Here is a 72,089-nt window from a genome sequence, read left to right on the forward strand (position 1 = left end):
TGTTTTTGATTTGCTGTTGGATTCAGTTAGCTAGTATTTTGTTAAGATGTGTGCATCAGGGATACTGGTCTGTAGTTTCCTTTGTTATGTTTTTTTCTGGTTTTGATATTAGGGTGATACTGGCTTCATAGAGTGATTTAGGAAGAATTCCATCTTTTTCTAGAATATGGAGTAGTGTCAAATGAATTGGTAACAACTCTTCTTTGAATATCTAGTAGAATTCAGCTGTGAAACAGTCTGGTCCTGGAATTTGTTTTGTTGTTAATTTTTAAATTATCTTTTCAATCTTGCTGCTTTTTGTCGGTCTGTTCAGGGTTTCGAATTCTTTCTGATTTAATCTAGGAGGCTTTTATATTTCCAGGAATTTATTCATCCCCTCTAGGTTTTCTAGTTTATGCACATAAATGTGTTCATACTACCTTTCAATGATTTTTTGTATTTATGTGGCTTTGGTGGTAATAGCTCCCATTTCATTTCTAAATGAGCTTATTTGGCTCTTCTCTCTTCTTTTCTTGGTTAACCTTGCCAATGGTCTATCAATTTTATTTATTTTTCCAAAAAGCCAGCTTTACATTTTATTTATAGTTTTTATTATTTTGTTTCCACTTCATTTAGTTCTGCTCTGATCTTGGTTATTTTCTTTCTTCTGCTGGGTTTGGCTTTGGTGTGGTCTTGTTTCTTGAATTTCTAGAAATGTAACCTTAGATTATCTATTTGGGCTCTTTCAGTCTTTTTGATGTAGGCATTTAAAGCTATGAACTTTTAGCACACTCTGCAGAATTCCAGATGTTTTGATAGGATGCATCACTATTGTTCAGTTCAAAGAATTTTCAAATTTCCATATTGGTTTCATATTTGGCCCAATGATCATTCAGGAGCAAGTTATTTAATTTCCATGTGTTTTCATGGTTTTGAACTTTCCTTTTGGAGTTGATTTCCAGTTTTATTCTACTGTTGTCTGAGAGAGTACTTCATAGAATTTCAGTTTTCTTAGATTTTTTGAGACTTGTTTTGTGGACTATCATATGGCCTATCTTGAAGAAAGTTCCATGTGCTGATGAATAGAATGTATATTCTGGGATGTTGGATAGAATATTCTGTAAATATGTCTTAAGTCTCTTTGCTCTAGGGCATAGTTTAAATCCACTGTTTGTTTCTTGACTTTCTGTCTTGATGACCTGTCTAGTGCTGTCAGTGGAGTTCTGAAGTGCCTCACTATTATTGTGTTACTGTCTATCTCATTTCTTAGTTCTAGTAGTAATAGTTATATAAATTTGGGAATTCCAGTGTTAGGTGTATATATACTTAGGATTGTGATATTTTCATGTGGGACAAGTCCTTTTATTATTATATAATGTCCCTCTTTGTCTTTTTTAACTGCTTTTGCTTTAAAGTTAGTTTTTCCTGATATAGGAATAGCTACTCCTGCTCATGTTGGTCACATTTCCATGGGGCATCTTCTTCTATCCTTTTACCTTAAGTTTATATGACCCTTTATGGTTAGGGAAATCTCTTGAGGGCAGTAGACACTTGCTTGGTGAATTATTATCAATTCTGAAATTCCGTATCTTTTAAGTGGAGCATTTAGACCACTTACATTTAATGTTAGTATTGAGATGTGAGGCACTGTTCCTTTCATCCTGCTATTTGTTGCCTGGATACTTTGGTTTTATTCATTTATTTATTGTATTTTTGTTTTATAGGTTCTGTGAGATTCATGCTTATAGAGGTTCTGGGTTGATGTGTTTCCAAGATTTGTTTCAAGATTTGGAGCTCCTTTGAGCAGTTATTGTAGTGCTGGCTTGGTAGTGGCAAATTCTCTCAGCATTTGTTTGTCTGAAAAAGTCTGTTATCTTTCCTTTATTTATGAACTTTAGTTTTGTTGGATATAAAATTCATGGCTGATAATTTTTTTAAGGAGGCTGCAGATAGGTATGCATGCTCATTTGAGGTGTTCTTCTGTTATTGAAGATTACTAAAATCACATGTGTTGAAAAGCATATGGGATTATTCACTTAATTGATGAGTACTCATTTATTTTTACATTATTTTGATAACATGTACAAACAATATATAAACATAGGTACAGACATATTCATATATGTGATACCACATAGAACATATGCATGTATACATAAAGATAGAGGTAGATAGAAATACTTTAGATTTTTTATTTTAAAACTTTATGCATGGAACCCATAAAACTCACTTTAAAAAAAAACTGTTGGATTTAAATTGTGCTTTTGTAAATAGAAAAAGTTAAAATTTATCCGAGGAAGCCCTTCCTGAGTTTTAGAGAAAGTAGGTAGTAAATTTACATCTCCAAGCAGAGAGAGAAAGAGAAAGAAGGAATTTGGGTGTGTTCAAGGAGATTAAAAATAGATGCCAAGGTAACACAAAAATGATAGAAATTTATAAGAGGATTTTATTAGGAGACCAATTTTATTTACATACATAGCTTTTATTTTGGTCTCTGTTTTCCACCTGTACTCCAGGAAACACATTACACAGGCTGCCTTCTCAAGTGCTGGTGGGCCACTGCACATGCAGACAGCCCACTTTAAGGAAAGAATCAGGGGAGAAGAGATGCAGACCTCAGAATTATTCCATCATACAAAAACTTAGTCAAAGGTCAAACCACACACCTGAAATCTCATCACCTGTTTGGCCCTGTTTTCAGTGTACTTTACTTTCTTTAATTTCTGCTCTAAAGCTTTTAAATAAACTTTCACTCTTGCTGTAAAACTTGCCTCAGTCTCTTCTTTTGCCTTACGAGCGTTAGTTGAATCCTTTCTTCTGAAGAAACAAGAATTGTGGCTGCTGCAGACTTGTACAGATTTGCTGCCATTAATATACTTTAGTGCCATTCTACATGATAGAATATGTGTATATTCTTATATTTATACATATATATATATACACACACAACATGTATGTATTCATAGAGGCTTTGAATCTACACTCTTGCTGCACTTTGTGTAAACAATCCAGGTATGAGAATAAAACGTATTTTGGAAATAAGGTTGTCCCATATGATTTCCATTTCATAAAAATGGGAAACAGGAGGGGGAAAATTGTTTTGCAGAAGAAAACAACAGAACAACAGTTATTAAATTTTAGATGTGTTCATTTTTCTTTTGAATTTTGTTATTTAACTATAATTTGGACTGAATCCCAAATTTTTTCCTGGGTACAAGTTTCAAAACTAATCGTTTCAGAATTTTCTTCCATTTCTCTTCCATTTTGGTATATTGTAAATTAAAACTGTGCTTTTATAATTTTTATCATTTTTTAAAATTATACTTTTAAGTTCTGGGATACATGTGCAGAACCTACAGGTTTGTTACATAGGTATACACGTGCCATGGTGTTTTGCTGCACCCACTAACCCATCAACTACATTAGGTATTTCTCCTAAAGCTATCCCACCCCTAGTCCCCACCCCCTAACAGGCCCCAGTGTATGATGTTCCCCTCCCTCTGTCCCTGTGTTCTCGTTGTTCAACTCCCACTTATGAGTGAGAATATGCAGTGTTTGGTTTTCTGTTCCTGTGTTAGTTTGCTGAGAATGGTGGTTTCCAGCTTCATCCATGTCCCTGCAAAAGACGTGAACTCAACCTTTATTATGGCTCCGTTGAATTCCATGATATATATGTATCACATTTCCTTTATCTAGTCTGTCATTGATAGGCATTTGGGTTGGTTCCAAGTCTTTGCTATTGTGAATAGTGCCACAATAAACATATGTGCACATGTGTCTTTATAGTAGAATGTTCTATAATCCTTTGGGTATATATCCAGTAATGGGATTCCTGGGTCAAATGATATTTTTTGTTCCAGATCCTTGAGGAATCGCCACACTGTCTTCCACAATGGTTGAACTAATTTACACTCCCACCAACAGTGTAAAATCGTTCGTATTTCTCCACATTCTCTCCAGCATCTGTGTTTTCCTGACCTTTTAATGATCACCATTCTAACTGGCATGAGATGGTATCTCATTGTGGTTTTGATTGGCATGTCTCTAATGACCAGTGATGACGGGCATTTTTTGATATGTTTCTTGGTCACACAAATGTCTTATTTTGAGAAGTGTCTGTTCGTGTGCTTCGCCCACTTTTCGATGGGGTTGTTCATTTTTTTTTTCTTGTAAATTTGTTTAAGTTTCTTGTAGATTCTGGATATTAGCCTTTTGTCAGATGGATACATTAAACCTTACAAGCTGAAACTGGATGGCTTATGTAAACTTCTGGAGAAATCATAGCAACTTATATATAAACAACCTTTATGCCTGCTGATGTGTAGACTGCACCAAAGGTACACATGAACGCTGGACTCAGACTGCAATTCAGAGAATTGTGTCAGATTGCCATTGCAATTGGGAGATGCTTCCGAAACTCTAGAAAAACTAGTCTATAGACTGCTCCAGACATTACAGGTGAGCCAATATACAACTGAAAGGTTTAGAGCAATGTTTGCCAAACAAATTGCTCTAACTGAAGCAGCAATTTTGTGACTTTAATAAGATTCCAGGATTATACTGCCCCCATTTTTCTCTGATTTCCCTTCGCCCTTTTCTGATTTGACTTCATCTCCTTTTCCATGAGATGTGACTTCTCCAGAATGAGCCTTCCTAATCAGGTAGGATCAGATGAAACATACAGCCACAAAAGTCTTCTACAATGCATTCTCTGAGAGCTTTTGAAGAATTGGGGTGCCAGCTGTGCTGTCACAGGCCTGTAATCCCAGCACTTTGAGAGTCCAAGGCAGGAGGATCACTTGAAACCAGGAGTTTAAGACCAGCCTAAGCAACAAAGGGAGACCACGTCTTTACTAAACAAAATAAATCAAATTAGCCAGGTGCAGTGGTGCATGCCTATAGTCTCAGATACTTGGGAGGCTAAAGTGGGAGGACTGCTTCAGCCCAGGAGTTCAAGACTGCAGTGAGTACTCTCTAGTCTACGTGACAGAGCAAGAGTGTGTCTCTCTTTTAATTATTATTATTATTATTATTATTATTATTATACTTTAAGTTCTAGGTTACATGTGCATAACGTGCAGGTTTTTTACATGTATATACTTGTGCCATATTGGTGTGCTACAATCATCAACTCGTCAGCACCCATCAACTCATCATTTACATCAGGTATAACTCCCAATGCAATCCCTCCCTCCTCCCCCCTCCCCATGATAGGCCCCGGTGTGTGATGTTCCCCTTCCCGAGTCAAAGTGATCTCATTGTTCTTTTTCCACCTATGAGTGAGAACACACGGTGTTTGGTTTTCTGTTCTTGCGATAGTTTGCTGAGAATCATGGTTTCCAGCTGCATCCATGTTCCTACAAAGGACATGAACTCATCCTTTTTTATGGCTACATAGTATTCCATGGTGTATATGTGCGAAATTTTCTTAATGCAGTCTGTCACTGATGGACATTTGGGTTGATTCCAAGTCTTTGCTATTGTGAAGAGTGCCACAATAAGCATACGTGTGCATGTGTCTTTATAGCAGCACGATTTATAATCCTTTGGGTATATACCCAGTAATGGGATGGCTGAGTCATATGGTATTTCTAGTTCTAGATCCTTGAGGAATCGCCTTACTGTTTTCCACAATGGTTGAACTAGTTTACAATCCCACCAACAGTGTAAAAATGTTCCTATTTCTCCACATCCTCTCCAGCACCTGTTGTTTCCTGACTTTTTAATGATCGCCATTCTAACTGGTGTGAGATGGTATCTCATTGTGGTTTTGATTTGCATTTCTCTGATGGCCAGTGATGATGAGCATTTTTTCATGTGTCTGTTGGCTGTATGAATGTCTTCTTTTGAGAAATGTCTGTTCATATCCTTTGCCTACTTTTTGATGGGGTTGTTTGTCTTTTTCTTGTAAATTTGTTTGAGTTCTTGGTAGGTTCTGGATATTAGCCCTTTGTCAGATGAGTAGATTACAAAAATGTTCTCCCATTCTGTAGGTTGCCTGTTCACTCTGATAGTAGTCTCTTGTTGTGCAGAAGCTTTTTAGTTTAATTAGATCTCATTTGTCAATTGTGGCTTTTGTTGTCATTGCTTTTGGTGTTTTAGACATGAAGTCTTTGCCCATGCCTATGTCCTGAATGGTATTACCTCGGTTTTCTTCTAGGGTTTTTATGGTATTAGGTCTAACATTTAAGTCTCTAATCCATCTTGAATTAATTTTCGTATAGGGAGTAAGGAAAGGATCCAGTTTCAACTTTCTACTTACGGCTAGCCAATTTTCCCAGCACCATTTGTTAAATAGGGAATCCTTTCCCCCATTTCTTGTTTTTCTCAAGTTTGTCAAAGATCAGATGGCTGTAGAACTGTGGTAGTATTTCTGAGGGATCTGTTCTGTTCCATTGGTCTATATCTCTGTTTTGGTACCAGTACTATGATGTTTTGGTTACTGTAGCCATGTAGTATAGTTTGAAGTCAGGTTCCGTGATGCCTCCAGCTTTGTTCTTTTTGCTTAGGATTGTCTTGGCAATGCAGGCTCTTTTTTTGTTCCATATGAACTTTAAAGTAGTTTTTTCCAATTCTGTGAAGAAACTCATTGGTAGCTTGATGGGGATGGCATTGAATCTATAAATGACCTTGGGCAGTATGGCCATTTTCACGATATTGATTCTTCCTATCCATGAGCATGATATGTTCTTCCGTTTGTTTGTGTCCTCTTTTATTTCACTGAACAGTGGTTTGTAGTTCTCCTTGAAGAGGTCCTTCACATCCCTTGTAAGTTGGATTCCTAGGTATTTGATTCTCTTTGAAGCAATTGTGAATGGAAGTTCATTCATGATTTAGCTTTCTTTTTCTCTGTTACTGGCATATAAGAATGCTTGTGATTTTTGCACATTAATTTTGCATCCTGAGACTTTGCTGAAGTTTCTTATCAGCTTAAGGAGATTTTGGTCTGAGACAATGGGGTTTTCTAAATATACAATCATGTCATCTGCAAACAGGGACAATTTGACTTCTTTTCCTAACTGAATACGATTTATTTCTTTCTCTTGCCTGATTGCCCTAGCCAGAACTTCCAACACTATGTTGAATGGGAGTGGTGAGAGAGGGCATCCCTGTCTTGTGCCAGTTTTCAAAGGGAATTTTTCCAGTTTTTGCCCATTCAGTATGATATTGGCTGTGGGTTTGTCATAAATCGTTCTTATTATTTGGAGATGCATTCCATCAATACCGAATTTATTGAGCATTTTTAGCATGAAGGGCTCTTGAATTTTGTCAAAGGCCTTTTCTGCATCTATTGAGATAATCATGTGGTTTTTGCGTTTGGTTCTGTTTATATGCTGGATTACGTTTATTGATTTGCGTATGTTGAACCAGCCTTGCATCCCAGGGATGAAGCCCACTTGATCATGGTGGATAAGCTTTTTGATGGGCTGCTGGATCCAGTTTGCCAGTATTTTATTGAGGATTCTTGCATCGATATTCATCAGGAATATGGGTCTAAAATTCTCTTTTTTTATTGTGTCTCTGCCAGGCTTTGGTATCAGGATGATATTGGCCTCATAAAATGAGTTAGGGAGGATTCCCTCTTTTTCTATTGATTGGAATAGTTTCAGAAGGAATGGTACCAGCTACTCCTTGTACCTCTGGTAGAATTCAGCTGTGAATCCATCTGGTCCTGGACTTTTTTTCGTTGATAGGCAATTAATTATTGCCTCAATTTCATAGCCTGCTGTTGGTCTATTCAGGGATTCAGCTTCTTCCTGGTTTGGTCTTGGGAGAGTGTAAGTGTCCAGGAAATTATCCATTTCTTCTAGATTTTCTAGTTTATTGGCGTAGAGGTGTTTATAGTATTCTCTGATGGTAGTTTGTATTTCTGTGGGGTCAGTGGTGATATTCCCTTTATCATTTTTTTATTGCATCTCTTTGATTCGTCTCTATTTTCTTCTTTATTAGTCTTGCTAGCAGTCTATCAATTTTGTTGATCTTTTCAAAAAACCAACTCCTGGATTCATTGATTTTTTGGAGGGTTTTTTGGGTCTCTATCTCCTTTAGTTCTGCTCCGATCTTCGTTATTTCTTGCCTTCTGCTAGCTTTTGAATGTGTTTGCTCTTGCTTCTCTAGTTCTTTTAATTGTGATGTTAGAGTGTCAATTTTAGATCTTTCCAGCTTTCTCTTGTGGGTATTTAGTTCTATAAATTTCCCTCTACACACTGCTTTAAATGTGTTCCAGAGATTCTGGTATGTTGTCTCTTTGTTCTCATTGGTTTCAAAGAACATCTTTATTTCTGCCTTCATTTCCTTATGAACCCAGTAGTTATTCAAGAGCAGGTTATTCATTTTCCATGTAGTTGAGCGGTTTTGATTGAGTTTCTTAGTCCTGAGTTCTAGTTTGATTGCACTGTGGTCTGAGAGACAGTTTGTTATAATTTCTGTTCTTGTACATTTGCTGAGGAGTGCTTTACTTCCAAATATATGGTCAATTTTGGAATAAGTGTGATGTGGTGCTGAGAAGAATGTATATTCTGTTCATTTAGGGTGGAGATTTCTGTAGATGTCTATTAGGTCTGCTTGCTGCAGAGATGAGTTCAATTCCTGGATATCCTTGTTAACTTTCTGTCTCATTGATCTGTCTAATATTGACAGTGGGGTGTTGAAGTCTCTCATTATTATTGTAAGGGAGTCAAAGTCTCTTTGTAAGTCTCTAAGGACTTGCTATATGAATCTGGGTGCTCCTGTATTGGGTGCATATGTATTTAGGATAGTTAGCTCTTCCTGTTGAATTGATCCCTTTACCATTATGTAATGGCCTTCTTTGTCTCTTTTGATCTTTGATGGTTTAAAGTCTGTTTTATCAGAGACTGGGATTGCAACCCCTGCTTTTTTTTGTTCTCTATTTGCTTGGTAGATCTTCCTCCATCCCTTTATTTTGAGCCTATGTATGTCTCTGCATGTGAGACGGGTCTCCTGAATACAGCAAACTGATGGGTCTTGACTCTTTATCCAGTTTGCCAGTCTGTGTCTTTTAATTGGAGCATTTAGTCCATTTACATTTAAGGTTAATATTGTTATGTGTGAACTTGATCCTGCCATTATGATAATAACGGGTTATTATGCTCGTTAGTTGATGCAGTTTCTTCCTAGCCTCGATGGTCTTTACATTTTTACATGTTTTTGCAATGGCTGGTACCGGTTTTTCCTTTCCATGTTTAGTGCTTCCTTCAGGGTCTCTTGTAAGGCAGGCCTGGTGGTGACAAAATCTCTAAGCATTTGCTTATCTCTAAAGAATTTTATTTCCCCTTCACTTATGAAACTTATTTGGGCAGGATATGAAATTCCGGGTTGAAAATTCTTTTCTTTAAGAATGTTGACTATTGGCCCCCACTCTCTTCCGGCTTGTAGAGTTTCTGCCGAAAGATCTGCTGTTAGTCTGATGGGCTTTCCCCTGTGGGTAATCCGACCTTTCTCTCTGGATGCCCTTAAGATTTTTTCCTTCATTTCAACTTTGCTGAATATGGCAATTATGTGTCTTGAAGTTGTTCTTCTCGAGGAGTATCTCTGTGGCGTTCTCTGTATTTCCTGAATTTGAATGTTGGCCTTCCCTACTAGGTTGGGGAAGTTCTCCTGGATGATATCCTGAAGAGTGTTTTCCAACTTGGTTCCATTTTCCCCCTCACTTTCAGGCACCACAATCAGACGTAGATTTGGTCTTTTCACATAATCCCATACTTCTTGCAGGCTTTGTTCATTTCTTTTTCTACTTTTTTCTTTAGATTTCTCTTCTCACTTCATTTCATTCATTTGATCTTTAATCACGGATACTCTTTCTTCCAGTTGATTGAGTCAGTTACTGAAGCTTGTGCATTTGTCACGTATTTCTTGTGTCATGGTTTTCATCTCTGTCAGTTCATTTATGGTCTTCTCTGCACTAATTATTCTAGTTATCAATTCTTCCACTCTTTTTCCAAGATTTTTAGTTTCTTTGCGCTGGGTACATAATTCCTCCTTTAGCTCTGAGAAGCTTGATGGACTAAAACCTTCTCTCATCTCGTCAAAGTCATTCTCCGTCCAGCTTTGATCCATTGCTGGTGATGAGCTGCGTTCCTTTGCAGGGGGAGATGTGCTCTTATTTTTTGAATTTCCAGCTTTTCTGCCCTGCTTTTTCCCCATCTTTGTGGTTTTATCTGCCTCTGGTCTTTGATGATGGTGATGTACTGATGGGGTTTTTGTGTGGGTGTCTTTCCTGTTTGTTAGTTTTCCTTCTAACAGTCAGGACCCTCAGCTGTAGGTCTGTTAGAGATTGCTTGAGGTCCACTCCAGACTCTGTTTGCCTGGGTATCAGCAGCAGAGGCTGCAGAAGATAGAATATTGCTGAACAGCACGTGTACCTGTCTGATTCTTGCTTTGGAAGCTTCCTCTCAGGGGTGTACTCTACCATGTGAGGTGTGGGGTGTCGGTCTGCCCTTAGTGGGGGATGTCTCCCAGTTAGGCTACTCAGGATTCAGGGACCCACTTGAGCAGGCAGTCTGTCCGTTATCAGATCTCAACCTCCGTGTTGGGAGATCCACTGCTCTCTTCAAAACTGTCAGACAGAGTCGTCTGCATCTGCAGAGATTTCTGCTGCCTTTTTTGTTGTGGTTGTTGTTGTTGTTGTTTAGCTGTACCCTGTCCCCAGAGGTGGAGTCTACAGAGACAGGCAGGCCTACTTGAGCTGCTGTGGGCTCTACCCAGTTCGAGCTTCCCAGCGGCTTTGTTTACCTACTTGAGCCTCAGCAATGGTGGACACCCCTCTCCCAGCCTGGCTGCTGCCGTGCCCTTAGATCACAGACTGTTGTGCTAGTAATGAAGGAGGCTCCGTGGGCATGGGACCCTCCCGGCCAGTTGTGGGATGTAATCTCCTGGTGTGCCCGTTTGCTCAGACCCTTCGTAAAGTGCAGTATTGGGGTGGGAGTTACCCAATTTTCCAGGTGTTGTATATCTCAGTTCCCCTTGCTAGGAAAAGGGATTCCCTTCCCCCTTGCACTTCCCAGGTGAGGTAATGCCTCACCCTGCTTCAGCTCCCACTGGTCTTGCTGCAGCAACTGACCAGCACCGATTGTCTGGCACTCCCTAGTGAGATGAACACAGTACCTCAGTTGAAAATGCAGAAATCACCTGTCTTCTGTGTCACTGGCGCTGGGAGCTGGAAACTGGAGCTGTTCCTATTCGGCCATCTTGCTCCACCCCTCCAGATTTTTGATTTTAAAACTTTATGCATGGAACGCATAAAACTCACTATTTTTTAAAAAAGTTGTATTTAAACTGTGCTTTTGTAAATAGAAAAAGGTAACATTTATCTGAGGAAGCCCTTGCTGAGTTTTAGAAATAGTAGGTAATAAATTTACATCTCAAAGCAGAGAGAGAGAGAGAGAGAGAGAGAGAGAGAGAAGGAATGTGAGTGTGTTCAAAGAAGATTAAAGATAGATGCCAAGGTAACACATAAATGATAGAAATTTATAACAGGATTTTATAAGGAGACCAATTTTGTTGACATACATAGCTTTTATTTCGAGATCTGTTTTCCAACTGTACTCCAGGAAACACACTACACAGGCTCCATTCTTAAGTGCTGGTGGGCCACTGCACATGCAGACAGCCCACTTTAAGGGAAAAATCAGGGAAGAAGAGATGCAGACTTCAGAATTATTCCAACATACAAAAGCCTAAGTCCAAAGTCAAACCACACGTGTGAAATCTCATTGTCTGTTTGGTCCTCTTTTAAGTGTACTTTACTTTCTTTAATTTCTGCTCTAAAGCTTTTAAATAAACTTTCACTCTTGCTGTAAAACTTGCCTCAGTCTCTTCTGCTTTATGACCCTTAGTTGAATCCTTTCTTCTGAAGAAAGAAGAATTCAGGCTGCTGAAAACCTGTACAGATTTGTTAATATACATTAGTGCCATTCTACATCATAGAATATATATATATTCTTATATTTATACATATATAAATATATATATAACATATAGGTACTAATACAGGCCTTGAATCTACATACTTCCTGCACTTTATGTAAACAATCCAAGTATAAGACTAAAGCTTATTTTGGAAATACATTGGTCCCATGTTATTTCTGTTTCATAAAAATGGGAAACAGGAGGGGAAGATTATTTTCCAAAAGAAAACAACAGAACAACAATTATTGAATTTTAGACGTGCTCTTTTTTTTTTTTTTTTTTTTTTTTGAATTTTGTTATTTACCTACAATATGAATTGAATCCTAAATTTTTTTCTGGCTACAAGTTTCAAAACTAATGGTTTCAGAATTTTCTTCCATTTTTCTTCCATTTTGGTATATTATACCTTAAAACTGTGCTTTTAAAATTTGTATCATTTTTTCAAATTGCACTTTTAAGTTCTACGATACATGTGCAGAACCTGCAGGTTTGTTACATAGGTATACACGTGCCATGGTATTTTGCTGCACCCACTAATCCATCATCTACATTAGGAATTTTTCCTAATGCTATCCCTCCCTTAGCCTCCCACCCCTCAACAGGCCCCAGTGTATGATGTTCCCCTCCCTGTGTCCACGAGTTCTCATTGTTCAACTACCACTTATAAGTGAGAAAATGTGGTGTTTGGTTTTCTGTTCCTGTGTTAGTTTGCTGAGAATGATGGTTTCCAGCTGCATCCATGTCCCTGCAAAGGAAATGAATTCATCCTTTATTATGGCTGCATCAAATTCCATGGTGTACATGTACCACATTTTCTTTATTCAGTCTCTCATTGATAGGCATTTGGATTGGTTCCAAGTCTTTGCTATTGTGAATAGTGCCGCAATAAACATACGTGCGCATGTGTCTTTTTACACTCCCACCCACAGTGTAAAAGCATTCATATTTCTCCACAATTCTCTCCAGCATCTGTTGTTTCCTGGCCTTTTCATGATCACCATTCTAACTGGCATGAGATGGTATCTCCTTGTGATTTTGATTTGCATGTCTCTAATCACCAGTGATAATGAGTTTTTTATCATTATCTTTGTATTTCTATCATTATATTTGTTGGTCACATAAATGTCTCTTTTTGAAAAGTGTCTGTTCATATGCTTCACCCACTTTTTGATGGGGTTGTTCATTTTTTTCTCTTGTAAATTCGTTTAAGTTTCTTGTAGATTCTGGATATTAGCCTTTTGTCTGATTGATAGATTAAACCTTACAAGCTGAAACTAGATGACTTACATAAAATTCTGGAGAAATCATAGCAACTTATATATAAACAACGTTTAGCCTGCTGATGTGTAGACTACACAAAAGGTACACATGAACACTGGGTTCAGACTGCAATTCAGAGAATTGTGTCAGATTGTAATTGCAATTGGAAGATGCTTCAGAAACTCTAGAAAATCTAGTCTATAGACTTCTCCAGACATTACAGGTGAGCCAACATACAACAGAAAGGGTTAGAGCCATGTTTGCCAAACAAATTGCTATAATTGAAGCAACAGTTGTGTGACTGTAATGAGGTTCCAGGATTATACTGTCGCCTTTTAGCTTCCCTTTGCCCTTTCTGATTTGACTTCATCCCCTTTACCATGGGACGTGACTTCTTAAGAATAAGCTTTCCTAGTCATGTAGGATCAGATTTAACATACAGCCACAAACATCTTCTACAATGCTTTCTCTGAGAGCTTTTGAAGAATTGGGATGGCAGGTGTGCTGTCACAGGCCTGTCATCTCAGCACTTTGAGAGTCCAAGGCAGGAGGATCACTTGAAACCAGGAGTTTAAGACCAGCCTAAGCAACAAAGAGAGACACATCTTTACTAAACAAAATAAATCAAGTTACCCAGGTTCAGTGGTGCATGCCTATAGTCTCAGATACTTGGGAGGCTAAGGTGGGAGGACGCTTCAGCACAGGGGTTCAAGGCTGCAGTGAGTACACTCTAGTCTAGGTGACAGAGCAAGATTGCATCTCTTAAAAAAAAAAAGAAAGAAAAGATAAAGAATGGAGTAAACAGGAAAGCCAAAGATCTGAGGCATCTCTGGATGATTGCCTGAACAAATTGTGTTTTCTTGACCTCAAAACATTTCACGATGTGTATTTCTTTGTGAAAGAAAGACATGCTGATTATAACTTTATCATTTTCTGAGGCAGAGAAGGAAGAGAAGATTAGATCAATTGTTTCTCTGCCCACTCCATCTCTTCCTACGTGCCTTCTCTCCCTTAATCAAATGTATAAATACTAAGCCTCCTGAAACCTCTTCAGAGAGAACACAAGCCACCGAGGTTTTTTGCAATTCATGTTTTCCCAGGGTGCACCTTCGAGCTATGGCTCAATAAAACTCAATTGTTCAAGAACCTTGCCTCAGTCAGTCATTCTGGATAACAACCATGAGTCCTGTAAAGCCTTTCAGTAATCTATTACCTGCCCAGGTGATATGTACCTAGGTGAGTCAGGTCTTCATGAGTCAAACACTCTTCTTCCTTTTCTGCCTTTACCAACCCTACCACTCGGTGCTGTGTGTTCTGATCTGGCCCCAGCTCCCAGGTTGTTTGTATTGGTCTAAGAAAGCAAGACCAGGAAGGGCAGGTTGAGAAGGAAGTAAGAGGCCAACACCGTGGAACGTGACAGGTGAGGCTGTCATTGGTCAAAGACACACACCCTGGGTGCATTTTATGAATTTTTCTGGATTTGGAATCTTTTCCCTGTGTGTCTATCTAGAAACTCACCCTCCTCCTACTTTCTTCTCATTACACTTTCTGTTTCTAGTGCACTTGTTTATGGCCAGAGAATGGCCATGCAAATAGTTGACAATAGAATAAAAAATGACTTTTTGTGAGACTTGGAACCTGGCCTTTCTTTTTTCCAAAACAGATTGAGGTCTCTAAAAGCTAGCTTTTATGCAGGACTGTGCAGTTGTGAGTATAGTGTTAGGGAACAGGTGCATAAGTGAAGGATGAGACAGAAAACAAAATGCTGGCTGTCAAATAATGAAAGCAAATGGGACAGAAATCATTTTTGAAGGTGCATGTCATTCAGGAGACCTTGTTAATTTTAGAGTGTCATCTTAGCAGATGAAGTGAAGGATGAGGTTAAATTATGGAGTTAGGTGACAATGGGCACATACTTCTCTGCCACAGGTTTTTTTTTTTTTTTTTTTTTTTAATCTCCAAAAATGGGGTGGTGGCACTTAGGATATTTTTGTTAGGACTGTAGCTACATGAAAAGCCCTTAGGATAGTGCCTGGAGCATAGTGAGTGCTGTATCACTTTGTGAGATATTATAATGATGGGAATAGGCAAAAGTACCACCCTGGCCATGCAGAGTGGGGAGGTACTTTCCAGTCAGGGTCCAGGCAGGCCAGTTGGAGACGAAGCTGGTTAGTAGGGAAGCTTAACTTGCAGGAGTAGAAGAATTTAGGAGGAGTAACTCATGCACAACATTCCGAAAGCATTCATTTACCTAAGAGTAGGAATGCTCAGAGTGGATGTGGCTTCAGTGACAATCATTCTCTTCTGGGAATCTAAGGATGTGTCCTAGAGTGGAATGGCTGTAATGTAAGCCAAACCCAGAAATGGGCTTCAGGGCTGCCTTGCAGACAGCATTCATCTTGCTAAAGGAATACCCTCTTCTGGCCCAGGCCATTATTTTTGTTTTTGTACTATCCTAATTTTCAGGGCCTAAGGAGAAAGACTGAAGAATAAAATAATGAAGTGCATGTATGAAATAACAGGGTAGAATTGAGACTGGTATGTGTAAGTTAAGACAAATCGTGTATAAATTTTGTGTGAACATAAAAAGGATTTCTTGTTGCAAATAGACCTCTCCATATACATAATACCATTGCCTTGAATGGGAAACAGACTCTGTCACGAGAACACACCATCAGAGTCATGAGAGAATGGGTAGTGTGGTGTCTTTAATTGGCAGGATAGACTGAGAAAGTTATTGAAGAGAAAGGAGTTGAAGGAAAAGATGAGTGAGGGCAAGAAAAATGGGATGGTGAAAGGAAAGGACTGAAAGGAATGTTTACCGAGGGCTCATCGGGTACCAGTCTCTGTGACTAATGTATTACACTTGTTAATTTACTCTTCCACTGTCATTTTCTGATGCAGTAAGAGTCAACCGTACACCGCAGATGAGGAAAGAGGCTGAGGGAGGTCAAATGAGCAACTTAGGTTCATTCAGCCACTTCATAGCAGAGCAAGTATGTTTCACTGTGGTTTGTGCAGACAGAAAAGTGAGACATGGAAGGAAGGCAAAACGTGCTTTTGTTGTGGGTAATGTTTATGAAAGTGACCTGTATGAGACAGAACAATGGCCTCTTAAAAATGTCTACATCCGGGCTGGGTGCGGTGGCTCACACCTGTAATCCCAACACTTTGGGAGGACAAGATGGGCAAATCACGAGATCAGGAGTTCGAGACCAGCCTTGCCAACATGGTGAAACCTGTTTCTACTAAAAATGCAAAAATTAGCTGGGCATGGTGTCGGGCATCTGTAATCCCAGCTACTTGGGAGGCTGAGGCAGGAGAATAACTTGAACCTGGGAGGTGGAGGTTGCAGTGAGCTGAGATCACCCCACTGCATTCCAGCTGGGGCAACATGAGTGAAACTCTGTCTCAAAAAAAAAAAAAAAAAAAAAAAATTCCCATCCTAACCCTTGGAACACATGCATTTACTTTTCTTGGAAAAAACACTGTTCAACGGTGATACAGCTGAGTATGTTGAGATGGAAAGCTTATTCTGGGTTATCTGGGTTTTTCCCAGTGTCATCATAAAGGTCCTTGTAAGTGAAAGAGAAAGGTAGGAGAGTCAGAGTGAGAACGATGCAGGCTGAGAGACTCCACTTGCCATTGCTTTCTGTGAACATGTGTGACAAGACAAAATTTCAACAAATTTAGTTATACATGGAATTGGGTTTAATTTGTCATTTATGATTTGGGGCAGCTCCCCTCTACAGATACAGTGATAACTCCCCCTGGGCAATACAATAACAAAACAGTGGGTTTTGTCAAATGCGAATCAGTAAACAAAGCCATAGAAATAAATTGATTGGTTAACATCAGAGTACTTCAGGTCACTTATTTTGGTAAAAGTTAAAGCAGAGGGGACTTCCTTATTATGCTCACTCATGTAGACTGGAATCTTCTATTTACAGGAAAATATGATCTGTTTTGAGAGCTATCCGAATCCTTAAAATTTCAGTGGGAGTATATAACATCCAGCCTGTGTGGCTCTATTTTGAAGTGTCTGTACTCTCACTTAGGTGAAAATATGATCAAAACTTAAAGAATTAACATCAGTCTCAGTAACTGTAGTTTTGGGCTTTCATAATTTCTCTTCTTTTCTTTTTTTAATTTCCTTTGTCTTTTAAAAAAATTTTTATTCTTTATGTTCTAGGGTACATATGCACAACATGCAGGTTTGTTGCGTATGTATACATGTGTCATGTTGGTGTGCTGAACACCTTAAGTCGTCATTTACATTAGGTATATCTACTTATGCTTTCTCTCTCCACTTCCCCCACCCCATAACAGACTCTGCTGCATGATGTTCCCCATCCGGTGTCCAAGTGTTCTCATTGTTCAATTCCCACCTATGAGTGAGAACATGTGGTGTTTGGTTTTCTGTCTTTCTGATAGTTTGCTCCAAATGATGGCTTGCAACTTCATCCTTGTCATTGCAAAGGACGTGAACTCATCCTTTTTCATGGCTGCATAGTATTCCATGGTGTATATGTGCCACATTTTCTTAATCCAGTCTGTCGTTAATGGACATTTGGGTTGGTACCAAGTCTTTACTATTGTGAATAGTGCCACCATAAACATACGTGTGCATGTGTCATTATAGTAGCATGACTTATAATCCTTTGGGTATATACCCAGTAATGGGATGGCTGGGTCAAATGATATTTCTAGTTCTAGATCCTTGAGGAATCGCCACACTGTCTTCCACAATGGTTGAACTAGTTTACAGTCCCACCAACAGTGTAAAAGTGTTCCTATTTCTCCACATCCTCTCCAGCACCTATTGTTTCCCGACTTTTTCATGTTCGCCACTTTAACTGGTGTGAGTTGGTATATCATTGTGGTTTTGATTTGCATTTCTCTAATGGCCAGTGATGATGAGCATTTCTTCCTGTGTCTGTTGGCTAAACGAATGTCTTCTTTTGAGACTGTCTATTCATATCTTTTGCCCACTTTTTGATGGGGTTGTTTGCTTTTTCCTGTAAATTTGTTTGAGTTCTTTGTAGGTTCTGGATATTAGCCCTTTGTCAGATGAGTAGATTGCAAATATGTTCTCCCATTCTGTAGGTTGCCTGTTCACTCTGATGGTAGTTTCTTTTGCTATGCAGAAGATCTTTAGTTTAATTAGATCACATTTGTCAATTTTGGCTTTTGTTGTCATTGCTTTTCGTGTTTCAGACATGTAGTCCTTGCCCATGCCTATGTCCTGAATGGTATTGCCCAGGTTTTCTTCTAGGGTTTTTTGGTTTTTTAGGTCTAACATTTAAGTCATTATTCCATCTTCAATTAATTTTTGTATAAGTTGTAAGGAAGGGATTCAGTTTCAGCTTTCTACTTATGGCTAGCCAGTTTTCCCAGCACCATTTATTAAATAGGGAATTCTTTCCCCATGTCTTGTTTTTGTCAGGATTGTCAAAGGTCAGATGATTGCAGATGTGTGGTATTATTTCTGAGGGCTCTGTTCTGCTCCATTGGTCTATCTCTGGGTGTCAATTTTAGATCTTTCCTGCTTTACTTATGGGCATTTAGTGCTAGAAATTTCCCTCTACACACTACTTTAAATATGTCAGAGATTCTGGAATGTTGTATCTTTGTTTTCATTGGTTTCAAACAATATCTTTATTTCTGTCTTCATTACGTTATGTATCCAGTAGTCATTCAGTAGCAGATTATTCAGTTTCCATGTAGTTTTGTGGTTTTGAGTGAGTTTCTTAGTCCTGAGTTCTAGTTTGATTGCACTGTGGTCTGAGAGACAGTTTGTTATAACTTCTGTTCCTGTACATTTGCTGAGGAGTGCTTTACTTCCAACTATATGGTCAATATTGGAATAAGTATGATGTGGTGCTGAGAAGAATGTATATTCTGTTGATTTGTGGTGGAGAGTTCTGTATATGTCTATTAGGTCTGCTTGGTGCAGAGTTGAGTTCAATTCCTGGATATCCTTGTTAATTTTCTGTCTCGTTGATCTGTCTAATGTTGACTGTTGGGTTTTAAAATCTCCCATTATTATTGTGTGAGAGTCCAAGTCTCTTTTTAAGTCTCTAAGTCTTGCTGTATGCATCTGGGTGCTCCTGTATTGGGTGCATATATATTTAGGATAGTTAGCTCTTGTTGTTGGATTGATCCCTTTACCATTCTGTAATGGCCTTCTTTATCTCTTTTGATCTTTGTTGGTTTAAAGTCTGTTTTGTCAGAGACTAGGATTGCAACCTCTGCCTTTTTTGTTTTCCATTTGCTTGGTAGATCTTCCTCCATCCCTTTATTTTAATCCTATGTGTGTCTCTGCACGTGAGATGGGTCTCCTGAATACAGCAGGCTGATGGCTCTTGACTCTGTATCCAATTTGCCAGTCTGTGTCTTTTAATTGGACCATTTAGCCCACTTACATTTAAGGTTGATATTGTTATCTGTGAACTTGATCCTGTCATTATGATGTTGTATGGTTATTTTGCTCATTAGTTGATGCGGTTTCTTCCTAGCATCGACGGCCTTTACATTTTGGCATGTTTTTGCAGTGACTGGTACCAGTTGTTCCTTTCCATGTTTAGCGCTTCCTTTAGGAGCTCTCGTAGGGCAGGCCTGGTGGTGAAAAAATCTCTCAGCATTTGCTCATCTGTAAAGGATTTTATTTATCCTTCACTTATAAAGCAGAGTTTGGCTGAATATGAAATTCTGTATGAAAATTCTTTTCTTTTTTTTTTTAATTTATTTCTTTTTTTAAATTTATTTATTATTATTATACTTTAAGTTGTAGGGTACATGTGCATAACGTGCAGGTTTGTTACATATGTATACTTGTGCCATGTTGGTGTGCTGCACCCATCAACTCGTCATTTACATCAGGTATAACTCCCAATGCAATCCCTCCCCCCTCCCCCCTCCCCATGCCATCAGAGAAATGCAAATCAAAACCACAATGAGATACCATCTCACACCAGTTAGAATGGCGACCATTAAAAAGTCAGGAAACAACAAGTGCTGGAGAGGATGTGGAGAAATAGGAACGCTTTTACACTGTTGGTGGGATTCTAAACTAGTTCAACCATTATGGAAAACAGTATGGTGATTCCTCAAGGATCTAGAACTAGATGTACCATATGACCCAGCCATCCCATTACTGGGTATATACCCAAAGGATTATAAATTATGCTGCTATAAAGACACATGCACACGTATGTTTATTGCAGCAGTATTCACAATAGCAAAGACTTGGAATCAACCCAAATGTCCATCAGTGACAGATTGGATTAAGAAAATGCTTTTCTTTAAGAATGTTGACTATTGGCCGCCACTCTCTTCTGGCTTGTAGAGTTTCTGCTGAGAGATCAGCTCTTAGTCTGATGGCTTCCGTTTGTTGGGAAACCGACCTTTCTCTCTGGCTGCCCTTAACATTGTTTCCTTCATTTCAAATTTGGAGAATCTGACAATTATGTGTCTTGGAGTTGCTCTTCTCGAGGAGTATCTTTGTGGCATTCTCTGTATTTCCTGAATTTGAATGTTGACCTGCCTTGCTAGGTTGAGGAAGTTCTCCTGGATAATATCCTGCAGAGTGTGTTCCAACTTGGTTCCATTCTCCCCGTCACTTTCAGGTACACCAATCAGATATAGATTTGGGGTTTTCACATAGTCCCAAATTTCCTGGAGGCTTTGCTCATTTATTTATACTCCTTTTTTTCTGAACTTCTCTTCTCACTTATTTTCATTCATTTGAGCTTCAGTCGCTGATACCCTTTCTACCAGTTGATCGAGTTGGTTACGGAAACTTTTGCATTTGTCACGTAGTTCTTTTTTCATGGTTTTCATTTCTATCAGGTTGTTTAAGGACTTCTCTACATTGGTTACTCTAGTTAGCCGTTTGTCAAATCTTTTTTCAAGGTTTTTAGTTTCTTTGCACTGGGTTCGTACTTCCTCCTTTAGCTCGGAGACGTTTGATTGAAGTCTTCTTCTCTCAACTCGTCAAAGTCATTCTCTGTCCAGCTTTATTCCGTTGCTAGCGAGGAGCTGTGTTCCTTTGGAGGGGGAGAAGCTCTCTGAGTTTTAGAATTTTCAGCTTTTCTGCACTGCTTTTTTGCCATCTTTGTTGTTTTATCTACCTTTGGTCCTTGATGATGGTGACGTACAGATGGGATTTTGGTGTGGATGTCCTTTCTCTTTGTTAGTTTTCCTTCTAACAGTGAGGACCCTCAGCTGCAGGTCTGTTGGAGTTTCCTTGAGGTCCACTCCAGACCCTTTTTGCCTGGGTATCAGCAGCGGAAGCTGCAGAAGAGTGAATATTGCTGAACAGCGAGTCTGATCATTCTTCTGGAAGCTTCCTCTGGAAGCTTCATCTGAGAGGTGTACCTGGCCGTGTGAGGTGTGGGGTGTCAGTCTGCCCCTAGTGGGGATGTCTCCCAGTTAGGCTACTCAGGAGTCAGGGACCCACTTGAGTAGACAGTCTGTCCGTTCTCAGATCCCAAACTCCATGCTGGGAGAACCACTACTCTTTTCAAAACTGTTAGACAGGGACATTTACGTTGGCAGAGGTTTCTGCTGCCTTTTGTTTGGCTATGCCCTGTCCCCAGAGGTAGAGTCTACAGAGGCATGCAGGCCTCCCTGAGCTCCGGTGGGCTCCACCCAGTTTAAGCTTCCTGGCAACTTTGTTTACCTACTTAAACCTCAGCAATGGCAGGTGCCCCTTCCCCAGCCTTACTGCTGCCTTGCAGTTAGATCTCAGACTGCTGTGCTAGCAATGAGGGGGCCTCCATGGGCAAGGGACCCTCCGAGCCAGGTGCGGGATATGATCTCCTGATGTGCCGTTTCCTAAGACCCTTGGTAAAGCACATTACTAGGGTGGGAGTGACCTGATTATCCAAGTGTTGTGTGTCACAGTTTCCCTTGGCTAGGAAAGGGAATTCCCTTCCCCGTTGTGATGCCTCACCCTGCTTCTGCTCTCATTCGTTGGGCTGCATCCACTGTCCTGCACCCACTATCCAAGACGCCCCAGTGAGATGAACCTGGTACCTCTCTTGGAAAAGCAGAAATCACTCGACTTCTGTGTTGCTGGTGCTGGGAGCTGCAGGCTGCTGCTGTGCCTTTTCGGTCATCTTGGCGCCATCCCCCCTTTTCTTTTTTTTAAATGGAGTCTCACTCTGTGGCCCAGGCTGGATTGCAGTGGCATGAACTCGGCTCACTGCAGCCTCCATCTTCTGGATTCAAGTGATTCTCCCACCTCAGCATCCCAAGTTGCTGGGATTATATTGTGGGATCTGGCCAGCAGCCCATAGTGTAACAGGCCTCTTTCTTTGTTCCCAGGTGGATTGGCTGGTCAAGAAATAAAAGACACACCCATGATAGTGAAAGTGGGTTCAGGTGGGGCATTGCCATCTGGTCCTGTGATGCCACCAATGCACTGGATAAACCAGCAATTATTATTAAGCTTAGTGAGGGCGGGGGTAGGTTAGTGAGGGATTTAGGGTCGTTTGATTATTAGGTGAGATGGTCACATGGGGTTGAAATAATTCTTTAACATAACATCGGTATGCAGAAGTACAGTATACAGAGATAAGAATTTACATCATAGTGTGTGCATCAGTAATTTCTAACAGAGCCTTAAAACACAGTAAATTCATATCCTATGATTAGCAAGATATTAATCAGCAGTAACAGTTGCAGGAAAAGCTGGTTGCAAACAATCAATAGAAACAGGACGTGAAGCTAGACAACCAGTTAAACCAAAAAATTCTCAGAAGGGAGTATGCGTAAACCCTGAAGAGACCTAGAAGAGCTGTGGCAAGATAAGGGTATTTATAACCCTATCTTATCCATATGAACATACGCCCCTCATGTGTCAATTTGTAGACTCTCCACAAGGGTTGCATCTCATTCCCAGAGCTATGAACATCTACTTTTCTGAGATAGGAATCTTGGTGATGTGAAACCTCCCTGACTACACGTCCATTTATAGGCTCTCTGCAGGGGGATGTACATCACGCGCTGTTGGCTCATTCTGGCAGCCCATCCTGGCATTGTCTTTACACAATCCTGCATGCAATTTTGAATTTACAACAATCAGGAGCCTTTCATCTTTTGTTCCATAGCAATGATTTCAGGGGGGTCTCCCTACAGGACTACAGGTGCGCACCACTACACCCGGATAATTTTTGTATTTTTAGTAGAGACAGGGTTTCGCCATATTGACGAAGCTGGCCTCAAATTCTTGACCTTGTGATCCACCTGCCGTGGCCTCTGAAAGAACTGGGATTACAGACGTGAGCCACTGCATCCGGCACATAAACCACACATTTCTTTGGGTTTTCGAATTTCAGCCCAAGAGAAACAATTTGATATTTGAGGAATGGCTGCACACAAATATTTGCACACAAATAAAAATGTTTGTAGATTGCACCACACGAGGGAGACTACCAGTATGACTATCAGGATGAAAATATCAAGAGTTTGGAATATGCGCCTTAGGCAAGATGCAAACCAACTACAATAGAATAGATCAAAGAAGAAGCCAGAAGAGTCTAGTCATTTTAACCAGGCAACACATTTGTTGATTTTTACAACTGAGTCTCTATAATGCCCGATGTATTTGTCCATATGCAACGAGAAGTGTCAGAAACTGCACAGTCTCCCCCCTGCTTAGCTGGTAGAGAGCAATTCTATTTTCTAGCATTGCATGTCTATGTTAAATTAAAACAGGAGTGAGAAGAATAGGCAAGTATACAAGCAGAAGCCTAAAAAAACTCTCCATATACTTGGGGAAAAAGTTGTGTTAAAGATGCAGCTAAGGGCAGCCTTTAGGTGGACTAAAGGATCTCCTGTTATGTAAAAATGTGTTAGCCAGGTGCAGTGGCTCGTGCCTGTAATCCCAGCACTTTGGGAATCCAAGGCTTCCGGATCACCTGAGGTCGGGAGTTCAAGACCAGCCTGACCAATATGTAGAAACCCGGACTCTACTAAAAATACAAAATTAGCCTGGTGTCGTGGTGCATGCCTATAATCCCAGCTACTAGGGAGGTTGGAGCAGGAGATTCACTTGAACCCAGGAGGCAGAGGTTGTGGTGAGCCAAGATTTTGCCATGGCACCCCAGCTTGGGCAACAACAGAGAAACTCCATCTTAAAAAAAAAAATGTGGTTGACATGATATATCTGACACTGTTAACTTACTCTCAGAAGCTACTTCTTGTGAAATCCTAAGTACAGCATTATTCTGGGAAGCAAACGAGACAGGCATAAGCAAGAACAAATTAAGAGGGGTAAGAGTCTCATCATGATTGACAGTCTTTTTCTGACATCTTGAGAAAAGCTGTCCACAGTATACAGTCATCAACTTGTTGCCGTGCTTTGCAGTATAAGTGTCTCTAAGTGATGGTGTTGAGCATTTCGTGAACTCTGAGTGGCCCACACCTCAGACACGAGGGTTTTCCCATGAAATTTACGTTGAGTTGTCCACCACTAGCTTATATGGCTTCAGGAACAGAGCTGTTCTTGTTCTTAGTGATTTCATTAGAGAAAATTTAATTGGAAGAACTAAAAGAATTCAGGGTCCAGTCCAGTCTACCAGTAGATTGTAAATGCTCAAAGATAATGAACAGTGGTTCAATCTGGTAACAGGTATACTACAGTTTTTCTTTTCAACATAATTTTTCTCTAAATAGGAGTCTGTATTTTTACCAAAGATAATTCCAGTAGGATGAATTGTTTGCAAAATAGGTTGACTCTCACCAAACTTGCCTAGATTTTTTACCTAAGTTCAGCAAGAGTGGCAATGGACCATAGAAGATCTTTTTAAACTTTGCGTTCTTAGAAGTTTTATAAGACTCTCAGATTAAGTTTCCAAAAACCTCTTGAGACTCGGAAGCCAAATCAAGGCCAACTTCAGACTTTCCCTGCATTCCATATGGGTTTATTCTATGTATATTCTCAAATAGAACATCCCAGTCAAAGCCTTAGTAATATAACCAAAGTTTTCAAATGTGTCATGTTATAAAGAGAGTAGGTTTTTACTGAACTTGTGCAAATAACTTTATTACCATAAGCATATGAATACTCACAAATAGTTTCCCAATTCTGAGGTACTCAGATTGGGAACAAAAGCAAATGTTTTGACTTTTGTTTACAAAAGCATACTTTATCAAATTTCTGTAAAGTATAAAGAGCTTAAAAGAGAAAGTCCATAAATCTGGAGAATAAAACATTCAATGAATCAGCACGTTTTCAAATAAAAAATTATGAGAATATTATCCTTTTGATTATTAAGTCCAATATAACTGAGCTTTTTTCCTCTTTGTCTTGAATTTCATGAAGGTATCAGCCTCTTCATTAAAATTTTGAAAGTTCTCAGAGAGTCCAGTGGTATGATCCTGAAGTTATCAGAAACTTGTATTCAAGAGTCGTTGTCAGAGTCTTTTCCATATATCTCCTTGAAGAAAAAGCAATTTTGGACTGTAGCTGATTGTAAATACTTCGAGGAAGAATCAAAGCAACGGTCTGGGAATGACAAAGATTTAAAATGATCATGGTTAAAAATCTAATGAGATTTTTATTAGGTTGATTATGGAAAAGACACAACTCACATAGAAACCTAGTTACTTCTGTGGCATACGACACTATGACTGATAACATGTTCGATTTCCAGAAATTTCATACGGTTTTTGGAACTCTTTTTTTTTTTTAATTTTTTTTTCCTTGAGATGGAATCTCACTCTGTTGCCCAGGATCTCCGCTCACTGCAAACTCCACCTCCGGGTGCACGCCATTCTCCTGCCTCAGACTCCGGAGTAGTTGGGACTACAGGTGCCTGCCACCACACACGGTGAATTTTGTTTTTGTGTTTTCAGTAGAGACGGGGTCTCACCGTGTTAGCCAGGATGGTCCCGATCTCCTGACCTCATGATCTGCCAGCCTTGCCTCCCAAAGTGCTGGGATTACAGACATAAACCACTGCGCCCAGCCTAGAATACTCACATTATTAACATTCCCATAAACGTTATTTAGAGAAGGTTTAGCAACACTTATCACTTATTTGACAATGCTTTATATATATTTTAACATATAAAATAAGGTGGCTTTTCCATTCAGCTTCTGCTTAGCTGGATTCCTGAGTTCTTGGTGTAGCCCATTAATAATTAGGGCCAAAAACGCACAGTCTTACATATGTTCAAAAACGTCCTTAGGTAATTCCAGTACTTCTACTTCAAAATCATTGACTTAGTTGTAAGTTCTACCTTTTATAATAAGAGTTCTCCACCCTCATTACATGTTAGTAGTGTCAGGGAAGACTTAAAAATTATCAATGCCTGGTCCCTCTCCAGACCTTTAAACTGGAACTCATGGGTGGGGCTAGAGCATCCACTTTTAAAAATGTTTTCCAGTGATTCCAAAGTGTAGCTATATTTCCCATCAGATTTCTCTGATTTCTTGTGGCCTTCACTTTTTTTCTATTTTGGTATCTTGATGAATTTCAGATCTCATTTCCTGTCTTATGCTTTATGTCCCCTGGGGTAGGGACCTTGCCTTCTTCGTTTCTGTATCTTTTTTGAACAAGTGAATTAGTCATCAGGAAAAGGTCTCCACCACACATACATTGTGTTCTGAGTCTCAGGTTCACAGGCTAATCCTAAAGTCTTTTTCCTCCACGAGGTCAGAGGTTGCTTGTGATGAAGGGAGTGGTTAAGTCTGTAGTGCAGATGGTGGAGGGGAGTTCATCCTGTTTTTAGACATAGCATTGGAACTAAGAATTTTATGTCTATGTGGGTGAAGGGGCAGGGATGTGTAGGAAGACAGTTCTGATTAGGATGGAGGAATTATACTAGGAAGTAGAGGTAAAAGAAGTGAGAAGGATTAGTAAATAGAAGAAATGTGAACTTACCAAATAGGCTAGTGCAGACCCCTGGAGATTCTTGATTAAGTGAATTAACTAGATTTTAGAAAGGTAATGAGGCAGTCATATGCAAGGAAGGTTTCAAAGTCTGGACACAAGAAGTCAAGCAACACTTTGAGAAGAGGTTGAGCTTTATGGGAATGGAGAGAATTACACTATTGAGAGATGTGAAAAATAATGAAGAGGGTTTCACAATGTGAAATTGTGTTTCTCATTTGAATCTGAGAAATAAACGAGACAATTATGGCTAAAAGACATTGGGGTAGAGGGAGCATAAAGGCCAGGGAGAAAGGGAACTGCAGGAATTAGTGCTGAGAAGCAGGAGTTTAGTGGACGGAGGAGATCCAGTCCCAGATACAGGCCAATAAGTCTTTTCCCTCTCCCAAGCATGGCAGTCAGCCTGCAGGAAGCGGTACAAGAGAAAAGGCCATCATACCTGCCAGACTTCCTGAAATACAGAAATGACATCATGGCTGCTATGTCAGATCAATGCCAGGATAGATGTCCTCTTCCTGAAGAACCTGTCATGGAAAGAAAAGAAGGAATGGAGATGATGTTACTTTACAGGGGGGAACCTCAGGAACCAGCATGTAACATGAGGTAGTCTATAATTGTTTCTTCAAGGAAAGCATTATTTCTTTTGGAAAGTTGATGGGAGATGATTATATTCCTGCAGTTTTTTTTTTCCTCTCTCACCTTGTTTCTAGGTTTTTTATCAGTCCTCTGTCAATTCTCTACTGCACTCAGATATTTCAGAAATATTTCGGATTTGTGAAAGGCTGATCGTTATTTTCTATGTCAGTAGAACTATCCACCTTTACAACTTTTCATGGTTGCACCTTTGTCTCAGTGTCTCTGTGGTGGCAGCCATGAATGAGACCCTGCCAGGACTCCATGGCAGGGACCTGATTGACAGAAGGCCCAGGTCAGTGCATTTCAAATTCACAACCTCCTTTGCACAGAAAGCTTTCTTCCCACAGGCTCACAGCAAGGGCGTGTAAGCAAGCATAGTTCTCTGAGGCTCTCTTTAACTCTAATGGGTGACTGGTTGGAGGACTCCCCATCAGCCTTGCGAAAACTGTCTTAAGAACTGCATTGATACCTAAAATTTCTTTCCCTTTCCTTTTCACAGGTGTCAGCTTTGCATAGTGGTCTGTGGGTTCTCCCATACTACCTTCATGCCTGCCCCACATTCCCTCACAGGTGTCTTCTCTGATAATTTATCTTATTTGTCTAGTCCTATCCTGGATGCATCTCAGTTGGTAAAAAAAAAACAAAACAAAAAAGCATACCAGGATTGATTCTTTACACTTAGATTTTTTCCTTTCTCTCCCACAAGTAGTCAGTAACCATGTCCTACTGTTTTATGTGTTACCTTTTTTTCTATATATATATATGGAAATAGGTGCTGTTGAGGGGCACATCTTATGTGTCAGGCCCTGTGCTAAATACTTTACCTGTACCTCATTTAATTCACACAATAACCCTGTCAGTTACATATTATTTTATTTTATTTTATTTTATTTGAGACGGAGTCTTGCTCTGTCGCCCAGGCTGGGGTGCAGTGGCCGGATCTCAGCTCACTGCAAGCTCCGCCTCCTGGGTTTATGCCATTCTCCTGCCTCAGCCTTCCAACTAGCTGGGAGTACAGGCGCCTGCCACCTCGCCCAGCTAGTTTTTTGTATTTTAGTAGAGAGGGGGTTTCATCGTGATAGCCAGGATGGTCTCGATCTCCTGACCTCGTGATCCACCCGTCTCGGCCTCCCAAAGTGCTGGGATTACAGGCTTGAGCCACCACGCCCGGCCTACATATTATTTTCATATTACCGATGAAATGACAGAAGCTTAGAGTAGTGTAAAAACTTTCCTGGTGTCATATGGCTACTAATAGGAGGATGTGAGATTTCATTCTGGGACTATTTGACCTCAAGGCTAAGGATGACAATAGTAATAGAGCAGCTGACATTGGTTCATCTGTGTGGCATCTTGTTTCATTGACTGCAATAAACCTTTAAAAGAATCGTATGAAGCAAGCTCTCTCATGCTTCAGGATATGAAAGAAGAACAAACTAAACCCAAGCACAGTGAATGAAGTAAACAATATGGCTTAGAGCGGATAAAAATAAAATGGAGAATGAGAAAAGAATACAGTAAATTAATGAAACCAAAGTTGATCCTTCAAAATAAATCAACAAAATTGACAACCATTAACTGGACTAAGAAAAAAAGAGAGAAGATTAAAATTACTAAAATCAGAAATGGAAATGGAGTCCGAGAATGGTGGGTCATATTTTAATCCTAGCACTTTGGAAGGTCACAATGGGAGGATTTCTTGAGACCAGGTGTTTGGACGAGCATAGATAACCTCAGGAGACCCGGTGTCTACAAAAAAAATTTAAAACCAATTAGCTGGGCATGGTGGCATGCATCTGTAGTCCTAGTATCTTGGGGGGCTGAAGAAGGAGAATTTCTTCAGCCCAGGAGTTTGAGGCTGCAGTGAGGCATATTCACACCACTGTATTTCAGCCTGGGCTGGCCTACAGAGTGAGTGGCTCTCTCTCTTTCTCTCAAAAAAAATATAAGAAAAGAAAAGTAAAAATGAAAAAACAGAAAATGAAATGATTACTACCAATTCTAATAAAATAATGATTTTGAAATTACTGTAAGTATTTGTATTCCAATAAATTGTATAAACTAGATGGAATAGACAAATTCCTAGAAAAACACAAAAAATATGACTACAACTATAATCAGTAATAAGATTGAATCAATAAAAGCATTTGATGAAATTCAATATTTTTTCATAATAAAAACATTCTAACTAAGAATGTAAGGAAACCACCTCAACATAAAGGCAATATATGAAAAACCCAATGCTAACATCATACTCAACGGAGAAAGACTGAAAGCTTTCCCTGTTTGAGCAGGAACAAGACAAGGTTGCTGCTTTGGACACTTCTATTCAATGTAGTATTGAAAGGTCTAGTCAGAAAAATTAGGCAAGTATTTTTAAAAAGACATTCAAATTGGAAGAAAGGAGTAAAATTATTTCTGTTCGCAGATAACTTGAACTTATATCTAGAAAATCCTAAAGATGGACAAACCTATTAGAATTGATAAATGAATTCAGTAATGTTCCACAATACAAAATCAACATTCAAACATCAGTCGTATTTCAATACACTAACCATGGACCATCTGAAGGGAAATTAAGAAAAAAATTTTAATTTGAATTAATATCAAAAAGAATAAAATACTTAGGAATAAGTTTAACCAAAGAGGTGAAATGATTATACCTGAAATCCATAAAATGTTGCTTAATGATGACATCAATAAAATGAAAGACATTTTGTTTCCATGAATTAGAAGACTCACTATTGTCAAGAGGACAATGAAACCCAAAGTGAGCTGCAGATTCAATATAATTCTTCTCAGAATCTCAGTGACATTTTTGCAGTAAAAGAAAAATCCGTCCTAAAATTTATATTGAAACTCATGACCCTAAATAGATAAACAACTTTGAAAAGGAAGAATGAAGCTGGAGGACTCACACTTTCTGATCTCAGCATTTACTACAAAGCCCCCGTAACCAATACAGTGTGGTACTGGCATAAAAGAGGACATAGAAATTAATAAGATAGAACAGAGAGCCCAGAAAGAAATACTTGCATATATGGCCAAATGATTTTCATCGAGTGTGCCAAGATCATTCAATGGGGAAAGGATAGTGTTCTCATCAAAAGATATTGGAAAAGCTGGATATCCAAGGGCAAGAATGAGTGGAACATTTACCTAGCATCATATACAAAAATTAACCCACAATAGATCAGATATCTAAATGTAAGAGCAAAATCTATACAACTCTTAGAAGAAAACATAGGATAAAAACTTCATGATATTGCATTTCACAATGATTTCTTGGTTGTAACAACAAAAGCATAGGCAACAAATAAAATGGATAAATTGGACTTCATAAAAATCAAAACGTTTTATATATCGAAGAACATTATCAAGAGAGTAAGAAGGCAACCCCTGAAATGAGAAAAATATTTGCAAATTATAAGTGTGATAAGAAATTAATTTCCAGAATATACAAAAAACGACGAGTTAACAACAGCAAACATCCAAAAACACAATTACAAAATGAACCAAGGATTAAAATAGAGTTTTCTCCAAGGAAGATATACAAATATCCGATAAGACCAAGCAAAGCTCCTCAGCATCACGAATACTTAGAGACATGCAAATCAAAACCACAATGTGACACCACCTCATACACTTTAGGATGGCTTTGATAAACAACAACAATGACAGCAACACAAAACGACAAGTATTTTCAAATAGACAGAAAAGTTGGAGCTCGAGTGCATTGCTGATGGGAATGGGAAATGTTATAGCCACTGTAAAAAGTGGTGTGGCTGTTTCTCAAAAATTTAAACAATAAATTACCATTTGATACAGCAATTCCACTTCTGGACATACTCCCTATAGAATTGAAAGAAATGTGAACAAATATTTGCACATTGATGTTCAGAGAAGCATTACACACAATAGCCAAAAATGGAAACAATGGAAAAGTCCATTGAAAGAAAAGTGGGTAGGCAAATGAGATATATCTATACATCGAAATGTTATTCAACCTTAAAAAGGAATAAAATTCCAATACATCGTGCAAAGTGGATGAACGTTGAAGACATGCTAACTGAAATAAGCCAGACACGAAAGGATAATTATTCTATAATTCCATTTATAAAATAGAATAGCCAGTTACATAGAGACAGAAAGTAGAATGGTATGTGCTAAGGGTTAGGGGGAGAAGGAGTGAGAGTTACTGTTTATTGGGTACAGAGGTTTAATATGGTAAAAGGAAAAAGTTCCGGAAATGGATAGTGTGATGGTTACACAACACTAAATGGCACACTTAGAAATAGTTAATCATAAGCCTTATACTGGATATATATAAAGTGTCCTGGTAGTCTTACACTCTATAAATACACACTTTTTGGCATAGCCCCTTTCCTGCCATGCAGAACCCCAGAGGTGAATCTCCCTATGTCTCCAAGTGTGCATCACTCACTGTCCTCTGTGCTGTGTCCCACGTGCTGTGCCAACAGCCTCATAGCGCCGGTGACTTCAGAGCCAGGACACAGCTCAAGAGTCTGCCCCGAGGCTCCCTCTCTTTTAATTTCCCTGCAGCCTAGCCTTCACATCAACTGGCAGTTCGATTTAGCCGAAATCAGGACAGGCCACCAGGGCTCTTTCTCCACACATGCTGGTCCCACACCAGGTGGAGTCAGGCAGGGCCAGTCACCGGAGAAGCCCAGAGCAGATTAGGGAGTGGTCTGAGCTGCCCCTTTCTCATCCAAGGGCTTTCCTACTCTCATTTGGGGGAAAAATGTGAGCTTGTTTCAAAGCCTCGGATGCTCCTTGTAGCTCATGCAGTAGGGGAAAAAAATAAAGACGTGGCAGAAAGGGATGTGTTGGTGACAGCGAGAAGCAACTTGACCTTGAGGACACTCCTTCTTGTCCCTCTGTGAAGCCTCTTCCACCACATAGGGCTCAGGGCTGACAAAGCCCCCTCCCTACCTTTCTCAGTCTGGACACAAGGTCAACCATGAGAAAACAGAAAAACAAGGAGAAGAGAGTCTGTAGAGACAAATTGGGAGGGTTCAGGAGGAGAATTTAGGATTTGCTTCTGCCAATGGGACAAAGGCTGGGAATTAAAATGTTTTCCTGGGTCTTCTCTGAAAGGCAGATAGACATCATCTAAAACCCTATTGCCAGTGATGCAGGGATCCACTTACCAGAGACTTTGATCATCTTGAATGCGGAACTTGAGCTGCCAGTGGCTGGGTTACGAGCCGAGCAACCATACATTCCGCCATGCTTTCTAGTAATTTCGCGGATAGAGAGCTCTTGTCCTGATTGCAGAAACTTCCCATCAATCGTCCAAGAATACTCTGCCGGTGGGTTAGAGTCCGCGAAGCAGTACAAGTAGAGTTTTTCTCCTGAACGGTAATAGGGGGATGAAGAGAAAATGCTGGGGATGCGTGGACCATCTGGAGTAAAGAGAATAAAGTCACAGGTGATGTCATCTGAAGGAAGGGGATGTTCCTGGTCTCTTAAAGGGACATAGTGTCCCTCTGAGCCAAGACACACCCTCAAGGCCTAGCCAAACCGCTCCTGTGTTCACTGGGCCAAAGCCTGGGATATTCTCCTGTTTCTCCCATCACAGGCTGTAGACTCCAAGTCTCCCATGACAAGAGCATCTCTTCCCCTTATATTTTTGTTTAAGGCTATGCATACCCAGAATTTCCCAGGGCAGGGAGCCATGGCCAGCCCTGGTGTCCAGAAATAAAAGTGTCTCTACTTGGACCTGAGAGAGACTGAGATGCGTGGCCTGTGTTCCTTTGGATTTTAGTGGGTGGCCTGGTCCACACAGGAACCTAAGATACAAAGGACATCCAGCGTGACTGGGTCACTGGGGATGCTACCAACTTGGTCCCATATTTCACATTCATACGGGCCTGTGTCATTTCTTGTGACATTGGCTAGAATGAGGATCCTGTTTTCACTGGGTTGCTTTAGCCTGGGACTGTGTGGATAACAGAGAGAAGATTGTCCTGTGGCACCTTTGATTCCTCCACAGGCATCTTTCAATCAGAGTTGGGATCTCCCTCCCCTCAGCCCACCCGAGTCCTTGAAAACCAATAGCTCGTGTGTGTGTGTCACAAGACAGATGCATGATGATCTAAGAGCTCAAAGACTGTGAGGCCACCTGCTCTGTCTTAGGGAAGCACAGACATTCTCAAGTGTGAATTGAGCAGCAGTGTTGGGTCATGGACAGATACATCAGTGGGAGTCACAGGCCCTGATACACCTCCCAGTCCCTCTCTAATCAGCTGACTGGCTGGCTCACCTTGGGTTCCTTACCTGCAATGTGCAACTGCCGGGCTCCTTACAAATTCCATCCTACTTTGCCCCCCTAGATGTGATTTCTCTGCAGCTTCCATTTCCAAGGACATTCTAGAGATGAGTAATAATGGGACTTCCCATTGTCTTGAAACCCTGAAGATACTGAGCAGCCTGGCCTGGGACTGGATGTTTCAGCAGAAATAAAACAGGGGAGACCAGAGTCAAGCCTGGAGGTCAGTTCAGTCATCAGGCCATGGAGACACAAGGTGGGGCAGTTTTCTGCAGGTGTTCCATGATGACTTACTTGAGCCAGTGACCTCCAAAGATAGAGCAGAGTGCAAGGAATGATCTAGAAAGACTGAAGGGGACAGGCAAGAGCTGGTGGCTTTGGAGCAGAACCATGTTCCCTGTTCTGGGTTCTTTAAGTTTCCTCTCCTTCTGCAGAGGGCAGGTGAGGACTAAATGGATCTTTCCAGAAATACATGTGGACATTTGCAAATGCAGAATGGACTGGTGGAAAGGGTGGGAATTAACTGCTGGAAATCTGGTCCTTGTGGACCATACGTGTTTGATGGATATGAGACAAAGTTGGGGAGAAATTTTGCAAATATTTTCCTTCATTGGACACTCTACTCTCCGATTCCATGGGTTTGACTACTCTAGGGACATCATGTAAGTGGATTCCAGAGTGAATCTGAGAAGAGACTGCTGGTAGCCGGGAGCTGGGAGTGGGGAGAATCAGAAGTTGTTCATGTGTGTGCAGTTTCAGTTATGCCAGATGGGGAGGTTCTAGAGATCTGCTGTACAGCTTGATGCCTATAGTTCACACAGATTGAGTGTTTCTTACGCATCAGACTTAGGACAGAAAGTGTTTTGGATTTCTGACATTTTTTGATTCGAAATATTTGTCACATACTTACTGGTTTAGCATCCCAAATCTGAAAGATTCAAAATCTAAAATGCTCCAGTGAGCATTTCTTTTCAGCATCACATTAGTCAGCAAAAGTGGGTGGTGATAGGCTAAATACATTCTTGCCCTTTTTTTTCCTAACCACTTTTATAGCTTGGTGATTAGTTTTTGGTCAATTCCATACTGGCCATGCTGCACTTGTATGTTTTTGAAGGCTTTGGGATGTGAGAAGTAATGATTGCTATTTTCTATGTTGTCAACACTTTCCACCTTTCCTTGTTTGCATCTTTTTCTCAGTGTCTCTGTTGTGGCAGTCATCAGTAAGAGCCTATCAGGTCAGATTTATGACAGATTTTTGTAATTCTGCAAAAAAATGTTACTGAGATTCTGGTAGGGGTTGCGTTGAATCTGCAGCTCACTTTGGGTAGTATTGTCATCCTAACAATGTTGATTTTTCCAATCCATGAAAATGAAATGTCTTCCCACATATTGATGTCGTCTTTAATTTCATTCAGTAACGTTTTGTAGTTTTCACGGTATAACCCTTAGACCTTTTTGATTAAACTTATTCCAAAATATTTTATACCTTTTGATGTTAGTGAGAATGGAAATTCTTTTCTGAATTTCCTTTCACATTGTTCATTGTTACTGTATAGTCTAAAGAATGATCTAGAAAGAGTGAAGGCCACAGGCAAAAGCTTGTGGTTTTCGAGCAGAAACATATTCCCTGTCCTGGGTTTTTGATTTTCCCTCTCCCTTAGCAAAGGGCAGATGGCTCTTCCCTGATAGCCAGATAGACTTCACTGAAAAACATATTGCCAGTGCTCCAGGGATCCACTTACTAGGGACTATGATCCTCTTGATTATGAGATTTGTTCCACCAGTGACTGACTTATGCATGAAACAGACATAGACCCCTCTCTATGTTGTAGTGGTTTGGAGGATAAAGAACACTTGTGCTGATTGCTGGAACTTCCCATCAATCAGCCAAGAATGCTCTGTCAGTGGGTGAGAGTCTGTGAGGCAGGAGAGCTTGGGGAGTTCCCCTGGATGGTAATAGGTGTATGAAGAAGAAATGGTGGGGGCGTCCAGGCCAACTGGAGCAAAGAGAATAAAATCACAGCTGATGTTGTCAGAGGGAAGGGAAAATCCTGGTCTATGGAAGGGCCACGGTGACCCTGTGAGCTAAGACACAACACTGAAGTCCCAGCCAAATCCCTGCTGTGTTCACTGATCAGGAGCCTGAGACATTCACCTACTTCTCCCATCATAAGCTTTGGTCCCTGAGTCTCCCATGACAGGAGCAGCCTCTTCTCTCCCATTGGTGATCAAGCCTGAGCCTACTCTTAGGACTCATGGCCAGCTTTGATATCCGGGGAGAAGGGTCTCTGTACTTGCACCTGAGAAGGACTGGGAGGCCTGGCCTCTGGCCATGTGTATTTGGGATGGCAGCCTGGCTCACAGAGGAACAGAAGATACTCACAGAGGAGATTCAAGGTGACTGGATCACTGTGGCTGGAACTCACTGGGTTCTTCATTTCACATTCATAGGGTCCTGCAGTATCCTTTGTGACACCAAATAGAACGAGGGTCCTGTTGTTTTTGGACAGCTGCAACTTGTGACTGATAGGGAGGCTCTGACCATTTATCCGCCACAGGTAGCTTACATCCTGAGTGTCAGGATCACAGGATAAGATCACAATCTCCGTACCCTCCCTGGGGTTTAAGTTGCTGCTGTTGATGGAGGGCTTGGGAGTCTCCACTGTGCAGATAACAGAGAGAAGATTGTCCTGTGTGGCACCTTTGATTCCTCCAAACACATTTTTCAATCAGAGATGGCATTTCCCACTTCAGCCCACCCAAGTCCTTAAAAATCCATGGCAGGAGTGTGTGTTACAAGACACATGCATGGCAATCTGAGGGCTCAGAGATTGTGAGGCTGCCTTCTGTATGTGGGAGAAGCACAGACTTTCTCAAGTGTGAATTGAGCAGCATCACTGCATCATGGAAAAACATGGGTCCAGCAGTCAGAGCCCCTGGTGCCTCTCTGAGTCCCTCCCTCTCCAACTGCCTGCCTGGCCCACCTTGTGATCCTCACCTGGAGCATGCAGTGCTAGAATCTTCTTAGTTTCAATCTTACTTTGCTCCCAAGGTATGTTTTCCCTGCAGCTTCCCTTTCCAAGGGCATCCTAGAGATGGATGATGGAACTTCCCATTGTTCTTAAACCCTTTGGGTAGTGGGAAACCTGGCCTGGGACTGGGTACTTCAGTAGAAATAACACAGGGGAGACCAGAGTCAAGCCTGGAGGTCAATTTAGTCATCAGGGAGTGGAGCTACAAGTTGGGGCAGTTTTCCCAGCTGTCTCTTAGTGACTGACTTGAGCCAGCGACCTCTAAAGATAGAGCAGAGTCCAAGGAATGAGCTTGAATGGGACAGGCAAGAGTGAATGGGACAGGCAAGAGCTGATAGCTTTGGACCAAGACCATGTTCCCTGTCCTGTGTCCATGCCCTCACCTGCCCTTCCCCCTGTAAAGGGCAGGTGAGGACCGTGTGGATCTTTCTAGAAATACATGTGGATTTTTGCAAATGCAGAACTGACTGGTGGAAAGGGCAAGCATGAACTGATGATGGAAGTCTGGCCCTCATGGACCACTTGTGTTTGGTGGCTATTAGACTAATATTTGGGAAGAAGTCTTGCAGATACTTTCTGTCGTTAGACATTCTACTCTCTGATTCTGTGCATTTGACTACTCTATGTACCTCATCTCAGTGGATTCCAGAGTAAATCAGAGAGTAGAATAGTAGTTTCCAGGAGCTGGGGTGAGGGGAATAGGGCATTGTTCCGTGGGTGTGAGCTTTCAGTTATGCAGGATGAGGAGGTTCCAGAGATCTCCTGTAGATCTTCATACCTATAGTTCATACAGATAAAGTGTTCCTTATGCAGAAAGCTTAAAACCAGGTGTTTTGGATTTCTAACTTTTTTTATTTTGGAATATTTGCAGTAGAGGTACTGGGTCAGCATCCCACATCTGAAAAATTTTAAATCCAAAATGCTCCAGTTAGCACTTCTTTTTAGCACCACATCAGTGGTCAGAAGTGTTGGATTTTGGTGCATTTCAGATTTTGGATTTCTGGATTTGGGATGCTCAATTTGTAATATTGTAATTTTCCCATAAAAAGTTGTCAGGAGTTTAGACCTCATGTTATGATGTGACTCTAGTAACAAAACAAAACAAAACAAAATTTGAAGGAAACATTAAAATGTTGTCATCAGTGGAAATTTTTACTGATGGTCCAAGTATCTAAGATGAATTGCTGGTAGTAGTATTTCTCTTGATACCCAATTAAGGTTTAGGTGTGGGGTGAATTCAGCAGGATCACATTATGCTGAAAGAAAGATGCCAAAGGTGATTTGAAATTAGCAAGTCCTTGAGTAGAAAGAGACCCGTTAAAGAGACAGAACTGGTTAGTGTGTCAATTACATAAAGGGAGAAATGATGCCGAATTAAAAGAAGTGATGTTTGTTATGTTAGTAAATATAGAAAGAACTCCCTGTTTCTAATTTCTGTGCAGAGTTAGGAAAAATGGGGAGGAGCCCAAAACAGGTATGTGAAGTGCTGTCTTCATTTTCTCTCAACCTAAGGAAATACAACTAGAGTTTAAGTTTGTGTGAATTAAGAAGAGTCTAAGTGAGATGCCATTGGGTCATGTGTCCCCCACAAGAAGAATCCCAACTTATGAAGATGGCATCATCATGAAGCAACAATCGAATGTGCCCCAGGCAGGAAAACCATCAGGTAGCACCCCCTGGTCACCTCCAACAGGTCCCCGAACCCACCAGTATTCCCATTCCATGAATGTTCCAGCCTTGGTAGTTGTTCCATAACTACAAAATTTTAAAATTGCGATTGTCAATACAAAATGGTAAATATGAAGTTGAATATATTGCTCCACTTTTTTCCCCTACTCCTTTTGAACTTTCGTGTTTCATTTTTGGAAGTTTCTATTGAAACATCCTCAAGCTAGGGATTCTTTCCTCAGCTGTGTGCATTCTACCAGTAAGCATCAAAAGCATTCTTCATTTCTCTAACAGCATTTTTTTTCTTTTTCTGAGACGGAGTCTAGCTCCATTGCCCAGGCTGGAGTGCAGTGGTACGATCTTGGCTCACGGCAAGCTCTGCCTCCCGGGTTCACGCCATTCTCCTGCCTCAGCCTCGCATGTAGCTGGGACTATGGGCACCCGCCAGCACGCCCAGCTCATTTGTTTGTATTTTTAGTAGAGATGGGGTTTCACCGTGTTCGCCAAGATGGTCTCGATCTCTTGACCTCGTGATCCGCCCGCCTCAGCCTCCCAAAGTGTTGGGATTACAGATGTGAGCCACTGTGCCAGGCCATCTCTGAGGGATTTTAACGAGTTGTCGACTTTTGAGTTTGTTCAGCTGTTTACTTACTGTTAGAACCGAGTGACAAATTTCAAGAAATTTGTCCAAAACAAGAAATGGGGAAAGGATTCCCTATTTAATAAATGGTGCTGGGAAAATTGGCTTGCCATAAGAAGAAAGCTGAAGCTGGATCCTTTCCTTATTCCTTATACGAAAATTAATTCAAGATGGATTAGAGACTTAAATGTTAGACCTAATACCATAAAAAGCCTAGAAGAAAACTTAGGTACTACCATTCAGGACATAGGCATGGGCTAAGACTTCATGTCTAAAACACCAGAAGCAAAGGCAACAAAAGCCACAATTGACAAATGGGATCTAATTACACTAAAGAGCTTCTGCACAGCAAGAGAAACTATCATCAGAGTGAACAGGCAACCTACAGAATGGGAAAAAAATTTTGCAATCTACTCATCTGACAAAGAGCTAATATCCAGAACCTACAAAGAATTGAAACAAATTTACAAGAAAAAGACAAACAACACCATCAAAAAGTGGGCAAAGGATATGAACAGACAGTTCGCAAAAGAAGACATTCATACAGCCAACAGACACATGAAAAAATACTCGTCATCACTGGCCATCAGAGAAATGCATATCAAAACCACAATGAGATACCGTCTCACACCAGTTAGAATGGCAATCATTAAAAAGTCAGGAAACAACAGGTGCTGGAGAGGATGTGGAGAAATAGCAATATTTTTACACTGTTAGTGGGATTGTAAACTAGTTTAACCATTGTGGAAAACAGTATGGCGATTCCTCAAGGATCTAGAACTAGAAATACCATATGACTCAACCATCCCATTACTGGGTATATACCCAAAGGATTCTAAATCATGCTGCTATAAAGACACATGCACACGTATGCTTATTGTGGCACTCTTCACAATAGCAAAGACTTGGAATCAACCCAAATGTCCATCAGTGACAGACCACATTAAGAAAATTTCGCATATATACACCATGGAATACTATGTAGCCATAAAAAAGAATGAGTTCGGCCAGGCGCGGTGGCTCAAGCCTGAAATCCCAGCACTTTGGGAGGCCGAGACGGGCGGATCACAAGGTCAGGAGATCGAGACCATCCTGGCTAACACGGTGAAACCCCGTCTCTACTAAAAAATACAAAAACCTAGCCGGGCGAGGTGGCGGGCGTCTGTAGTCCCAGCTACTCGGGAGGCTGAGGCAGGAGAATGACGTGAACCCAGGAGGCGGAGCTTGCAGTGAGCTGAGATCCGGCCACTGCACTCCAGTCTGGGCGACAAAGCGAGACTCTGTCTCAACAAAAAAAAAAAAAAAAAAAAAAAAAGGATGAGTTCGTGTCCTTTGTAGGGACATGGATGCAGCTGGAAACCATCATTCTCAGCAAACTATCGCAAGAACAGAAAACCAAACACCGTGTGTTCTCACTCATAGGTGGGAATTGAACAATAAGATCACTTGGACACGAGAAGGGGAACATCACACACGGGGGCCTATTATGGGGAGGGGTTCGGGGTGGGGTTGTAATGACAGTTATACCTGATGTAAATGACGGGTTGATGGGTGTTGACGAGTTGATGAGTGCAGCACACTAACATGGCAAATATATACATATGTAACAAACCTGCACGTTGTGCACATGTACCCTAGAACTTAAAGTATATTTTTAAAAAAAGATTTTAAAATTAAAAAAAGAAAAACTCTAACCCCTGTTCCACTAGGGAGGCTGATTTGAGTAATAATATACCTCCGTCCTCCTATTTGGCAGACTTGGAGTCATTAAAATATTTCTTTACTGCAAAACACCATCTGGATAAATTGGTTTTGTTTGTGCAGGAGGCCAGAAGAACATGTCTGGGAATTATAAGAATGGATGGAGGAGCTGCCTATCCCTGTCCCACAGTCTTGTGCACAGATCAGTCTCACAACAGGAAAGAGCCCTGGATGGGTATACAGTGGAAGCTTATTCTCTTAGTGACTTGGGGACATTGGCTCGAGATGAAGCCTGGCAGGAGTGGAAACTCCAGGTCATTTCTATGCCGTTCCTATTACCTGGGAGGTGGACCATTCCACAGTGTTAGCAGGAAGGGATTAGAAGGCAACCTAGTTAGAGCAAGTGTCTGGGGAAGGCCTAGGGGTGGAGGAAGAAGCTGTGCAGGACAGGGCTTGCCAGGTAGAATGAAGTGGGAGGAAGATGAGGGACACAGAGAAGCAGAGAGAGGCAGAGACAGCATGGCAGTGAACAGTGGGGGCTACAGTGACTTCAGAGACCCCAGGGACCAGGTGTCCCAGTTCAACAGTCCAGGACCAGGGAGCCCTGAAAACCCTCCAGTTGCCAAAGGGTTTCAACTTACATGAGGTGGGGTGTCTTTAGGGGCAAGAGGTAGTGGGGGGATGAAACATGGGTGTCAGCCTCTGAAGGACAAGGGAAAGGTGTGGCCTAGACCTCCTAGGATTCTGCATCTGAGATCCAGTCTCTAAAGAGGTTATGGATCATTCATTTCTTCATTCAATTCCTTCATTTGTTATGCAAGAGCTCCTGAGTGTGTGTCTCTCACTGGGCCTGTGCTGGTGCGGGGTGTGAGTGGGGAAAGAATACAAGCTCCTCTCCTTTATCCTGTCATGCCAGTGACATGGACACTTTGGGAAACACAGGATTTCAGGTTCAGTGATAGGGGTTAAGATCTGAGGGGGATGCCTGGAAATTTTTTGCACTGACTCTGACAGTTGGGGCAGGTGATTTAGTTCTGGAGAACAGACTAATCAGCTGACCATTTGCTCTCACTCCTCTGAGGTTTGGATGCCCAAGAAGAGAGGATTTGAGCCAAGAAACGACTACGGGGCCCATGGATCCCAGTAATCCCTCACTTCTGGTGGAGGAGAGGATGGACCTGTGGCTGCAGACAGACCTCATGTGACCCTGATCTGTCTTTTATGTTTGTGTGACTCTGGTTCAGTGACTGTGCCTTCCTGTGCCTCAGTTTTCTCTCAGTCAAATAAGCTAAATGGCGAATGGACTGTGGCTTTTCATGCTTTCTGTGAATAAATTGTAAATTCTTCACAGTCACCTGACCTAATGCTTGGCACAGTGGAGGTGTTCACACAAACAGCATTTATTATTATTCACTTCCATGAGAGAGCAACTTTAGGTCAGATCCCAGTGGATAAGTTGTTGCCAAGTACATTTTCTGTCTTCTGTTTCTGCTTCTGGGGACTTTAGACTTTCTATGGAGTGTCCTAAGCCACACAAGGCAGTTGACTGATGGTCTACAAGGCTTGTCTTTCTGTCCTCTCCACTCTGAGTCTCAGGTGAAGAAAGCTCTGTCCTTGCCTAGATGAGGCTCTGAGGGCTGAGCCCTGGCAGTGAGCAGCTCCAGGAGACACAGTCCTCAGACAGCTGGTGAATCCTTGGTCCCAGTAAGCCCTGCCACAACCCAGCCCTGGCACAGGCTCCTCAGCTTTATCTGGAGTAAGGATTTAGGGACAACTGTCTGGGGTTCAGGTTTCTAGGGCTGAGCTTTTCTGAGGGTATCTCAAGGGGCCTCTTAGGCAAAGCCCTACTCAGTTCTCCAGGGTGTTTCTCAGGGTCAAGTTTATGAAGAGGACATGAGGTGCTTGGCTGAGACTGATCTCCTCCTGCTGAACACCCCCCCCCCCAATCAGACTGTCCTTCCTGTGCAGCAAGTGTCTGCAGGGTCTGGAGGCAGGAAAGGAATTCTGATCTGTTGAGGTTTGTCTCCTCTGTGTGTGTCCTCCACTAAATGCCAAAACACCAACGTGGGACATAATGCAGAGAGGGACACAGGCACAGTCCAGGCCTGACCATCCTGTGTGTGCAAAGTAGAAGTGACCCCGCCCCCTAACACCCAGGGATCATGTGGAATCACTCACGGTATAAGGTGAAATGTCCAGTTACTCCTTCAGTCCTATGACCTCGCTTTATGATTTGTATGGTGTAGGATCCTGTGTCATTCTTGGTGACACTCTGGATCAGCAGGGATGCATTGGAATATACTGTTTCCCGTCCACTGTATGCAGGCCCAAATATAATCATTTCAGTGTCTATTGTATATGCTGTAATGTAATGCTGGAGGTCCATTATTTGCCCTTTGTACCAGATGTAGCCAACAACGTTCGTGGGCAAATTGTGGACAAGTAGAAAAACATCCTTCCCCTCAGAAACTTTGGTTGGCTGAGCTTCAATCGTGACTTGGGCAGTGGTGGGCGGGCTCCAGAAGATTAAAAGTGATGCTAGGAGGTGGAGAGAGCATCAGTCAATATTGAGACCTATGTATTGGGATGAAAAGATGGAGCCTTGGGTCCTGAGAAGATTTCTTCAATCATCAGCCTTGTAGACACACACACACAAACACACACACCCCTTTTTGTGTGTGTGTGTGTGTGTGTGTGTTTGTCCTACTGTCCTACTGGGTCAAGGTCAGCAGCACGACCCCCATTCCTTCAATCCTTCTGACCTCGGCATTTTTCTCTTTGAAATCCTCTTCCCAGGGGTCTGCATGGCTCCCTCCACACTGCCCTCAGGTCCTGTTCACATCAGGGCGTACTTAGACTTCTTTCCTGACACCTCCTTCAGAGCCCCTGGGTCTTCCATTTCTGACCTTTTCATGCTCCGCTCCCTCCGGAGCTCTTGCCAACACCTGACCTCACATTCTAGATCTCTTTGCATGTCTGTCTTCCTGCCCATGACAGCATGAGCTCCGTGAAGACAGGGACATTTGTTTTCTTGATTGCACCCCAGTGCCTGGGACAGACTGCAGACTCCTGCAGATGTGAAGGTTCCCAGGGATCTCCAAGCCAGGGCTATTTTTTTTGTCTTTCCCCAATTGTTGAGGTTTTTTGTTGAGGACAGTGTTTCATGTCCTGCTTATATTTTCATCTGAAGTGTCATCTGATAATAGTTATTATTATCATTTTTCAAAATATTGTGGCCAGTGATGCTTAACCAGCAGAACAGAACACTTGAGATTTTCCTGCCTATTACCAATTCCAGTTCAATGTGATTTTCCTGTTGTGACCCTGTCTCTCTCTGGCATATTATCCCCAATCCAGACTCCAACAGAGCCTTATTTCCTTTATTTTTTTTTTTTTTCTTTTTGAGACGGAGTCTCATACTGTCTCCCAGGCTGGCTTGCAGTGGCGCCATCTCAGCTCACTGCAACCTCTGCCTCCCAGATTCATGCAATTCTCCTGCCTCAGCCTCCTGAGTAGCTAGGATTACAGGAGCTCACCACCACACATGGTTAATTTTTTCTGTTTTTAGTAGAGACGGGGCTTCACTGTGTTGATCAGACTGGTCTTGAACTCCTGACCTCATGATCCATCCATCTCAGCCTCCCAAAGTGCTGGCTTATTTTATTTTTTAGAACCCCATCCCCTCCAGGAGACCCCATCCAATCATTCTGCTTCCTCCTCCTGTCCTCTCCCAGGAAGTTCTCTCCTCACCTGTGAGTAGAAGCTCCTTCCAGGTGATGTGCAGTGTGTGGGGAGGCACTGAGAGGGGCCCCATGGCCTCTTCTGCCTGTGTGTTCTCCTCTGTGGAGATGAGTCTGGGATCCAGAATCTTTCCGAGCACAGCTGTCAGCTGTGCTGTCCTTCCTCCTTCTGTGCTGAGCCTCTTCCCGGGGCAGGAGCACTTCTCAGGCTTATGGGCGGGGTCTGTGCCCAGGTCACCTCTCTATCCCCTCCCCTCTCAATCCTGCCTCTTTGTCCCTCCTTCTCTTTTTCCTTTTGTCTGTGTGTCAGATCCCTGGGAATTGTGGAGGCCTCTGCCTTTTTCAGCAGTGATTCTGTCACCAAACCTCGGTACACACTATGTGCAAAAACACAAACATACACACAAAAGAGACGTGCACAGACACAGAGTGTCACACACATACCCTGTAGGTTGGGCAAGCACAGTTTTGGGCCTCAACCTTCTGCTGTACCAGTGGCTCTGGGTCGGGGTGCACATTCACACCCCTCACCCTCTTTCATCCCCATCTGGCTCTCCCCTTCAGTGCAGGAGGCTAGAGCTGCATCAGGTCCCTGTTATAGGGACACCACATTGTGCTGTGGGTGAGCTGTGTGTTGCCTGGTGACAGGGACCCTTCCTTTCTCTAATTGTGTCTAGCTTGGCTGCAACTTCCAAGGATGGACATTCGTGACCTGGGTGTCCCAGAGGAAACTGTCCTTCCTGGAGGTGTGCAGGGTGAATCTCTCATGCCTCTTGGGAGGAGAGGCCTGTGCCGGTTGCTCAGTGGGGGCTGTGACTCCCACGGTGAAAGGGACAGTTCTGTCACTCTATTGCTCCCTTGGGACGGGTGGTGGGTCTCTCATCTCTTCCTGACCATCTTTGGTGTCCTCTCTTCCCTGGCCGTCTGATTGTCCTGTGGACACCACATCTTCCCCGTGGTGGTGCAGGAGGAAGTGGGGAGCTACCCAGGAACCCCGTGGAACATGACTCGTTGAGATACAGGAAAGGGAACCTGGGACACAGCAGGGATTCAGAGCTGGAGAGATTCATCCAGACTTACTCCGTGGCCGTGATGGGCTCAGCCCTCCATGTGCTGACATACCCACGGTTCTGTCCTGAGGGTTTTCACCCGGCCAAGATGCTCTCTGTAGAGGAGGAACAGGCACTCACCAGAGAGCCTCTCTGGAGGGACATAGCTCACACCTGAGAAGGCGGGTGGGGGTGAGTTGTGTTCTCAGAGCAAAGAGCAATAATACCCCCTTCTCCCGGCAGGGACACAGGAGAGGTCTGTTTCCCAAGGGACAGCCGGGGGTAGGTGGTCACATCCTATGTGGTGCCTGTGTGTGAGCATCACGCGCGCTCTGAGCCCCACGGGGTGCAGCGGGCAGGCAGGTCACAGGGTGCCTGACTGATTCCCGGGGAGGCTGTGAGCCCTCAGGCAGCCGCTGTTCTGTGTCAGCGTTAGGCTTGGCCTAGGATGTCCCACAGAACAGGACAGATGGAGCAGAGGCGGGCATTTAGGGAGCAGTGACAGAAAGAGTTGATGAGGATGGAGGGAAGTCTCGAGGGGAAAGGGCTTAGTGCGGTGTCGCGTGCACCAGCGCTGCCCTGGGAGATGTCTTTTTAACTGAGCCCAGGGAAGAAGCAGGTGTGTGGGGCAGGAGCTGCCTGCAGAGGGTGTGGTGTTACGTTGGCGGCCGCCAGGTCAGGAAGGAGCTGACAGAGTCCGTGTGGGGAGCATGGAGGACGTTGAGGACTTGGGCCAAGGTGACCCTGATGAGGGTGGACCCTGCTTGGCTACGGGTTCTGCTGAGGGAGGTCGGCATCCCCTGGGAAGGCCTCAGGCTGGAGGGACTCTGCCGCCCTCTGGTGGACTGGAAGGGAAGTGTGGGGGGCCGAGTCCAAGGCCAGGCTGCGTGTTTTAATCCACAACGATCTGCACGTTTCAAACGAGGTCACACATATGCTATGTTACAGTTCCATCACCTTTCAGCCCTGTGAGTGCCAGTCTCTGTGTCTCTACGTTCACTGTTCTCCCTCTTTCACGATCGGATGTCCCGAACGCAGATTTTTGTCACCTTCTATGAGTTTGTGTGTGTGTGCAGTAGGCGGCACTGTGTATACCCTGGGGACAGTGATGTCTGGGGCTGAGCACTGCACATGGGCTTGGGAGCAGAAGACGGAGCAGCAGGGTGGGAGGATCAATGAAAGGGGAACAGGGACAAGTCATTTTCATTTTCTCACTCCCAGGGACCAGAACCCAGGATTCTGACTCCAGGGCGCAGTAGCACACCCTGCTGGTGTCCCTGGATGTCATGAGTGCTCATAGTGTCATGCTGCCTTGGCATTCCTTTCTTAAGGTGTAAATTTATTTGCCTCACATCAGAGGCAGGCCTTGCTCACCATGGCAGTTTCCAATACTGTATCTGGTTCAAGTGACTGCAGTTGGTGGCCAGCGATAAAATCTAAGAGGCATCTCTCCTGCTTGGTGTGCTGGGCTCCTCTCTCTCCAACTACTTTCTTTAAACTGATATTCTGACATTTGCCCTTACCTTTAAAGTGACCACTTCTCAATCACAGCCTGATCTCCTGGTCCCAGTGTTTGCTACTTTCTTTAATCACATCCATTAAAGCTCCCTGCTGGAAACCTGTCAGATAACACCTGGATTTACTAAAGCCATCGGCTTACCGGTCTCTTCTGTCCTCCCTGCCTGGGCTCGCTGACCTCTGTATCTGTGGTCTCCACGTGTGCCGAGTGCTCCCCAGTGTGTGTAAGTAGTAAAAATACTTATACTTTCATGTTGTGGTTGTATCATTATAGCCTCACATACCATCCAGGGCCTGACATCGAGGCTGCCCTATGGGACCTGTGCTCGTTGAACCCCTGCTGGAGCTCTTGTTTTGGGACCTCTGGTTCTTCTGGGGACAGGAGCTTCCAGCTAACTTGATTGAAAATGTGATACCTTTCATTGAAAACACTGGGTCAGATGATGTATTCATGGGCTTCAGCTGCCATAACAAACACCTTAGCCTGGGTGAACTAAATAATAGAAATCGATTTTTCACACTTCGGTGAATAATGTGCTATTTTAATCAATTTAAAATGTGCAGTCAAATGGAGTTAACTACATACACAGTGTTAAGTTACCATCACCACTATTTTTCCTAGAAAATTTTTATCATTTTAAACTGAAACTTTGTATCTTTGAAACTATAATAACTCCCTGTATTGTCCACCTTAGACCTTGATCATCTCTACTCTGTCTCTGTGAATTTGCCTATTCTTGATGTTTCATATAAATGGAATTATATATATATATGTTATTTAGTTTCTGACATATTTCACTTAGCATAATGTTTCCAAAGTCCATGCATTTTCCAGTGGATGTCAGAGCTTCATTCCTCTTTGTGGCAGATTAACATTCTGTTTTATGTGTGACCACATTTGTTTATTCATGTGCTGATGAACACTTGGATTGTTTTCATAGTTTATCTTTTGTGAGTAATGCTACAATCAACATTCCCATGCGAGTACCTGTTTCAGTCCCTGGATTCAATTCTTTGGGTATATACCTAGGAATGGATGCTGTTTCACATGAGAATTCAAGATTAGCTTCTTAAGGAACAGCACAACTATTTCTCCTAGTGGCTGCACAGTTTTATAATCTCACCAGCAATGTATGAGGATTCCAAATTCTACATAAGGCTTTCACTTGTTATTTAACATTTGAAATGAATGGTAGCCATATTTGTAGGTTTAGTGTGGGATTCCATTGTGGCTTTGACTTTGTGTTTTCCTAATGACTAATGATGTTGAATTTCTTTTCATGTCCCTCTTGATGATTTGCATATCTTCTTTGAAGAAATGTCTATTTGCGTCCTTTGCCCATTTATATAAATTGGGAGGTTTGTCTCTTTGTTAATGAGTTGTAGCAGTTCTTTATATATTCTGGGCATGAAACCATTGTCTCTGTGATTTGCAACTATGATGTCTCATTCTGTGTTTGGTCTTTTTATTTTCTTGATAATATCCTTTGATGCACAAAAGGCTTGCATCTTTAGCCCAATTTATCTATTTTTGCTTTTTCTTTCTCATGCATTTGGGTCATACCTGAGAATCCACTGCACATTTGAGGTCATTAAGTTTTACCCCTATGTCTTTTTCTAAGTTGTTTTTGTGGTTATAGATCTTATAATTAACTCACTCATCCACTTTAAGATAATTGCTTGATATGGTTGGAAGTATAGTTCTCTAAGTTTATTGCTTTGCATGTGGTTATCTAGTTGTTTGTGCACCATTATTTGAGAGGATGATTGTTCCTCCATTAAATTATCTTGACACCCTTATTCAAGAGAAATGAACTATAAGGGTGAGGGTTTACTTGTGGACTCTCAATTCTATCCCTTTGGTCCCTATTTGTATTCTCATGCCAGCAGCTTCTGTTTTTAGTACTTGTAATGTTTTGTGAGATTTCAAATAAGAAAGTTGGAGTTCTGCAATTTATTTTGGCAAAATTGTTTTGGCTCTTTCAGGGGTACTTTTTTAAAAGCAAGGAGGTCAACGTTTTGCAATTGAAAAGCTTTTTCTGTCATATTTCAGGGAAGAATTTTGCAGTCTGGGGATCTTTTCAGGAACTTTATCACAAATAGATAAATTATCTCCACTTCCTTTGCTGAAGTACTGGGTTGAAATGTGTGTTGCCTCCCGTTGAGGAATTGAGAGACCCTGGAAGCACTTGCGTATGTGGTGAGAGACAGTGAGCTCCTTAATGAGGGGCACAGAAGATATTGCTTTGGGACACAATGTTGTCAGGGGAGCTGTGTGCCTCTCTACTTCTCTATTTTTTTGTGCAGTTGAGATCTCTGCTGGATACACTAGATATTGAAATCTTTGTTGATTCTCTTGGTTCTGGTTTGGCTGACCTGTCAGCTGGAGCTGGAGGACATGCCTGGAAGGGGAGTGACCCCCATGGCAAAGACCAGGGCTCCGCAGACTAAAGCAGCTGGGACCCAGAGAAGCCAGTGAGGTCTGACTCTTAAAAGCCAAAGACCAGCAGGTGGTGTCCTCAGGGGCAAGTGGACTGCACTGGTACCCATTCAAGTGGACTGGAAAAAGGTAAGAGGCTTTGGACACTCCATTTTCTCTCTCAGCTCTTCAGCAGGAGATTTAGGCCCTGGGCTGGTACTGTCCTGCAGCAGGGGCAGGATGGACAGCAATGGCTGCATATCAGGCCTAAGTCCATGTCATCCTCTCAGGCATTGCCCCAGAAGACGGAGAATTTTGTTCAGAATCCCAGCCTGGGCACATGGGAGGAACCACCTTATTAAAATTAATTTAAGAAAACAGCATGCGTGCTTTATTCTTCTAGAATAATTATTAATGTCATGTTTTACAATGTATCTCTTAAAGGAATGGTGAGAATCATCTACATAATGCATGTTTTACGTGGTCTTTTCTATAATTGCAGCTTTCACATGTTCTTATAGAATCCATTTCCTTTGGGATCACACAGGCAGTATCTCTGTGTTGATTTCTACTGGGAAACCTTTATGCAGCGTGGAGAGAGTCACATTTCCTAATGAAAGATGGAAAGCATCTGATTACCTGAAAAAGTGTCCAAATTCTGCTGGTATGATCATGGTGCTGCAGGTAGAGGTCAGTTTAAGGAGGATTCAGGCAAAGCAATTTTGAAAGTCTTTTTTGTTGTTTTTGTTTCTTTGTTTGTTTCTTGTTTTGTGTTCTTGTTTTTTACAAAACCATGGGCAGAAGCCACCATCTGGACCCACCTCATGTTGGAATGGATGAGGGACAGAAATGGAGCTCAGTAAATTGAGAATGAAATTCAGGAGTGGGGAAGAGGTTTCAGAGGTCAACGGGTGTGAGAGGTGAATGGGTGAATGATGAGAATGTTCAAAACATCTCCTTTCTCCATAATAAGAGACCATTTATGCCCCTGAGTCAGACAGTGTCCAGGCCAGGGGGGGCAGGATGTTGTCAGCTCTCCTGGGCAAAAGTGAGACTCCAGCAGTGTCCAGCTACCTCATCCAGTTTGGGATTTATTCCTATTTTTAAAATGATCCAACAGTATACCATTTTGAAAATATACAAAAATCTCTATGCTACCATTCACAGATAGACAAGATGGCCCTAACATGGTGAGAGAATCAGAATGGGGTTTGTGTTTACATTATGAATTTTTTCTCCCAATATCTACAGAATTCCCTACCTCAATTTTTTAATTTAACTCAGTCGGTGTCATTCCCTTTTACAGTTACAGACATATACAGTTTACGGTTAAAACCCTTGGAAAACCCACACCCCTTCTGCTGTGAGGTACAGGCAGCCATGTGGCATCACCTCTAAACATGCCTTCTGGGACATCAAATTGCGGATTAAGTAAAAGTCATTTCTGTAGATATTGACGACCTCCATTTTACCCCTCTCACACTTGTAAATCTTCTACCAAGAGGTGATGGATTTTAGTGGTGATTTGCTTTTATAGATTAGTGGAGTTTAATGCTTCTGCCAGGGGAAAATTTTTCATTGGGAAAAGCATTTGGCAAAGTCTGGAGACATTGCTGGTTGTCAGAGCTGGGGGAGGGAGTCCTGCTGGCCTTGAGTGGGTAGAGCCCCAGATTGTGTTGAACATGCTAGAGCTCACAGAGCCCCACCAGCATGACCACTACAAAGTTCAATGCTGAGGAGGAGTGGAGAGTCCTCATGTGCCTTCCCTAGCTTCCCTGGAGCTTTTTACCTTCTCTTTCCATCAGTCTCTACCCCTGTCTCACCTCAGCTTGCTCCTTGAACCTTAATGCCCTCCACTTGAACTTTCGCATAGTTTAAGACGTGCCGTAATCTCTTGACTCCCTGGCCCCTTTCTGATCCTTAGTAGGGTGTCTTCTGGAGGGGATCCTCACCTTTCCTGGAGCATCCCAGGATCCAGATGCCCCTGCCCTGTGTGGGCACCAGAGATATGACCGTGTGCCTGTGTCTCTAAAGGTCCTGTCACTCAGGACTTTTGTGTGAGAGCAGCTGAGGTGATATTACCCTCCCCTACTTTTCTTGGAACATAAAAATATGTACAAACCTTGGAGAGTAAAATGTCTTAATGCATGTCAAAATTTTAAAAAATACGTATTTTTCCCTCCCAAACTTTACTGGGAAAAATTTGTCACACTACCAGTCTTGAAAAATGACACCTAATCAGGGTTATTCACTGTATTGTTTGTTTAACAGCAAAATGTTGGGAACAACCTAGACTTTCACCAGCACGATGCTAGTTAAACAGATTACCTTATATCTGCACAATAGAATATGATGCAGCTGCATAAAAAGTATAGAATCTGTCAGCTATTCATATGGAAACACCTCCATGTTCTATTTTAATTATAGCATCTAAACGTCACAGAATAAGATGCAGTTTTTGTACTAGATCTGACCTTAGAACATTATTTTTACTGTTTTTTTTGTTGTTTTTCTGTTTTTGTTTTTGTTTTTAAAGAGTGAGTGTCTCACTCTCACACCCAGGCTGAAGTGCAGTGGTGAGATCATAATTGACTGCAGCCTCATCGTTGTGAGCCCAAGCAATCCTCCTGCCTCAGCCTCCTGAGTAGCTGGAATAACAGGCACATGCCCCCATGCTTAGCTAACTTTTGTGATTGTTTCTGTAGAGATGTGGTTTCACCCAGGCTGGTGAAATCCCAGGCTTTTCTCAAACTTCTGGGCCCAAGTGATCTGCCCACTTTCACTCCCGAAATGCTGGAATTACAAGCAAGTGTCACCACACCTGATTCTGTCTTTTCTTTTTTTAATTGGACTGCAGTCTACTCACGCATCTCTTTCCCCATCAGGTGATTTCTATTTCTCCTCAATGTCTCAACCATTTGTCCATGCCAAAATCCAGATGGATTTGCTTTTGTTTAGAATTAGATTTTTTTTTTTTTAAGAGAAGCCTTGGGAATGGTATCCAGGCTGATTTTCAGGATTCTAATCTTCACTATCTAAGCCATATGTTTGCATTTCCAGATATTGATTACAGTCACTTGTAGAGCATTTAAACCCTACCAATGACTGTACCATCCCTCAAGCCTATCTGATTTGGCTGATGTGTGGTGTAGCCCAGGAATTGGTTGTTTAAAAATGCTTTCAAGGAAAAGGGTCATTTTGCAGTGGAGGAACTTTAACCCAGTGATCAAAGTTAATGTCTCCAGTAGTCAAAGATAACGACATATTAGGACATTCTAATACAATGGATGGAGAAGGTGCAGCATCATCCCTGTGGTATTCTTCTACAAACTGTATAACCTGAGTTTAAACGTGAGAAAATATTAGAAAAGTCCAAAATGAGGGTCTGCTACAAAATAAGTAACCAATACTCTTCAAAATTGTGAAGCTCTTAAAGGTAAATCCTAACTTCCCCAGATTAAAGAAGACTGAAAGAACAGTACAATGAAGAGCAATGTGTGATACTACATTGGATCCTGGTCCACAAAAAGGACATTAGTCAGAACATAGAGGGGATTTGGATAAGGTCTGTACAGGCATTCATTTTACAGTGTTAATAATCATTTATTGATTTTGATTATTAGGTGCATATCTATAATGTTAATATTTGGGGAAGTTGAATGAAAAGCATATGAGGACTTTGCCTATTTTTGGAACATTTTAGAAAGTCTGAAATTATTTCAAAATTAAACATGAAAAGGAAAGAAAAGAAATATAGGTCTTTTAGATATTTCTATTAAGTGTCCAAAGTTGAAGATCATTTCCCAACTTCTCTTGCCTAATATTGGTCACAGCAATCTTCCTGGAAATGCTGTTTGTCATGTTTGTGACCTTCTCAAAGCGTTCCAGTGACCTCTCTTATCTGTGGGATGAAGTTCCCATTACGCAGGCTGCCATTCAGTGTCCTCATAGCATGGCCCTAATCTCCCTTTTTTTTTATCCGTGTTGAAAGACCTGACCAACATTTTACTTTATAATGGCCAAACTTGTTCTAATTTTTTCATGCTTCTCTGCTGCCCTTCCCTGTCTTCTCAACTTTGGGACTTCAGTCAAGGTGGTGGGAAATATTTTAGAAGAAAAATTATAAAGATAGTTAGAGGAAATAGTCACAAATCTTCTTGGAAGCTGAGAGTTTGCATAGCTGCAGTAAAAGGTTTGGCTGAAGGCAGCTGAATTATCTTAAAAGCTTAGGGCATAGATACACAAGAATGTAGAGGAGTTTATCTAAATAGCTTGTTTACTCAGGAGGTCCTAAAGCCAACATTTAATCTTATGCTGAGGGAACTACTCTTGGGGAGATCTGCAATGTCAATTATCTTCTAGTGGTGTTTACTCAAGACCTTTGTTATTTAATCTGTACTAAATAAATGCGAATTTCACTGGCAGATCAGGGCCACTGCTGTTAACTCTTTACTGGGCCCTTCTAGGTATCCCTGAGTTACTTGGCCACCTAGCCTGCTCTTTCACTGGATATTAGTGTCTGAGTGTATTTGTTCATCCATTGCTGGGTCAGGGTCTGCCGGTTGGACCCAGACACTTGGTGCCCAGGTCTGAGGTATACCGGCAAATAATCATGACAGAACCTTTGAAAACTAAGGAGAAGACTGTGTGGTTGGTAAGCCAGTAAGTCGATAAGTCATTAAGTCAGTAGGTCATCAGTGCCTGCTTGGGATCTCCAATTTCGAGGGAATTGTTCAGGGTAGGCTTTTATCATGGGACAACAGTTATCAGCACAACAGGAGCAGTATATAAAAGTATTCAAACAGCTGCTTAAAGCCACTGGAGCCTGGGTTTTGCAGGATCAATTAAGGGATCTAATGCAAATTGTATCACTTAACCCGTGGTTCCCGAAATAAGATAAGCTAGACATAGACCTTTGGGAACAAGTGGGGAGAAATCTTTTTGTTTTATTCTCTTTTCTTTTCTTTTCTTTTGAGATAGACACAAGAAACAGAAAAGGGGGAGATGTGGGAGTTCAGTCAGGGTGGTGGAAACGATTTTAGAGGAAAAATTATAAAGATAGTTATAGGAGATAGTCACAAAACTTCTTGGAAGGCTGGGGAAGTTGCATAGCTTCAGTAAAAGATTTGGCTGAAGGCAGCTGAATTCTCTTAAAAAGTGTAGATACAAAGGATTGTAGAGGAGTTTACTCAGGTGGTCTTAAGAACAACCTATGATTATCTACAGGTGTATGATTGCTCTCTACTCAGAAGGTCGGTAATGTCAATTATGCTCTAGTGGTCCTATGTCCTTGAGGACTTGATTTGTGACCAAGTCGGAGCACTCACTCTTGGTCTCCACCATCAGGGGGAGGAATCATTTTTGAGTCACATTAGGTGACCAGCCTTAACATGGCTGAGAACCTGAGGTTTTTTATTTTTTCTTTTGTTTTCCAAATGTGTTAAGCTCCCAGGAGGGCTTGTCATAAGAAATCCCATCCATCTTGGACTTTGGTCATCCCACGTCTTTTTGCTTGGATAAGGCAGTGGCAATATGAGTCTTTTGCTTTCCTAAGCCTGTTCCTGAGAGTACATATTTTATTTTGTTGGGTTGGGGGAAAAGATCACTGGGGTTGGTTTTTCACCAAAGAGGCTCTTGGATTGAGTCACTTAGAATCAATACATCACTGGAAATTCTAATTGTCCATGGCCAGAAGATGGATTCTTTACATTGGGACTTCTAAATTAAAAAATATTTGAGAGCTCTCTTACTCCAAACGGTTGATCAGAGGATTCAATTTCAAAGAGAGATACCTACCTAATAGTGTTATGGCTAGCCTACAATTTTATTTTAACTGCATTACAGAGCAAAAATCTGACCTAAAACAAAGTTAGTTTTTTTTGTAAACTCCAACTGCTTGCCTTAGAACCTATGAGAAAATAAGAATAAAATCCACTTTACCTTATCATCGAACAGTTAAAAATTTTATGCTTTTACTGTTGTATCCTGTATTTAATTTCAGATGAAGGAATCAGCCTTATTTGTTTTGATATTTGTGTGATTTTTGAGTTTTTGAGGTGCTCCTTCACATCTTTGGAGATGCCTCACAGATGCTTGGCTAAGCCGTAATCTTGGTTAAGGCTTATTAGTTTCATTTAGGAACTAACACTTTTGGTTAAAAAAAAAATGAAAAGCCAGAAATATCAGCTGTTTGTCCTACATAAAATCCAATAATAAGAAATCTGAGGCCAGGGGCAGTGGCTCATGCCTGTAATCCCAGCACTTTGGGAGGCCGAGGCAGGCGGATCACTAGGTTTGGAGATTGAGACCATCCTGGTTAACACAGTGAAACCCTGTCTCTGTTAAAAATGCATAAAGTTCGCCAGACATGGTGGTGCGCACCTGTAGGCCCAGCTACAGGGGAGGCTGAGAGAGGAGAATGGTGTGAATCTGGGAGGAAGAGGTTGCGGTGAGTTGAGATTGCACCACTACATTCCAGCCTGGGAGAGAGAGCAAGACTCCATCTTCAAAAAAAAAAAAAAAAAAATCTGAAAGTGTTGCAGTAGGTAGCTGGTCAGACATGAGCAGGGCAGGAGAGATCCTTCCACATCCACACACTAGAAATGTCAAGTGTTCATCACCAGGTGATGGTCAAGTCAAGTGGTTGTAAATTCTAAAGTAATATTGGTTGCAGTTACGTACAGGGAGATACAGGCTCACTATAGATAGAAAACACCTGAAACAGGTGATCAGCAGCTTCCTGATAAGTTCTCAGAAGTTGGGGAAGTGGGCTCAAATATATGCATTAAGAGGCAACATAATAGAGTTTCTGGTATATGACCTTCAGGAACTTTTTTAAATTTTTTTTATTTTTTTTACATTTTAGAAGAATTTCTTAGTAACTATGTTTTTAAATTTTTTGATGTTTTATTTATTTTTAAATCTTTTCTTACCATAGGATTTTGAGGAATTGATATTTCATTACATTAATTCTCTAGTGGTGATTTGTGAGATTTTGGTGCACCCATCACCAGAGCAGTAGACACTGAACTCAATTTGTAGTCTTTTATCCCTCACCCCCTTCTCACCGTTTTCCCCAAGTCTAATTTATCATTCTTATGCCTTTGCATCCTCGTAGCTTAGCTCCCACTTATGAGCGAGAATATTCAGTGTTTGGTTTTCAATTCCTGGGTTACTTCACTTAGAATAATAGTCTCCAGTTTCTTCCAGGTTGCTACGAATGCCATTAATTCATTCCTTTTATTGCTGAGTAGTATCCAATCATGTGTGTACATATATATATACACACACACCAAAATTTCTTTATCCACTCATTTATAGTTTACATTCCCACCAGCGGTGTAGATGTGTTCCCTTTTCACCGCTTCCACATCAACATCTATTATTTTTATTTATTTATTTTTGAGATGGATGGAGTCTTGCTCTTTCACCCAGGTTGGAGTGCAGTGGCATGAACTTGGCTCACTGTAACTTCTGCCTCCCAGGTTCAAGCCGTTTTTCTGCCTCAGCCTCTGGAGTAGCTGAGATTACAGGCATGTGCCACCTCACCCAGGTAATTTTTTTGTATTTTTAGTAGAGACAGGGTTTCACCATGTTTCAGCATATTGTACACGCTGGTGTCAAGCTCCTGACCTTAAGTGATCCGCCCATCTTGGCCACCTTGGATGACAGGTGTAAGCCACTGTGCCTGTCCAACAACTATTATTTTTTCATTTTTTGATTATGAACATTCTTGCAGGAGTAAGGTGGCATCACATTGTGGTTTTCGTTTGCATTTCCCTGATCATTAGTGATATTGAGCATTTTTTCCTATGTTTGTCAGCCATTTGTATATCTTCTTTTGAGAATTGTTTATTCACGTACTTAGCCCACTTTTTCATGGGATTGTTTGTTTGCTAATTTGTTTGAGATTCTTGTAGATTCTGGATATTGGTTATCTTGCAGATGTATGGATTGTGAAGATTTTCTTTCACTCTGTGGATTATATGTTTAGCCCGCTGACTGTTGCTTTGCTGTGCAGAAGGTCTTTAGTTTAATTCTCACCTATTTATTTTTGCTTTTGTTGCATTTGCTTTTGTGTTCTTGGACATAAACTTTTTGTCTAAGTCAATGTCCAGAAGGATATTTCCAATATCATTTTCTAGAATTTTTATAGTTTCACGTCGTAGATTTAAGTCCTTGATTCATCTTGAGTTGATTTTTTTACAAGTTGAGAGATGGGGATCTAGATCTAGTTTTATTCTCCTACTTTCGGTCTGCCAATTATTTCAGCACCATTTATTGAATGAGGTGTCCTTTACCCGTTTTATGTTTTGGTTTGCTTTGTCAAAGATAAGTTGGCTGTAAGTATTTAGGTTTATTTCTGGGATCTGTATTCTGTTCCATTGGTCTATGCGCCTATTTTTATACCAGTACCACGCTATTTGGTGACTATGGACTTAGAGAATTATTTGAAGTCAGGTGATGTGACACCACTAGATTTGTTATTTTTGCTTAGTTTCACTTTCGGTATGTTGGCTCTTGTTTGGTTCCAAATGAATTTTAGAATTGTTTTTTCTAGTTCTGTGAAGAATGATGGTGGCATTTTAATGGGAATTGCATTGAATTTGTAGATTGCTTCTGTCAGTGTGGTCATTTTCACAATAATGATTCTATTCATCCATGAGCATGGGGTGCATTTTCATTTTTTACGTCATCTATGATTTCTTTCAGCAGTGTTTTGTAGCTTTTCTTGAGGTCTTTCACCTCCTTGTTTAGATATATTCTGAGTTATTATTTCTTTATGACTGCTGTCAGGAAAGGGGTTCAGTTCTTGATTTGATTCTCTGCTTGGTCACCCTTGGTGTGTAGCAGAGCTTCTGATTTGTGCACATTAATTTTGTATACTGAAACTTTGCTGAATTCATTTATCAGTTCTAGCAGCTTTTTGGAGAAGTCCTTAGGGTCTTCTAGTTATATGATTATATCATCAGCACACAGCGACAGTTTTATTTCCTCTTTACCAATTTGGATGCCCTTTATTTATTTCCCTTGTTTGATTGATTTGGTTAGGACTTTCAGTACTCTGTTGAATAAAAGTGGTGAGAGTGGCCATCCTTGTTTTGATCCCCTGCTGAGAGTGGATGCTTTCTACGTTCTCTCATTCAGTATTATGTTGGCTGTGGGTTTGTGTGCCAATTATGCTGAGCGTTTTAATCATAAAACGATGTTGGATGTTGTCGAGTACTTTTTCAGTGTCTACTGTGAGAATCATGAGATTTTTAAATTCTGTTTATGTGGTGTACCACATTTATTGACTCATGTATGTGGAACCATTCCCGCATCCCTAATGTGAAACCTACTTGATCATGGTGGGTTATATTTCTGAATCTGTTAGCTAGTCTTTTGTTAAGAATTTCTGCATCTGTGTATATCAGGGATTTTGGTCTGTAGTTTTCTTTGTTATGTCCTTTTCTGGGTTTGGTATTAGGGTGATACTGGCTTCATAGAGTGATTTAGGGAGAATTCCATCTTTTTCTAGCATGTGGAATAGAGTCAAATGAATTGCTACCAACTCTTCTTTGAATGTCTGGTAGAATTCAGCTGTGAATCCGTCTGGTCCTGGAATTTGTTTTGTTGTTAATTTTTAAATTATCTTTTCCATCTTGCTGCTTTTTGTTGGCCTGTTCAGGGTTTTGAATTTTTCCTGATTTAATCTAGGAGGGTTTTACATTTCCAGGAATTATTCATCCCCTCTAGGTTTTCTAGTTTATGCACATAAATGTGTTCATACTACTTTTGAATGATCTCTTGTATTTCTGTGGCATTGGTGGCAATAGCTCCCATTTCATTTCTAAGTGAGCTAATTTGGTTCTTCTCTCTTGTTTTCTTGGTTAATCTTGCCAATGGTCTATCAATTTTATTTACTTTTCCAAAAAGCCAGGTTTACATTTTATTTCTTGTTTGTATTACTTTGTTTCAACTTCATTTAGTTCTGCTCTGATCTTGGTTATTTTCTTTCTTCTGCTAGGTTTGGCTTTGGTGTGTTCTTGTTTCTTAAATTTCTAGAAATGTAACCTTAGACAGTCTATTTGTGCTCTTTCAGTCATTTTGATGTAGGCATTTAAAGCTATGAACTTTTAGCACGCTGTTTGCAGAATTCCAGAGGTTTTGATAGAATGTGTCACTATTGTTCAGTTCAAAGAGTTTTTAAATTTCCATCTTGATTTCTCATTTGACCCAGTGATCATTCAGGAACAAGTTATTTAATTTCCTTGTGTTTGCATGGTTTTGAAGATTCCTTTTGGAGTTGATTTCCAGTTTAATTCTACTGTTGTCTGAGAGATTACTCATATAACTTCAATTTTCTTAAATTTTTTGAGACTTGTTTTGTGGCTTATCATATGGCCTATCTTGAAGAAAGTTCCATGTGCTGATGAATAGAATGTATATTCTGGGTTGTTGGGTAGAATATTCTGTAAATATGTCTTAAGTCTCTTTACTCTAGGGCATAGTTTAAATCCCTTGTTTCTTTCTTGACTTTCTGTCTTGATGACTTGTCTAGTGCTGTCAGTGGAGTACTGAAGTCCCTCACTATTATTGTGTTACTCTCTATCTCATTTCCTAGTTCTAGTAGTAATAGTTATATAAATTTGGGAGATCCAGTGTTAGGTGCATATGTATTTAGAATTGTGATATTTTTCTGTTGGACAAGTCCTTTTATTGTTATATAATGTCCCTCTTTGTCTTTTTTAACTGCTGTTGCTTTAAAGTTAGTTTTTTCTGATATCAGAATAGTTACTCCTGCTCCCTTTCATGGCCATTTGCATGGGATATATTTCTCTACCCTTTTACCTTAAGTTTATATGACCCTTTATGGTTAGGGGAGTCTCTTGAGGGCAGCAGATACTTGCTTGGTGCATTATTATCTATTCTGCAATTCTGTATCTTTTAAGTGGAGCATTTAGACCACTTACATTCAATGTTAGTATTGAGATGTCAGGTACTGTTCCATTCATCCTGCTATTTGTTGCCTGAATACCTTGGTTTTATTCATTTATTTATTGTATTTTTGTTTTATAGGTCCTGTGAGATTCATGCTTAAAAAGGTTCTGTGTTGATGTGTTTCCAGAATTTGTTTCCAGATTTGGAGCTCATTTGAGCAGTTATTGTAGTCCTGGCTTGGTAGAGGCAAATTGTCTCAGCATTTGTTTCTCTGAAAAAGACTGTTATCTTTCCTTTATTTATGAACTTTAGTTTTGCTGGATATAAAATTCTTGGCTGATAATTTCTTTTAAGGAGGCTGCAGATAGGCATGCATGCTCATTTGAGGTGTTCTTCCGTTATTGAAGATTACTAATATCACATGGGTTGAAAAGCATATGAGATTATTCACTTAATTGATGAGTACTCATTTATTTTTACATTAATTTGATACCATGTGCTAACAATATATAAACATAGGTACAGACATATACACATATGCGATACCATATAGAACATATGTAAGTACACATAAAGATAAAGGGAGATAGAAATACTTTAGATTTTTAATTTTAAAACTTTATGCATTGAACCCATAAAACTCATTATTTTAAAAAAAAAAGTTGTATTTAAATTGTGGTTTTGTAAATAGAAAAAGGTAGCATTTATCTGGGGAAGCCCTTGCTGAGTTTTAGAGAAAGTAGATAGTAAATTTACATCTTAAAGCAGAGAGAGAGAGAGAGAGAAGGAATTTGGGTGTGTTGAAAGAAGATTAAAAATAGATGCCAAGGTAACACAATAATGATAGAAATTTGTAACAGAATTTTATAAGGAGATCGATTTTATTGACATACATGGCTTTTATTTTGGTCTGTGTTTTCCAATTGTACTCCAGGAATCTTACTACACAGGCTCCCTTCTAAAGTGCTGGTGGGCCACTGCACATGCAGACAGCCCACTTGAAGGGAAGAGTCAGGGGAGAAGAGATGCAGACCCCAGAATTATGCCAACATAGAAAAGCCTAAGTCAAAGGTCAAACCACACACAGGAAATCTCATCACCGGTTTGGCCCTGTTTTAAGTGTACTTTACTTTCCTTAATTTTTGCTCTAAGGCTTTAAATAAACTTTCACTTCTGCTGTAAAACTTGCCTCAGTCTCTTCTTCTGCCTTATGACCCTTAGTTGAATTCTTTCTTCTGAAGAAACAAGAATTCAGGCTACTGCAGACTTGTACAGATTTGCTAATATATTTTAGTGCCATTTTATGGAAAGAATATATATATATTCCTATATTTATACATATAATATATATATAACATATATGTATTCATACAGGCCTTGAATCTACATTCTTGTTGTACTTTATGTAAACAATCCAGGTATAAGACTAAAACTTACTTTGGAAATACTTTGGTCCCATATGATTTCTATTGCATAAAAATGGGAAACAGGAGGGGGAAGATTATTTTTCAGAAGAAAACAACAGAACAACAGTTATTAAATTTTAGATGTGTTCATTTATTTTTTGAATTTGGTTATTTACCTACAATTTGGACTGAATCCTAAATTTTTTCCAGGCTACTAGTTTCAAAACTAATGGTTTCAGAATTTTCTTCCATTTTTCTTCCATTTCGGTATATTATAAATTAAAACTCTGCTTTTAAAATTTGTATCTTTTTTTAAATTATGCTTTTAAGTTCTGGGATACATATGCAGAACCTGCAGGTTTGTTACATAGGTATACACGTGCCATGGTGTTTTGCTGCACCCACTAACCCATCAGCTACATTAGGTATTTCTCCTAATGCTATCCCTCCCCTAGCCCCCCACCCCTCAACAGGCCCCAGTGTATGATGTTCCCCTCCCTGTGTCCATGTCTTCTCATTGTTCAACTCCCACTTATGAGTGAGAACATGCAGTGTTAGGTTTTCTGTTCCTGTGTTAGTTTGCTGAGAATGATGGTTTCCAGCTGCATCCATGTCCCTGCAAAGGACATGAATTCATCCTTTATTATGTCTGCATCGAATTCCAAGGTGTATATGGACCACATTTTCTTATTCAGTCTCTCATTGATAGGCATTTGGGTTGGTTCCAAGTTTTTGCTATTGTGAATGGTGCTGCAGTAAACATATGCATGCATGTGTCTTTATAGTAGAATGATCTATAACCCTTTGGGTATACAATCAGTAATGGGATTACTGGGTCAAATGGTATTTCTTCTTCTACATCCCTGAGGAATCGCCACACTGTCTTCCACAATGGTTGAACTAATTTACACTCCCACCAACAGTGTAAAAGCATTCCTGTTTCTCCACATCCTCTCCAGCATCTGTTGTTTCCTGACCTTTTAATGATCACCACTCTAACTGGTGTGAGATGGTGTCTCATTGTGGTTTTGATTTGCATGTCTAATGACCAATGATGGTGAGCTTTTATTTATATGTTTGTTGGTCACATAAATGTCTTATTTTGAGAAGTGTCTGTTCATGTGCTTTGCCCACTTTTTGATGGGGTTGCTTTTTTCTTGTAAATGTGTTTAAGTTTCTTGTAGATTCTGGATGTTAGCCTTTTGTCATATGTGTAGATTAAACGTTGCAAGCTGAAACTAGATGACTTATGTAAACTTCTGGAGAAACCATAGCAACTTATACATAAACCTTTATGCCTGTTGATGAATAGACTACACAAAAGGTACACATGAACACTGGGTTCAGACTGCAATTCAGAGAATTGTGTCAGATTGCCATTGCAATTGGAAGATGCTTCAGAAACTCTAGGAAACCTAGTCTATAGTCTGCTCCAGACATTACAGGGGAGCCAACATACAACTGAAAGGGTTAGAGCGATGTTTGCCAAACAAATTACTCTAATTGAAGCAGCAGTTGTGTGACTTGAATACGGTTCCAAGACTATACTGTCCCTTTGTTACTGTGACTTCCCTTTGCCCTTTTCTGATTTGTCTTCATCCTCTTTTCCATGGGACATGAATTATTAAGAATGAACCTTCCTAGTCATGTAGGATCAGATGAAACATACAGCCACAGGGGTCTTCTACAATGCTTTCTCTGAGAGCTTTTGAAGAATTGTGGGGCCAGGTGTGCTGACTCAGGCCTGTAATCCCAGCCTGAGAGTCCAAGGCTGGAGGACCACTTGATACCAGGGGTTTAAAACCAGCCTAAGCAACAAAGGGGGATCACATCTTTACAAAACAAAATAAATCCAATTAGCCAGGTGCAGTGGTGCATGCCTATAGTCTCAGACACTTTGAAGGCTAAGATGGGAGGACCTCTTCAGTCCAGGAGTTCTAGGCTGCAGTGAGTACACTCTAGGCGACAGAGCAAGATTGTGTCTCTTAAAAAAAAAGAAAATAGAAGAAGAAGAAGAAAAGAAGAAGAAGGAAGAAGAAGAAGAAGAAGAAGAAGAAGAAGAAGAAGAAGAAGAAGAAGAAGAAGAAGAAGAAGAAAGAAGAAGAAGAAGAAGAAGAAGAAGAAGAAGAAGAAGAAGAAGAAGAAGAAGAAAGAAAGAAAAAGAAAGAAAGAAAGAAGGAAAGAAAGAAGGAAAGAAAGAAAGAAAGAAAGAAAGAAAGAAAGAAAGAAAGAAAGAAAGAAAGAAAGAAAGAAAGAAAGAAAGAAGGGAGGGAGGGAGGGAGGGAGGGAGGGAGGGAGGGAGGAAGGAAGGAAGGAAGGAAGGAAGAAAGAAGAAGAAGAAAGAAGAAGAAGAAAGTAAAAACGAAAGCCAAAGATGTCAGGCATCTCCGGATGATGGCCTGAACACATTGTTTTTTCTTGGCTTCAAACCTTTCAAGATGTATATTTCTTTGTAAAAGAAAGACATGCTGATTGTAACTTTAGGTAAACAATCAAAATCTAGCTCCTAAAACTCAAGTATTTTAACTCTCATTCTGATAATATTTATTTTCTGAGGCACAGAAGAAAGACAAGATTAGATCAATTGTTTTCCTGCCCACTCCGTCTCTTCCTACCTGCCTTCTCTCTTTTAATCAAATGTATAAATACTAAGCCTCCAGAAACCTCTTCAGAGAGAACACAAGCCACCGAGGTTTTTTGAAACTTATGTTTTCCCAGGGTGCAGCATCAAGCTCTGGCTCAATAAAACTCGATTGTCCAAGACCCTTGTGTCAATCAGTCATTCTGGATAACCACCATGAGTCCTGGAAAGCCCTTCAGTAATCTGTTGCCTGCCTACTTGATGTGTACCTAGGTGAGCCAGGTCTTCATGAGTCAAACACTCTTCTTCCATTTCTGCCTTTCCCAACCCTACCACTCAGTGCTGTGTGCTCTCATCTGACACCAGCTCCCAGGTTGTTTGTATTGGTCTAAGAAAGCAAGACCAGGAAGGGCAGGTTCAGAAGGAAGTAAGAGGTCAACAGCCATGGAACGTGGCAAGTGGGGCTGTCATCGCTCAAAGCCACACTCCCTGGGTGCATTTTATGAATTCTTCTGGATTTGGAATCTTTTCCCTTTGTGTCTATCTAGCAACTCACCCTCCTCCTGCTTTCTTCTCTTTACATTTTCTGTTTCTAATGCACTTTTTTATCTCCAGAGGATGGTAATGAAAATAGTTGACAATAGAATAAAAAATGACCTTTTGTGAGACTTAAAACCTGGCCTTTTTTTTTTCAAAAAAGATAGAAGTTTCTCAAAGCTAGCTTTTATGGAGGGCTGTGCAGTTGTGAGTGTAGTGTTAGGGAACAAGTGCATAAGTGAAGGATGAGACAGAAAACAAAATGCTGGCTGTCAAATCCTGAATGTAAATGGGACAAAAAATCATTTCTGAAGGTGGATGTCATTCAGGAGACCTTGTAAATCTTAGAGTGCCCTCTTACCAGATGAAGTGGAGGATGAGGTTAAATTATGGAGTGAGGAGACAGTGGGCACATACTTCCCTGCCACAGTTTTTTTTTTTTTTAATCTGTAAAAATGGGGATGGTGGCACTTAGGATTTTTTTGTCAGGACTGTAGGTACATGCAAAGCTCTTAGGATAGTGCCTGGTGCATAGTGAGTGCTGCATCAGTGTATGAGCTATTATAGTTATGGGAATAGGCAAAGGTGCCACCCTGGCCATCCAGAGTGTGGAGGTACTTTCCAGTCAGGGTCCAGGCAGGCCAGCTGGAGATAAAGCTGGTTCGTGGGGAAGCTCAACTTCCAGGAGTAGAAGAATTTAGGAGGAGTAACTCATGCACAACTTTCCCTAAACATTCCTTTACCCAACAGTAGGAATGCTCAGAGTGGGTGGGCTTCCGTGACAATCATTATCTCCTGGGAATCTAAGACTGTGTCCTAGAGTTGACTGGCTTTGATGTAAGCCAAACCCAGAAATGGGCTTCAGGGCTGCCTTGCAGATAGCATTCATCTTGAAAAAGAAAACATTCATCTTGCTAAAGGAATACCCTCTTCCGGCCCAGACAATTATTTTTGTTTTTGTACTATGCTAATTTTTAAGGTATAAGGAGAAAGACTGAAGAATAAACTAATAAAGTGCATGTATGAAATAACAGGTTGAATTGAGACTGGTATGCGTAAGTTAAGAGAAATCGTGTATACATTTTGTGCGAACATAAAAAGGATTTCTTGTTGCAATCAGACCTCTCCATAAAAATAATACTCATTGCCTTTAGTGCATAGCAGACTCTATCACAAGAAGACACCATCAGAGTCATGAGAGAATGGGTAGTGTGGCTTCTTTAATTGGCAGGTTAGACTGAGAAAGTTACTGAAGAGAAAGGAGTTGAAGGAAAAGATGAATGAGGGCAAGAAAAATGGGATGGTGAAAGGAAAGGACTGAAAGGAATGTTTACCGAGGGCTCATCAGGTACCAGGCTCTGTGACTAATGTCTTACACATGTTAATTTACTCTTCGCCTGTCATTTTCTGATGCAGTAAGAGTCAGCCTTACACTGCAGATGAGGAAAGAGGCTGAGGGAGGTCAAATGAGGGGCCTAGGGTCCTCCAGCCACTTCATAGCAGAGTTAGTATGTTTCACTGTCTTTTGTGCAGACAGAAAAGTGAGACATGGAAGGAAGGCAAAACGTATTTTTGTTGTGGGTGATGTTTATGAAAGTGACCTGTATAAGACAGAATAATGGCCTCTTAAAAATGTTCACAACCGGGCAGGGTGCAGTGGCTCACGCTTGTAATCCCAGTACTTTGGGAAGATGAGATGAGCAAATCACGAGGTTAGGAATTCGAGACCAACCTTGCCAACATGGTGAAACCCTGTTTCTACTAAAAATGCAAAAACTAGATTGGTGTGGTGGCCGGCACATGTAATCCCAGCTACTTGGGAGGCTGAGGCAGGAGAATCATTTGAACCTGGGAGGTGGAGGTTACAGTGAGCTGAGATCACCCCACTGCACTCCAGCTGGGGCAACATGAGTGAAACTCTGTTTCAAAAAAAAAAAAAAAAAAAATCCACATCCTAACACTTGGAACACATGCATTTATTTTCTTGGAAAAAGCACTGTTCAACGGTGATGCAGTTGATTATATTCAGATGGAAAGCTTATTCTCGATTATCTGGGTAGAGCTCAGTGTCATCATAAAGGTCCTCGTAAGTGAAAGACAGAGGCAGGAAGGTCAGAGTGAGAATGATACCGCCTGAGAGACTCCACTGGCCATTGCTTGCTGTGAACATGTGTGACAAGACAGAATTACAACTAATTTAGTTATATGTGGAATTGGCTTTTATTTGTCATTTATGATTTGGGTCAGCTCTCCATCTACAGATACAGTGATGACTCCCCCTGGGCAATACAGTAACATAACAGTGGGTTTTGTCAAATACGGATCACTAAACAAAGCCATCGAAATAAATTGATTGGTTAACATCAGAGTACTTCAGGTCACTTTTTTTGGTAAAAGTTAAAGCAGAGGGGACTTCCTGATTATGCTCACTCAGGTAGACTGGAATCTGTTTTTTACTGAAAAATATGATCTGTTTTGAGAGCGACCTGCTTCCTTAAATTTTCAGTGGCAGTGTATAACATCTAGCACGTGTGGTTCTATTTTGGAGTGTCTGTACTCTCTCTTAGGTGAGAATATGACCAAAACTTAAAGAATTATCATTAGTATCAATAAAAGTATTTTTGGGCTTCCATCACGTCTTTTCCTTTCTTTTTAATTTCCTTTGTCTTTTAAAATTTTTTTTATACTTTATGTTCTAGGGTACATGTGCACAATGTGCAGATTTGTTACATATGTATACATGTGCCATGTTGGTGTGCTGCACCCGTTAACTCGTCATTTACATTAGGTATATCTCCTAATGCTGTCCCTTCCCCTCCACCCACCCCACAACAGACCCCAGAGTGAGGTTCCCCGTCGTGTGTCCAAGTGTTCTCATTATTGAATTCCCACCTATGAATGAGAACATACGGTGTTTGGTTTTCTGTTCTTGCGATAGTTTGCTAAGAATGATGGTTTCCAGCTGCAACCATGGTATTTTCTATAATTGCAGGTTTCAGTTGTTCTTATAGAATCCATTTCCTTTGGGAACACACAGGCAGTATCTCTGTGTTGATTTCTACTGGGAAATCTTTATGCAGGGTGGAGAGAGTCACATTTCCTAATGAGAGATGGAAAGCATCTGATTACCAGAAAAAGTGTTCAAATTCTGCTGGTATGATCACGGTGCTGCAGGTGGAGGTCAGTTTAAGGAGGATTCAGGCAAAGCAATTTTGAAAGTCTTTTTCATTGTTTCTGTTTCTTTGTTTGTTTTTTGTTTTGTTTTTTTGTTTTTTTACAAAACCATGGGCAGAAGCCACCACCTGGACCCATCACATGTTGGAATGAATGAGGGACAGAAATGGAGCTCAGTAATTGAGATTGAAATTCAGGAGTGAGGAAGAGGTTTGAGAGGTCAACGGGTGTGAGAGGTGAATGGGTGAAGGATGAGAATGTTCAAAACATCTTCTTTCTCCATAATAAGAGAGCATTTAGGCCTCTGAGTCAGACAATGTCCAGGCCAGGGGGAGCAGGATGTTGTTGGCTCTCCTGGGCAAAAGTGAAACTCCATCAGTGTCCAGGTACCTCATCCAGGTTGGGATTTGTTCCCATTTTAAAAATGATCCAACAGTATACAATTTTGAAAATATACAAAAATCTCTATGCTATCATTCGTAGATAGACAAGATGGCCCTAAGATGGTGAGAGAATCACAATGGGGTTTGGGTTTACATTGTGTATTTTTTTCTCCCAATATCTACAAAATTCCCTACATCAATTCTTTAATGTAACCCAGTGGGTGTCATTCCCTTTCACAATTACAGACATTTCCAGTTCACGGTTAAAACCCTCGGAAAACCCACACCCTTTCTGCTGTGAGGTACAGGCAGCCATGGGGCATCACCTCTAAACATGCCTTCTGGGTCATCAAATTACTGATTTAAAAAGTCATCTCAGTAGATATTGAAGACCTCCATTTTACCCCTCTCACACTTGCAATTCTTCTACCAAGAGATGATGGATTTTAGTGGTGATTTGCTTTTATAAATTAGTTTAGATTAATGCTTCTGCCAGGGGAAAATTTTTCATTGAGAAAAGCATTTGGCAAAGTCTGGAGACATTGCTGGTTGTCAGAGCTGGGGGAGGGAGCCCTGCTGGCCTTGAGTGGGTAGAGTCCCCGGATAGTGTTGAACATTCTAGAGCTCACAGAGCCCCACCAGCATGACCACTACAAAGTTCAATGCTGAGGAGGAGTGGAGAGCCCTCATGTGCCTTCCCTAGCTTCCCTAGAGTTTTTCACCTTCTCCTTCCATCAGTCTCTACCACTTTCTCACCTCAGCTTGCTCCTTGAACCTTAATACCCTCCAGTTGAACTTTCCCATAGTTTAAGACCTGCTGTAATCTCTTGACTTCCTCAGCCCCTTTCTGATCCTTAGTAGAGTGTCCTCTAGAGGGGATCCTCACCTTTCCTGGAGCTTCCCAGGATCCAGATGCCCCTGCCCTGTGTGAGCACCAGGGATATGGCCATGTGCCTGTGTTCCTAAAGATCCTGTCACTCAGGACTTTAGTGTGAGAGCAGCTGAGGTGATATTACCCTCCCCTACTTTTCTTGGAACATAAAAATATGTACAAACCTTGGAGAGTAAAATTTCTTAATGCATGTCAAAATTTTAAAAATACATATTTTTGCTTCCCAAACTTTACTGGAAAAATTTATCACACTACCAGTCATGAAAAATGACACCTAATCAGGATTATTCACTATATTGTTTGTTTAACAGCAAAATGTTGGGAACAACCTAGACTTTCACCAGCACGATGCTAATTCAATAGATTACCTTATATCTACACAATAGAATATGAAGCAGCTGTATAAAAAGTATAGAATCTGTCAGCTATTCATATGGAAACACCACCATGTTCTATTTTAATTATAGCATCTAAACATCGCAGAATAAGATGCGGTTTTTGTACTAGATCTCACCTTAAAACATTTTTTTTACTGGTTTTTTTTTTTTTTTTTTTTTTTTTTTTTTTTTTTTTTTAATTGCGAGTGTCTCACTCTCATACCCAGGCTGAAGTGCAGTGGCGAGATCATAATTGACTGCAGCCTCAATCTTGTGAGCTCAAGCAATCCTCCTGCCTTGGCCTGCTGAGTAGCTGGAATCACAGGCACGTGCCCCCATGCCTAGCTAATTTTTTGTGTTTGTTTCTGGAGAGATGGGGTTTCACCCAGGCTGGTGTAATCCCAGGCTTTTCTCAAACTTCTGGGCTCAAGAGATCTGCCCTCTTTCCCTCCCAAAATGCTGGAATTACAAGCAAGTGTCACCACACCTGATTCTGCCTTTTCTTTTTTTAACTGGACTGCAGTCTACTCACGCATCTCTTTCCTCATCAGGTGATTTACATTTTTCCTCAATGTCTCAACCACATGTCCATGCCAAAATCCACATGTATTTGCTTTTGTTTAGAATTAGATTTTTTTTTTTTTTTAAGAGAAGCCTTAGGAATGGTCTCCTAGCTGATTTTCAGGATTCTAATCTTCACTGTCTAAGCCATATGTTTCCATTTCCAGATATTGATTACAGTCACCTGTAGAGCATTTAAAGCCTACCAATGCCTGTACCATCCCTCAAGCATTTCTGATTTGGCTAATGTGTGGTGTAGCCCAGAGATTGGTTGTTTAAAAATGTTTTCAAGGAAAAGGGTCATTTTGCAGTGGAGGAACTTTAACCCAATAATCAAAGTTAATGTCTTCAGTAGTCAGAGATGATGACATCTTAGGGCATTCTAATATAATGGATGGAGAAGGTGCAGCATCATCCCTGTGGTATTCTTCTACAAACTGTTTAACCTGAGTTTAATCGTGAGAAAATATTAGAAAAGTCCAAAATGAGGGTCTGCTACGAAATAAGTAACCAATACTCTTCAAAATTGTGAAGCTCTTAAAGGTAAATCCTAACTTCCCCAGATTAAAGAAGATTGAAAGAACAGTACAATGAAGAGCAATATGTGATATTAGATTGGATCCTGGTCCAGTAAAGGGACATTAGTCAGAACATAGAGGGGATTTGGATAAGTTCTCTACAGGCTTTCATTTTACGTGTTAATAATCATTAACTGATTTTGATTATTAGGTGCATATCTATAATGTTAATATTTGGGGAAGTTGAATGAAAAGCATATGAGGACTTTGCCTATTTTTGGAACATTTTAGAAAGTCTGAAATTATTTCAAAATTGAACGTGAAAAGAAAAGAAAAGAAATATAGATCTTTTAAATATTTCTATTAAGTGTCCAAAGTTGAAGATCATTTCCCAACTTCTCTTGCCTAGTGCTGGTCACAGTAATCTTCTTGGAAATGCTGTTTGTCATGTTTGTGACCTTCTCAAAGCTTTCCAGTGACTTCTCTTATCTGTAGGATGAAGTTCCCGTTACGTAGGCTGCCATTCGGTGTCCTCATAGCCTGGCCCTAATCTCCCTTTTTTTCTGGATCTGTGTTGAAAGACCTGACCAACATTTTACTTTCTTATGGTCAAACTTGTTCTAATTTTTTCTTGCCCGTTTGATGCCCTTTCCTGTCTTCTCAACTTTGGGACTTTAGTCAAGGTGGTGGGAAATATTTTAAGAGAAAAATTATAAAGATATTTATAGGAAATAGTCGCAAACCTTCTTGGAACCTGGGGGTTTGCATAGCTTCAGTAAAAGGTTTGGCTGAAGGCAGCTGAATTATCTTAACAGCTTAGGGCATAGATACACAGGAATGTAGAGGAGTTTATCTAAATAGCTTGTTTACTCAGGCAGTCCTAAAACCAACATTTAATCTTATGCTGGGGGAACTACTCTCTGGGAGGTCGGCAATGTCAATTACCTTCTAGTGGTGTTTACTCAAGACCT

General features: G+C 40.9%; 1 protein-coding gene across 2 annotated transcripts; it reads right to left on the reverse strand.

Moving 5' to 3' along the window:
• Nucleotides 1-28,366: 28,366 nt before the first annotated feature.
• On the reverse strand, nt 28,367-44,948 carry LOC114674021 (pregnancy-specific beta-1-glycoprotein 2-like). 2 transcript variants are annotated; one of them, XM_077983094.1, is made up of 6 exons: nt 44,791-44,916; nt 43,219-43,578; nt 36,517-36,661; nt 33,530-33,669; nt 32,879-33,133; nt 28,367-29,456 (listed from the first exon to the last, which is right to left on the reverse strand). In XM_077983094.1, the coding sequence occupies exons 1-6, from the start codon at nt 44,852-44,854 to the stop codon at nt 29,389-29,391; spliced, it is 1,032 nt and encodes a 343-aa protein (XP_077839220.1). In that variant the 5' UTR covers nt 44,855-44,916; the 3' UTR covers nt 28,367-29,388. The 2 variants fall into 2 exon arrangements, with proteins under 2 accessions (XP_077839220.1, XP_077839219.1); XM_077983093.1 differs by lacking the exons at nt 28,367-29,456; nt 33,530-33,669 and having other exon boundaries at nt 32,841-33,133; nt 36,383-36,661; nt 44,791-44,948.
• Between the last annotated feature and the right edge of the window lie 27,141 nt (nt 44,949-72,089).

The sequence above is a fragment of the Macaca mulatta genome, chromosome 19, assembly GCF_049350105.2.
Source record: "Macaca mulatta isolate MMU2019108-1 chromosome 19, T2T-MMU8v2.0, whole genome shotgun sequence".
NCBI lineage: Eukaryota > Metazoa > Chordata > Mammalia > Primates > Cercopithecidae > Macaca > Macaca mulatta.

What these genes read in the sequence shown, in the direction of transcription:
- LOC114674021 (XM_077983094.1), bottom strand. Translation starts at nt 44,854, where the DNA reads ATGGGGCCCCTCTCAGTGCCTCCCCACACACTGCACATCACCTGGAAG. An exon ending in AGCCTCCCTATCAGTCACAA is followed by an intron (nt 33,670 to 36,516) that starts GTTGCAGCTGTC and finishes TTATCCACACAG; the next exon opens with TCCCAGGCTAAAGCAACCCA. An exon ending in CAAGATGATCAAAGTCTCTG is followed by an intron (nt 29,457 to 32,878) that starts GTAAGTGGATCC and finishes TTTTTTTTGTAG; the next exon opens with ACACCGGGTCTCCTGAGGTT.